Source organism: Lactuca sativa, chromosome 2, assembly GCF_002870075.4.
Source record: "Lactuca sativa cultivar Salinas chromosome 2, Lsat_Salinas_v11, whole genome shotgun sequence".
Classification (NCBI taxonomy): domain Eukaryota; kingdom Viridiplantae; phylum Streptophyta; class Magnoliopsida; order Asterales; family Asteraceae; genus Lactuca; species Lactuca sativa.
In genome coordinates, this window is record NC_056624.2 from 138172809 (window position 1) to 138244897 (window position 72089).

The 72089-nt window shown below is 36.4% G+C and overlaps 4 protein-coding genes across 6 annotated transcripts; 3 read left to right on the top strand and 1 right to left on the bottom strand.

The window, feature by feature from the left end:
• The first annotated feature begins 15190 nt into the window (after nt 1–15190).
• On the top strand, nt 15191–20210 carry LOC111893291 (general negative regulator of transcription subunit 3). Of its 3 annotated transcripts, none has more exons than XM_023889355.2 (16): nt 15191–15477; nt 15583–15714; nt 16285–16422; nt 16521–16571; nt 16703–16792; nt 16920–17066; nt 17193–17303; nt 17487–17555; nt 17685–18374; nt 18462–18629; nt 18738–18870; nt 18945–19102; nt 19180–19449; nt 19534–19668; nt 19742–19923; nt 20003–20210. In XM_023889355.2, the coding sequence occupies exons 1-16, from the start codon at nt 15385–15387 to the stop codon at nt 20067–20069; spliced, it is 2634 nt and encodes an 877-aa protein (XP_023745123.1). In that variant the 5' UTR covers nt 15191–15384; the 3' UTR covers nt 20070–20210. The 3 variants fall into 3 exon arrangements, with proteins under 3 accessions (XP_023745123.1, XP_023745135.1, XP_023745143.1); XM_023889367.2 differs by having other exon boundaries at nt 16306–16422; XM_023889375.2 differs by lacking the exon at nt 17487–17555.
• An 8370-nt stretch (nt 20211–28580) lies between these two features.
• Nucleotides 28581–29750, bottom strand: LOC111893282 (GATA transcription factor 9). The gene is made up of 2 exons (XM_023889344.3): nt 29558–29750; nt 28581–29374 (listed from the first exon to the last, which is right to left on the bottom strand). Exons 1-2 carry the CDS (start codon nt 29684–29686, stop codon nt 28718–28720), a joined length of 786 nt encoding a protein of 261 aa, XP_023745112.1. The 5' UTR covers nt 29687–29750; the 3' UTR covers nt 28581–28717.
• A 9070-nt stretch (nt 29751–38820) lies between these two features.
• Nucleotides 38821–39810, top strand: LOC128132395 (probable serine/threonine-protein kinase PBL25). Its single transcript, XM_052768942.1, has 3 exons — nt 38821–39543; nt 39661–39729; nt 39802–39810. Exons 1-3 carry the CDS (start codon nt 38821–38823, stop codon nt 39808–39810), a joined length of 801 nt encoding a protein of 266 aa, XP_052624902.1.
• A 1753-nt stretch (nt 39811–41563) lies between these two features.
• On the top strand, nt 41564–54086 carry LOC111893331 (CBS domain-containing protein CBSCBSPB3). Its single transcript, XM_052768097.1, has 10 exons — nt 41564–41879; nt 50364–50523; nt 50735–50867; nt 50934–51065; nt 51241–51319; nt 51401–51514; nt 51703–51769; nt 53085–53190; nt 53264–53322; nt 53771–54086. Exons 1-10 carry the CDS (start codon nt 41704–41706, stop codon nt 53786–53788), a joined length of 1044 nt encoding a protein of 347 aa, XP_052624057.1. The 5' UTR covers nt 41564–41703; the 3' UTR covers nt 53789–54086.
• The last annotated feature ends 18003 nt before the right edge of the window (nt 54087–72089 follow it).

The following is a 72089-nucleotide window of genomic DNA, read 5'->3' on the forward strand; positions in this document are numbered from 1 at the left end:
GACTGATGGATGAATTGAGACAAGGAAGGTCTCGATAGATTTTGGGAAGCAGCTATGTAGCAACATATATTGCTTCAGGCAGTTTAGTGTTCGGGCAGGTTCAGCGTTTGGACAATGATAGTATGTGTGTTTTAAGTTGCATATACGCACGGAATAGTTGGTTTATTAGGGAGTGACAAGTCACCCATAGTGGGATTAACTGAGCATTGGCTAAGTGTAAGTGATTTGCAGGGATAATTGGGTCTGTGAACCTATTTATAGTGAGAACCTAAAGCTATCGGAATTTGAGTAGCCTGTTGAGGGATGAACGAACTGGATTCAACGATAATGATTCAGTATGAGTGGTCTGTCGGGGATTCATCTCGTCTCAAGACAACAGGTTTTAGACAGAATAGATGTGATCTTATTGCGAGCAATTCGTTCATGTGAAAATTTTAGGTCTTGCGAAGATTGGTCACGGTTACCCTGGGAAGGCTAGGGTGTGCCCAGGATTGTGGCCATGATAATTGAGTGGTTGGCATGTAAGGGATGGTAAGAAATGATATCGAGGACGAAATCTAATTTAAGTGGGTGAGAGTTGTAATACCTTGTTTATTAAATAAATAAATTAATGATTATATAGCAAGGTGTTGCGTTTCGGGAGCAAAAAGTTACAATTTTAGAAGACGGAGATTAAAAGCGTAAGTTCTGGACCCCGCTTGTAAATAATTATGAAGATAAGGGCTCCGTGATAATTATTGGGACTTAATTTGAATGAAAAAGAGAAGAGAGGGCTGAAAATGTCATAATTAAGATATTAGGGGGCTGTTTGGTAAATTTTGTACCTAAGGTGTAAAGCATTTTAATGTTGAGGGTTTAAATGGTAATTATCGGATTTAATTTGAAGAAGATTTCCAAAGTCAAGGTAGAAAGGGTAAATATTGGGTTGTTTTTGAAACAAAAAGGGAAGGGAGGTGTAGCACCTGGTTCCTGGTACGTAAAATTTATCTTAGTGTTTTTCATTTTTAGCCTTGGACTCGGCGAGTTGTAGGTCCGACTCGTCGAGTAGAGACGAGATCCGGAACACATTTAAGTTGGCGACTCGGCGAGTCCATATTCTGGACTTGGTGAGTCCCCGCTGTCTGTTGAAACCCTAACTTCAAGGGTTTGCCCCCTATTTAAACTAGCTTGTGCGGCCCAAGCTCACCCCCTTTCACCCTCAGAGCGCCCTACATCAAACCCTAACTCGTTTCTTGTGAGATTGAAGTGATTAGAGTGATTCCTTGAAGATTTTAGGAGAAGAAGGAGAGTGGATCAAGAAGAGAAGAAGGAGACCAGATATCTTGGTGCTATTTCAGAGTTCTCTGAGGTATATCTCTGCTCCATTCTATTTGTATGCTTAAAACCCCATTAGAGCACCTTTTGATCTCTTCTTGAACCTTTTCCAAGCTTGTGCATGAAGTAGAATTCATAATAGGTTGATTATCCACTAGATCTAGTCATGTTTGAGCTCCAGAAGCTCAGATCTATAACCTTTATGGGGGTAAATTGCTTGAATGTCCTAGATCTACCTTCTTAACCCTTATTTCGCCTTTAATCCCCATTCTATGCATTTCTACACGTAAAGTTGGAAACTTTACGTGAAAATCCTGCCCTAAGAACCCATATATGTAAATGGCATGAACAGGATTCGAACAAGATCGAGTGTATAGTATTTGCATGTGGCAGACTCGGCGAGTCGCTCATCGGACTCGGCGAGTCGAGCCGCGAGTCCCCGAGTTTTTTCCCCCCTTTTCATTTATGCCGAGTAGAGTACTGAGTCATGGGTGGACTCTGTGAGTTGGAAGCCGAACTCATCCATGAAGGAACTCGGCGAGTCAATTCCCTGACTCGGCGAGTTCAAGGCAACCTTCTTAGATCAAGAACAGACTCGACGAGTTGTTCATACAACTCGGCGAGTCACAGCATAAAGTGTTCATCGGATGAAGATGAACTCGGCGAGTTGTTCATACAACTCGGCGAGTAGGATGAAGGACTTGGACATCAGTTTAGAAGGCAAACTCGTCGAGTCAATGCCTAGCTCGACGAGTAAAGAAGAGATTAAGGACAATCGAATGGACGGGACTCGACGAGTTGGCGAGCCAACTCGGCGAGTCGGGTCAACTGGAAGTTGACTCTCACTTTGACTTTTGACTTGATCAGGGGTAGAATGGTCATTTTACCCCAAGGGACAATTAGCGCTGTTTGACTGAGTATTTTGTGTGAATTATAGCCGGAGGATTTCCGGAGCGGCAGCAGCAGCAGACAGTCAATTCCCATACCGATCAGCAGCTACTTTGAGGTGAGTTACCTTCCAGTAGTGGTGGGTCTACGGCCACAATGCCGGCCCACCAGTAGGAATTGTATGATAGATGATTGTCTCTGTGATATTCATCTAGGGTTGCTACTACCTGTGATATGTTATTGTGCTAGTATGATATGATGCTATGTGCTAGTGACAGTAGGGGGAGATAGTCCCCCAGATTACCGGTTGATAGGGCCGAAGGGGCGGTCATGCCCAACCATGTTAGATAGATTATGTGATGTATGTGTTATGTGGTAGTAGTAGGGGGTGAAATAGTCCCAGTACCCGGTCGAGAGGACCGAAGGGGAGACCAGCACCCAGATATGCTAGTCAGTATCCGGTCGAGATGACCGAAGGGGAGGCAAGCTCCCATATATACTGGTCAGTATCCGGTCGAGAGGACCGAAGGGGAGGACAGCTCCCAGATGTACTAGACAGTATCCGGTCGAGAGGACCGAAGGGGTAGGTCGGGCACCCAGATATGCCTGACAATATATGTATGTTATGTGATTGTATGGTATGTGGTATGTTGGGGGAACTCACTAAGCTTCGTGCTTACAATTTTCAGTCTTGGTTTCAGGTACCTCTTCTTCGAAGGGGAAAGAGTTGGCGCGGTAGCGGTACATCACACACATGCTAGTATACTGCATGATGGGATCTTCGAAGGGGCAAGACGCACGAGGGAGCGTGCAAGTTGGGATCGTTAGGCTGCTACAAGTGCGGCAAGTTGGGGCACTTCAGCAGGGATTGTACCGCCCCTGCACCTGTGATTCAGACATCGGATTTGTTGTGTTTTCACTGCAACCAGAGGGGCCACAAGAAGGCCAATTGCCCCCAGTTGACAGCATCAGCGCCGATTAAGGCGCCGGCTCCAGCTACCCTGTGGATTACAGATGGTCGGCAGGGCAAGGCAGAGGCTCCGGTGGTGAGGAGTCGGGCGTTCTAGCTGACGGCAGAGGAGGCACGCGCCGCACCCGATGTGGTGACGGGTATGATTCTTTCCCTCTACTTTATTTTTGTGATGTTATGATATTGATATGTGCTCTGTGTATATGCATTAGGATCGTTCCATGTGAACGGTATTCCTGTTCAGGTGTTGTTTGACTCAGGTGCCACCCGATCATTTGTTTCCCTTGCGCTTAGCATGAGGTTTACTGAGTCTTCGGGCATGTTGGATTGCCCTTTAGAGGTAGAGATTGCCGATGATCGATCGGTACGAGTATCAGCAGTGTTCAGGGATTGTGTTATGAGGTTATTTGAGGAGCGCTATTTGGTGGATTTGGTTCCCATCCAGTTGCGAGGGAACAAGGTGATTATAGGCATGGATTGGTTGAGCCCTAATGGGGTGGTGATAGATTGCGCGCAGCAGCTAGTGCGAGTCAGGACCCCAGGAGGGGGAGAGTTAGTGATTCATGGCGAGAGGCCACAGAGCGGACCCACAGTATGTTCAGCAGCAAGGACTAGACGCTACCTTCAACAGGGATGCGCAGGGTATGTCGCGTACGTGATGGATACCCGGGGGGCGGGTAAGGCGACAGTGAGCGAGGTTCCGGTAGTGCGAGATTTCACAGATGTTTTCCTAGAGGAGCTCCCCAGGATACCTCCAGAGCGACAGGTGGAGTTCAGGATTGACCTTGTCCCTGGTGCGACTCCGATAGCCAAGGCACCATATCGGTTGGCTCCTCCTGAGATGCAAGAGTTGTCTACGCAGTTGTAAGAGCTGTTAGACAAGGGATTCATTAGACCGAGCAGTTCACCCTGGGGAGCCCCGATCCTGTTTGTAAAGAAGAAGGACAAGTCGCATCGGATGTGTATAGATTACCGGGAGCTGAATAAGGTAACGGTGAAGAACCGTTACCCACTCTCGAGGATTGATGACCTCTTTGATCAGCTACAGGGAGCATCTTGGTTCTCCAAGATCGATTTGCATTCAGGTTATCATCAGATAAGGGTCAGAGAAAAGGATGTGCAGAAGACTGCGTTTCGGACGCGCTATGGCCATTATGAGTTCGTGGTGATGCCGCTCGGGCTCACCAATGCTCCTGCCGCGTTCATGGACCTCATGAACCGCGTGTGTAGACCGATGTTGGATCGGTCTGTGATAGTTTTCATTGATGACATCTTGGTTTATTCCAAGACACAGGATGAGCATGAGGAGCATCTGAGAGAGGTTTTGGAGACCCTGAGGAGGAAGAGCTTGTACGCCAAGTTCTCCAAATGTGAGTTTTGGTTGCGCGAGGTGCAGTTTCTTGGGCACCTCGTCAACCAAAACGGGATTTCAGTAGACCCGACCAAGGTGGAGGCCGTGACGAGGTGGGAGGTTCCGAAGTCTCCATCCGAGATTCGGAGTTTCCTAGGATTGGCAGGCTACTATCGGAGATTCATTCGGGATTTCTCCAAGATAGTCGTACCCCTGACACGGTTGACTAGGAAAGTCGTGGTCTTTCGATGGGGGCTTGAGCAGCAGGCAGCGTTCGAGATTCTGAGGCAGAGATTGTGCGAGGCGCCGATCTTAGCCCTGCCCGAGGGCGTAGAGGATTTTGTGGTATACTGTGATGCGTCGATCTCAGGTTTAGGCGCAGTATTGATGCAGAGGGGGCATGTCATTGCTTATGCTTCGAGGCAGCTGAAGCCACACGAGGCGAACTACTCGACGCATGATTTGGAGTTGGGGGCGGTGGTTTTCGCCCTCAAGATTTGGCGGCATTACCTCTACGGGGTTCGATGTACCATTTACACGGACCACAAGAGTTTGAGGTGCCTCATGGATTAGCCGAATCTGAACATGAGGCAGCGTCGGTGGTTGGACGTGGTGAAGGATTATGATTGCGAGATCCTTTACCACCCGGGGAAGGCCAATGTGGTGGCCGATGCGCTTAGCCGCAAGGCGGCGCCGATCAGGGATATTTGCATGAGGATGACTGTGGTGAATCCCCTGTTGGAGCAGATTCGGGAGGCTCAACAGGAGGCTATGAAGGAGGAACATCGGAAGAGTGAATGAATAGTGGGTCAAGTCACATCCTTTGATTATAATAGCAGGGGGTTATTGACACTACACCGAAGGGTGTGGGTGCCGTATCATGGAGGCGTGTGCCAGATTTTGATGGAGGAGGCGCACAAATCTCGATTCTTTATTCATCCAGGGGCGACGAAGATGTATAGGGATCTTCGTCTAGACTATTGGTGGCCCTGCATGAAGCGGGATGTGGCGTGGTATGTCAAGCGGTGTTTGACCTGCAGGAAGGTCAAGGCCGAGCATCAGAGACCGCACGGCAAGATGCAGCCGTTGGATATCCCATTGTGGAAATGGGAGGATATTACGATGGATTTTATCACAAAGCTTCCCCGGACGATGCGAGGAGTTGATTCGATTGGGGTCATCGTGGATCGATTAACCAAGAGCGCCCATTTTATTCCGATTCAGGAAAGTATCTCGGCCGAAAAGTTGGCTGATATCTACATCAGGGAGATAGTGGCGCGGCACGGGGTGCCAATGTCAGTGATATCAGATCAAGATGTGCGGTGTACTTCCAGGTTTTGGAAGAAGTTTCATGAGGAGTTGGGCACTCGTCTACACTTTAGCACCGCCTTTCACCCGCAGACGGATGGTTAGAGTGAGCGGACCATCCAGACTCTGGAGGATATGTTGCGGGCATGCGTGCTAGACTTCGGTGGTAGCTGGGATACCTATCTTCCCTTGGCTGAGTTCTCGTACAGCAACAGCTATCACGTGAGTATTGACCGTCCTCCATTCGAGATGTTGTACGGTCGGAGATGCAGGACCCCGATATGTTGGGGTGAAGTTGGCTAGAGGGTCATGGGGAGTACCGAGGTGGTGCTCAAGATGACCGAGAGAATCCAGCAGGTTCGGAGCAGGCTTCAGACTGTGTAGAGTCAGCAGAAAAGTTATGTCGACAAGCGCCGATCAGACCTAGAGTTCCAGGTCGGGGATATGGTTCTCTTGAAAGTGTCGCCTTGGAAGGGCATCATCCGATTCAGGAAGCGGGGCAAGTTGGGCCCGAGGTACATTGGGCCGTTCAGGGTTGTAGCCCGGGTGGGCAAGGTGGCATATAGGCTGGATCTGCCAGCCGAGCTCAGCCAGATCCACAGCACCTTCCATGTCTCCCAGCTACGGAAGTGTCTTGTGGATGATTCAGCGGTGGTGCCGTTAGAGGATATACAGGTTGATGACAGCCTGAATTACATTGAGCGCCCAGTCGCGATCCTCGACCGGAAGTCGAAGGATCTAAGGAACAAGAGGGTGGAGTTAGTGAAGGTGCAATGGCAACACCGAAAGGGGTCCGAGTGGACTTGGGAGCCGGTGGAAGAAATGATGGAGCATTACCCCGAGCTGTTTCAGGATCGAGCAGCAGACTTCGAGGACGAAGTCTAAAATAAGTGGGGGAGATTTGTAGCACCTGGTTCCTGGTACGTAAAATTTATCTTAGTGTTTTTCATTTTTAGCCTTGGACTCGGCGAGTTGTAGGTCCGACTCGCCGAGTAGAGACGAGATCCGGAACACGTTTAAGTTGGCAACTCGGCGAGTCCATATTGTGGACTCGGCGAGTCCCCGCTGTCTGTTGAAACCCTAACTTCAAGGGTTTTCCCCTATTTAAGCTAGCTTGTGCGGCCCAAGATCACCCCCCTTTCACCCTCAGAGCGCCCTACATCAAACCCTAACTCGTTTCTTGTGAGATTGAAGTGATTAGAGTGATTCCTTGAAGATTTTGGGAGAAGAAGGAGAGTGGATCAAGAAGAGAAGAAGGAGACCAGATATCTTGGTGCTATTTCAGAGTTCTTTGAGGTATATCTCTGCTCCATTCTGTTTGTATGCTTAAAACCCCATTAGAGCACCTTTTGAGCTCTTCTTGAACCTTTTCCAAGATTGTGCATGAAGTAGAATTCGTAATAGGTTGATTATCCACTAGATCTAGTTATGTTTGAGCTCCAGAAGCTCAAATCTATAACCTTTATGGGGGTAAATTGCTTGAATGTCCTAGATCTACCTTCTTAGCCCTTATTTCGCCTTTAATCCCCATTCTATGCATTTCTACACATAAAGATGGAAACTTTACGTGAAAATCCTGCCCTAAGAACCCAGATCTGTAAATGGAATGAACTGGATTCGAACAAGATCGAGTGTATAGCATTTGCATGTGGCAGACTCGGTGAGTCGCTCATCGGACTCGACGAGTCAAGCCGCGAGTCCCCGAGTTTTTTTCCCCCCTTTTCGTTTATGCCGAGTAGAGTAGTGAGTCCTGGGTGGACTCGGTGAGTTGGAAGCCGAACTCATCCATGAAGGAACTCGAAGAGTCAATTCCCTGACTCGGCGGGTTCAAGGCAACCTTCTTAGATCAAGAACAGACTCGACGAGTTGTTCATACAACTCGGCGAGTCACACCATAAAGTGTGCATCGGATGAAGATGAACTCGGCGAGTTGTTCATACAACTCGGCGAGTAGGATGAAGGACTTGGACATCAGTTTAGAAGGCGAACTCGTCGAGTCAATGCCTAGCTCGACAAGTAAAGACGGAATTAAGGACAATCGAATGGACGGGACTCGACGAGTTGGCGAGCCAACTCGGCGAGTCGGGTCAACTGGAAGTTGACTCTCACTTTGACTTTTGACTTGATCAGGGGTAAAATGGTCATTTTACCCCAAGGGAAAATTAGCGCTGTTTGACTGAGTATTTTGTGCGAATTATAGCCGGAGGATTTCCGGAGCGGCAGCAGCAGCAGACAGTCAATTCCCACACCGATCAACAACTACTTTGAGGTGAGTTACCTTCCAGTAGCGGTGGGTCTACGGCCACAATGCCGGCCCACCAGTAGGAATTGTATGATAGATGATTGTCTCTGTGATATTCATCTAGGGTATATCTCTGCTCCATTCTGTTTGTATGCTTAAAACCCCATTAGAGCACCTTTTGATCTCTTCTTGAACCTTTTCCAAGCTTGTGCATGAAGTAGAATTCGTAATAGGTTGATTATCCACTAGATCTAGTCATGTTTGAGCTCCAGAAGCTCAGATCTATAACCTTTATGGGGGTAAATTGCTTGAATGTCCTAGATCTACCTTCTTAACCCTTATTTCGCCTTTAATCCCCATTCTATGCATTTCTACACGTAAAGTTGGAAACTTTACGTGAAAATCCTGCCCTAAGAACCCATATATGTAAATGGCATGAACTGGATTCGAACAAGATCGAGTGTATAGTATTTGCATATGGCAGACTCGGCGAGTCGAGCCGCGAGTCCCCGAGTTTTTTCCCCCCTTTTCATTTATGCCGAGTAGAGTAGTGAGTCCTGGGTGGACTCGGTGAGTTGGAAGCCGAACTCATCCATGAAGGAACTCGGCGAGTCAATTCCCTGACTTGGCGAGTTCAAGGCAACCTTCTTAGATCAAGAACAGACTCGACGAGTTGTTCATACAACTCGGCGAGTCACAGCATAGAGTGTTCATTGGATGAAGATGAACTCGGCGAGTTGTTCATACAACTCGGCGAGTATGATGAAGGACTTGGACATCAATTTAGAAGGCGAACTCGTCGAGTTAATGCCTAGCTCGACGAGTAAAGATGAGATTAAGGACAATCGAATGGACGGGACTCGACGAGTTGGCGAGCCAACTCGGCGAGTCGGGTCAACTAGAAATTGACTCTCACTTTGACTTTTGACTTGATCAAGGGTAGAATGGTCATTTTACCCCAAGGGACAATTAGCGTTGTTTGACTGAGTATTTTGTGCGAATTATAGCCGGAGGATTTCCGGAGCGGCAACAGCAGCAGACAGTCAATTCCCACACCGATCAGCAGCTACTTTGAGGTGAGTTACCTTCCAGTAGCGGTGGGTCTACGGCCACAATGTCGGCCCACCAGTAGGAATTGTATGATAGATGATTGTCTCTGTGATATTCATCTAGGGTTGCTACTACCTGTGATATGTTATTGTGCTAGTATGATATGATGCTATGTGCTAGTGACAGTAGGGGGAGATAGTCCCACAAATTACCGGTCGATAGGGCCGAAGGGGCGGTCATGCCCAACCATGTTAGATAGATTATGTGATGTATGTGTTATGTGGTAGTAGTAGGGGGTGAAATAGTCCCCAGTACCCCGTCGAGAGGACCGAAAGGGAGACCAGCACCCAGATATGCTAGTCACTATCCGGTCGAGAGGACAGAAGGGGAGGCAAGCTCCCAGATATACTGGTCAGTATCTGGTCGAGAGGACCGAAGGGGAGGACAGCTCCCAGATGTACTAGACAGTATCCGGTTGAGAGGACCGAAGGGGTAGGTCGGGCACCCAGATATGCCTGACAATATATGTATGTTATGTGATTGTATGGTATGTGGTATGTTGGGGGAACTCACTAAGCTTCGTGCTTACAATTTTCAGTTTTGGTTTCAGGTACCTCTTCTTCGAAGGGGAAGGAGCTGGCGCGGTAGCGGTACATCACACACATGCTAGTATACCGCATCATGGGATCTTCCTGGGGATTTGTACTCTGACACTTTTATGTTTTATAAAAATGTTTTCCAGACATGCACTATCTTTTGTGAAATGATATGATCGTTGAACATTTTATTCCTAATGTTTCGCTAAGTACATGTTTTAAAAATGAAATTTTTGGCTCGTATTTTTGGGATGTTACAGGAGGGGTTGTTTTCGCCATTATGGAAAACTCATAAATGGAGCCAGGTATATAGCTTCCCCATAAATCAAACCCTAACCCTAAACCCCCTACCATTATGTGCAGCCGTCACCCTCCAACCTTGTGCCTCCCATTTTCTTCCAGCGGCCACAACCCTTTAGCCACCGTGAAGTCGCCGTCGTTACCTAGCTTCCGGCGAGAACAAGTCGACGTCCAAGTTGCCGCATCGCTGTTGCCACTGTGGTTGTTTCTGGTGGAGGTGCAACCACCATAGTTGAGAACCAAGACCGCCGAACGCGCTGTGCTTCGCCATCGTGACATCCGGGAACCCACTGGTGACTGTAGGCGGAGTGGGAAACGTCGATGCATGGGATGTGATCGACGGGGTTGCTGCCGCCGCTACGCTGCAGCCGTTGAAGATTAAGCCTCCGACGAGCGACCTCGGTTCTATGATGCCATTGTGAGGTTATTCCGATGAGCTTGTATCGGTTCCAAATGCTTCTCCCTCGTGGTTTGTTCAGAATGTTGTCACTGCCGTCAATTCCAAGTCGCCGTTGTTGTTGCCGCCGACCTTGCTGCCGTCACCACCGTGAGCCACTAGGTGGGTGGATGGAGTACATTTTTGAAATCAGTTGTGGGTATGCATGTTTATGTGGTTGGAAATACAAGGCTGCCACCATTTACCACCGCTTGCTGCCGCTAGGTGGTTATGTGTGTGTGTGTGTGTGTTTATTTCCCTTTTTAGTGTGTTTATTTTGAGTTGTAAAATGTAATTCAAAAATTGGAGTAATGAAAGGAAAATCAAAACCACCACCTTAGGGTGGTGGCTGCCGCCACCAGTCGCCGTGTCGGGTGGCGGTGTGCCTCGTTGATGTTGTGATTTGGTTTGGATGCTTAGACAAGGGACTAAAACCCTAATGGGCCCAAAGAAGTCTTAATGGGCTAACTGAAACCTTATTGGGCCTAATAAAGCCCTAATTGACATTAAAGCCCAGACATGTGTCTAATGGGTCTAATGGACCCTAATTGACCTTAGGAAACCCTAATGGGTTTAAGGACCTAGCTATTGGGCCTATTGGGCTAAGATGGGGATTGGAAACCCGAGTTAGGGTTTAGAAAACCCTAATATTAGATTTATGGGCTTGGACCTATCGGGACCCACATTTGGGCCACTGGAATGGAATTGTGTGTTAAGCCCAATCACACCATATGATTTATTTAGAAGAGTGATGGAGTTAATGGATTAAGTCCTTAATGGGTTAAGTGAGAAACACTTAACCTTAATCGTCATTTTATGTGAAACCCAATTTCACTTGGGTTTATTGTTGGGCCTTTCTATTGACCCTTTATGATTGGGTTATTAATGGGCCATCCAAGATCAAGCAAATGGACTAGAATAATTAATGGGCTTTGTGGTAAGGCCCATATGAGGAGTTGGGCCCGATTTGGAAAACTGGGCCATAGATGGGCCATAGTTTGGGCCTTCATGATTATGAGGTATTGGGCCATTAGAATACCAAATGTTGGACTGGACTTTTTGGTTGGGCCTTTGAATAAGACCATGTATAGGCCTGGGCCCAATTTGGAAAATTGGGCCATGTGTTGGGCTTTGATTTCCTAGTTGACTTTAGGCCTATGGATTGGGCCTTGGGATTGCATAAGCCAAGCTTGGGGTAATGTAGTAATTATCCAAAGTATGTACTCATGCTTATGTAGTGGAACCCAATTATTAACTGGGTGTTATTTTGGTGTTGACAGTTCGGGAATCTGTCAGCCAGCAGCTGGGGTTGAGTCTGCGGGACCTCAACAATGTGGGATTGTGTCTACGGGACTTCAACAGTGTGAGGTGAGTTACCTTCTAGTAGCAGTGGGTCTACGACCATAATGTCGGCCCACCAGTAGGAGTTGCATGTTAGATGATTGTCTTTGTGATATTCATCTAGGTTTGCTACTACTTGATATGTTATATGTTGGCATGATATGTTATATGTGATAGTGGTAGTAGGGGAGAATAGTCCCCAAGTTCGGTTCTTAGGACCAAAGGGTAGGTCGTACACCCCAGATATGTCTGACAGTATGTTATGATATGTTTATATGATGGCATGATATGTTATATGTGATAGTGGTAGTAGGAGGGGAATAAGGGTAGTTCGAACACCCCAGATATGTCTGATAGTATGTTTATGTTATGATATATGTGATAGTAGCAGTAGGGGGTTGAATAGTCCCCAAGGTTCGGTTGTTAGGACCGATGGGTAGGTGAGCACCCCAAAACGGCTTGACACGGGTAGGTCGGGCACCCCAGAATTGTCCGGCAGTATGTAGGCTATGTGTTTGTATGGTATGTGGTATGATGGGGGAACTCACTAAGCTTCGTGGTTACCGTTTTCAGTTTTGGTTTCAGGTACTTCGTGTTTAAAGGAAATGAGTCGGCTTGATCACAGTGCATCACACTATGTTTTCTGCACATGAGATCTTTGGGATTGCACTATGATATAGTTTTTATTATATTTTTTGATTATTGACACTTTGGTTTTGACATGAGATATTATTATGAATGTTTTTATACTGATGGTTTTATGTAATAACTTATTTAAAAATGAAAATTTTGGCCTTGAAAATTGGGATGTTACACCAGGGCGGTCCCGAGAAGAGTAGATATATGCTTGATGTCTTTATGATTCATGCATGTTATGCATTATGTGTTCTGGGGCGAGCCCGATGCCTGTTTGTTAGATGTTATATGTTATGATTATTTGTTATGTGTTTCAGGGCAAGCCCGATGCATGTTAGTTATATGTGATATGTTATGATTATGTGTATATGATATGTGATATATTGTATATGTGCTGGGGTAATCCCGATGCCGAGGCAAGCCCAATGCCAGGGTGAGCCCGATGCCAGATGTAGTCTGATGCCGGGGTGAGCCCAATGTCGGGCAGAAGTCTGATGCAGTTGGGCGGTGTCCCATAATTGTGTTATCTGTTATATGATATATATGTGTATGGTATGTGGTAATTTGGGGGAGCTCACTAAGCTTCATGCTTATAGTTTTCAGTTTTGGTTTCAGGTACTTCAGCTAGCAAATGAAAGGGTTGGGGAGTTTACCCTGATATTTGTTTTGAGATTTGGAGTCTTTGATAGATGATATTGTGTTTTGAGATACATGTTTTACGATTTTCTATTATAATAATGATTGAAAAACAGAATTTTTGGACTGTATTTTTCGGATATTTCATTGGTACTTTAGGGGAACTCACTAAGCTCTGACTTATGGTTTTTAGTTGTTGTTTCAGGTACTTTTGATGATCTTGGGAAGGTGAAGGCGTGACCGTACACATCCTATGTTTATGGATTTATGATTTTGGGATACTCTGATATAGATAAACAATTTGGAAACAATGATTTTGTAAACATTTTATGACTATGAGTTGTTTCTAAAGTTTAAATTTGTTGTGATTTTTGGGATGTTTCATTTATGTATTATTAAGTATTATTTAAATAAACTAATTGTTATTTTGTGTTCTTTTTGTTGTGTCGTGTTGTGTTTTTCATTTTTTAAATGGTTTGTTTTCGTGTTACTTAAAAGAACATGACATCTTGTCGCGTTCGTATTACATAAAACTTTGTTATGTCATGTCGTGTCAGAAAAAATCACGACACGATGGCTTGATTTGCCACCCTAATCGTTGGATAATCTTTTAAAACCTATTGTACACAATCTTTATAAAGAACGAGATGCTTGTTTGTTCACCATTTTTTTACCGTTATCTTGACAATTGAGTTTTGGAGGCGATTATATGCAGATACTCACGCAGGCTGGTTGGAATGTGATGTAAGTTGTATAATTATGTGATCATTACATATTACGCTTCTAATAACAATACTAACTTTACTGTAAAAATTTTGATTGACAACACATCATGATGTGGATCTCATTGTTGATAGAGCGTGGATGGGATGATGCTTGGTGGACGGTTATGTTGTCAGCATTCAATATTGATACATATGACTGGAGTGACATAGCTGAAAAATCCGTTTACCCAGCTTGGTCAGAGTGTGATACGATGTAATTGTGTTTCGATTACATTACCTAAGTAATAGTAATTTATAATATAATGTTATTTGATGAGTAACTTTCCAACATTTTGTGTAGTTTTACATCCTTATCAATATATCGCGTGCTCACTGGTTTTTGGGTGCTTTGGATTTGAAGACATTCAAAATAACTATATACGATAGTCACTGGAACAACAACTATTGTTGAGAAGATGAGTCTTGGTTTGCAGCTATGCGAGTCCACATCAACAAACTCCTAGTTGGTATCAATTGCTGCCTATTGGGGTATCAAACCAATTGATGTAGTCCCCATTCAGACTTTCAAAATGACCCTAGAAAAGGCCACAAACGTACCGCAATAGATTAACAGTAGAAGGGATTGTGGGATGTTTTTGTGTTGGTTCATTAAGATGTTAATCGCGGGGAAATCATATTTGATAAAGAGTGAAAGCGATATATGAATCATGTCATATCGTAAACGATTGACGAAAATATTTTGGGGTATGAGGACAAAGTCTATTTGAACATTGTACTATATTTAAAACAAATCCCTTAAGTTTATATAGTTGTCACATTTTTTGTAGATTTTAAGATTACATTTGCAATTTACATTTTATAAAAACCAATATTATAGAAAACAAAAAATAACACAAAACAAAATTAAAATAAATTAATTATTCCGGAACGTTTATCTGGAATCATACTCCAGTATTCCGGAGGTATCTCCAGAATGTCATATTCCGAAGGTCCGTAATGCCATATTCCGAACAAAGTGGTGATTTTACAAGAAAAAAATAAGTTTTTTTTTCAAAGATATCGTTGATAAAGGTTTAAATTATTAATATATACATCTATTTATATATTTTGAAGGTTTATAACGAAAGTTTAAGAAAAAAAAATCCATACTATAAGATTACACCAGATAAAAATTAGATTATCCATCAATATATATTTAATTAATAACACCGATCTAGTTTAATATTTAATTGATTTTGATATAATTAACCATAATCAACTAGATTGAATTACTAAATACTAATCATAATTTCTAATAGATAATTCAACTAGATCAGTTCTCAAAGGCATTGAAGGTGAAACCGACCCGGCCCAACATCATGCGTGGAAATAGGCCTATTATAATTTTACTTTTCAATAAGCGGATTTCCCCTTTTCATCGTCTTCACTCAGAGACACCAAAACTCCACACAAAACCATACCCGATCGGAACCCTAGAATTGCAAAAATTAATCAGACTCGTCATCGTATTCGTTCGCCGGCGAAGGTTTTGGATGCTTAGGTTTCACAATTCAATTACCACTCCAGATTTAATAGATTTAGTAATTTATCAATGGGAGCCAGTAGAAAGCTTCAAGGTGAGATCGATCGAGTCCTAAAAAAAGTTCAAGAAGGTGTTGATGTTTTCGACAGCATATGGAACAAGGCATGCGTAAATGTTTTTAATTTTCTTTGAATTATTGACGTTATTGTTTTTTGTGTAATCTGAATGCTGAAGCTTCATGTTCGCATGTTGAATTTCGTATTTTAGGTATACGATACTGACAATGCTAATCAGAAGGAGAAGTTTGAGGCCGACTTGAAGAAGGAGATTAAGAAACTTCAGAGGTACAGAGACCAGATTAAGACATGGATACAGTCCAGCGAGATCAAGGATAAGAAGGTCATTTATGTTTCCATTTGTATTCCTTCTTCTTACTCTTCCCTCACAAGCATGTCTCAGTCGCTGGTTACCCAGTCTAGTTGCTTTACGAAACAAATTCTGCGCACCAACAGTGAAGAATCATCTAAAGTTGCTTAATGCCTACTTTGCACTATTCAAAAGAAGATTTTGTATGACAAATGATAATTTGATGTACATTTGCGTATGCATTTGATTAGCATCACATACCATCTAATATTGTCTGGTGACTAGTTCTATGCTGCTTAACATGAAAGGAATCTGAATATAAAAGGCCATGAAGAGTTGACATAGTGTTTCTCACTAAGAGCATGGTCTGAAGAAAAACAAGTTGCTTACTTGCTTGTTGTGTTCTCTGGTTCACATACATGATACATATGCTATCTTCCATTGGTGATTGTCTATTGGCACTTATACTTTCTGTTATTGCTGCCACACTATCTCAAATTTAATCTGGTTTTAGCTTCTATGCTAAGAATTAGATGCCTCTATCTTGTTTCATCTACTTCCTTATTGACATCTGTTTCTTCTTTCTGATACGTGTTGACGTAGGTTAGTGCCTCTTATGAGCAGGCTCTGATGGATGCCCGCAAGCTTATTGAACGAGAAATGGAACGGTTTAAGATTTGTGAAAAGGAGACAAAGACAAAAGCTTTCTCCAAAGAAGGCCTAGGACAACAGCCTAAAACGGTATCTATTGCTTTGCTTTTTTCATATGATACATGGAAATAACCTTCAGTCATTGTATAGTGAAGTATCCTTTATTCCTTTTTGATGATATCTTATAGGATCCAAAGGAGAAAGCCAAGTCAGAGACTAGAGATTGGTTGAACAATACGGTATAACACTACACTATACTACTGCCTTTATAGCATTATACTAGTACTTTAAAGGCCTCCCTTTGTTTTATTATTTACATATGTGGATCCTCATTTAGACATTATATATGACAATGCTTATTCTTGGTTAGGTGTCTGAGCTGGAATCTCAAATCGATAGCTTTGAAGCTGAGATGGAGGGGCTATCTGTTAAGAAAGGAAAAGCAAGACCTCCAAGACTGGTAATATCAATATGGTGAATAAAGATTCAGTTTCTTTAAATTTTCACCTTGTAATAGACTCCATTTATTCAATATCTACCTTACAGTTGATAATCTGATGGATGTCTTTCGCTCTTTTGTTTGATAGACACATTTAGAGTCATCAATTGTTCGACACAAGGCTCATATAATGAAGCTAGAGTTGATATTACGGTTGTTGGATAATGATGAATTGAGCCCTGAACAAGTCAATGATGTTAAGGACTTCATTGATGACTATGTGGAACGAAATCAGGTCATCATATACTTTTTTCCCTTTCACATTTTCTCAATAGTTTCTTTTCAGTTTCTCTCCTCTATGCCACCTTGTCAAATTCATGATAAAAGAATCTAAAACCACCACAAACCATTTCATCTGCAGGAGGATTTTGATGAGTTTGAGGATGTTGATATGTTATACAACACCTTATCACTAGACAAAGTAGAAGCACTTGAAGATCTTGTTATCATTGGTCCACCTGGCCTCGTTAAGGTAAAAACATATCTGTTGTTTAAAAATCAAAACCCTACTTGCTGAATTTCTATTCCATTCATCATCTAGAAACTAGTTCCAATTAGAAACCATGTCAACTTAGTCAAGTTAGTTGACTTAATTGCCCTATGTAGAAGGAATTCATATGAAGAAAAAATTTCATGAAAATAATTGTTTTGGCAGGGTGTTGGTGCTAGTGTTGCTGTTTTAAGTACGAAAAATGCTTTGTCTTCACCTCCAGTTCAGTCACCGGTATGTCAAATGACAAATCTACCCCCATAGGACACCTCCCCATGTTGCCATAGCCCATATGCATAGAAAGACATAATATTGTGTATTCTTTTGTGTTTTTTTGATTTATGGAAAAAATATATTCAACAGGGAGCTTCAGTACAGGAACAAACTGAGGAGACATTATCTCAGGAGAATATATCAGAGCATGGGCCACGGACCCCACCACCAAAAGCCATTGCCATCTCATCATCTCCTCCAACACCATCCGGGACCCACGCAACCACCCCTATTACTGTCCCCACCCCATCTCATAATCTCACCGCCTCTTCAGTCCCTCCAAGTCCAAGTCCGGTGAGGGGCGTTTTAGACAATTCAGTCTCCACCATCCCTTCCTCACCTATAAACAAGGAAGAAGAAGTCGGTGGATTCCCTGTTCGTAAATCATCTCCTGCTCTTAGTGAATCCGGATTAAGGAATCTCGGGAGGGGGAGTTTGACCAGTTTGACCAGTTTGACAAGTCAGTCTTCAGTTACTCTCCCTATCAACCCTACGAATAGTAACATTATTTCTACCAATAATGCCCTTGGTGTTTCTCAAGCTTCGGAACTGGCTAAGCGACCTATGTTAGGGACAGATGAGAGAATGGTTCAGCAGCATCCTCCTGTTTCATCTTTGAGTAGCAGAATCATGTTGCCACAAAGTGGTGTGAAAACTAGTGATGGTGATAATGGAAATGGCGGTGAAGGTGGTGGCATGGGCACAAGAGTCTTTTCACCCTCTGGTGTTCCTGGCATCCAGTGGAGACCTGGTAGTTCCTTCCAAACTCAACATGAAGGGGTATGCACTTATACATTATATTATTGTATCTACATTAACTAAAATATTATTAGTGTATTTAGTTAATTTTTAATTTTATTTTAAAAGGGACAATTCCGTGGAAGAACTGAAATAGCACCAGATCAAAGGGAGAAATTTCTGCAGAGATTCCAACAAGTACAACAACAAGGAAGCAGCACCCTTCTTGGAATGCCTCCTATTTCTGGAGGAACTCATAAGCAATTTTCAACACAGCAAAACCCTCTTCTACAACAGGTTTCTCTTTCTTATTTCATATTTTATATTTCATAATTCATAATTCATAATTCTCCAGATTTTTTTATTTTAAATAAATGATGTTATGTTGATATGCACATTGCACAGTTTAATTCTCAAAGCTCAAGTGGATTGGGTGGGGCACCGCCAGCAAGTCCCAACACTGCCACGTCAGCACAACAACAAAATCTAATCCATTTACAGTCAAGTCAACAAATGTCAACCGTTTCTAAAGATAGCGGTAAACTCTTTGACTTTTTTTTTTTTTTTTGAACATTATTGTCAAAGATAAATGAAATTTAAAATTTGAAGCAGAAATTAACAATTCAAAAGTTGAGGAAATGGAACAACAGCAACAACAACAAAGCGTTACATCTGATGACTCAGCACCTGATCCTGCACAATCTCCTGTCCTCAACAAGAACACTTCCAATGAAGAAGATCCAAAGGTCTCATATGCATTAGACATGCAGGTATAATTTATTTTTAATTAAATTTTCTTCTAGGGTTTAAATATTTTATAATATGATTTTTTTTTTTTTTTTTTAAGGGATCTGGGACTATGACAGAAGCAGCACAAAGCACACGCGATGTTGACCTGTCACCTGGTCAACCATTACAATCGAACCAATCGGTTAGCCTGGGTGTGATTGGTAGAAGAAGCCTGTCTGACCTGGGTGCAATTGGAGACAACCTTAGTGGGTTAGCCGTGTCCTTAGGTGGGACCCACGACCAACAATACAACCTCCAAATGCTCGAGTCCGCCTTCTACAAACTCCCCCAACCCCGTGACTCTGAACGTGCCAAAAGCTACACTGCAGTACATATTATAACATCATACTTTTCATTTTTTTTTTTTTTTAAATAATAAACTATTTAACTATTTTCAATTTTTATTCCACAGAGGCACCCTGCAGTGACCCCACAAAGCTATCCGCAAGTGCAAGCTCCAATTGTGAACAACCCGGCCTTTTGGGAACGTCTTGGATCCGACAACATTGGGACCGATACTTTATTTTTTGCATTTTATTATCAACAGGTAGTTTTTATTTTTTTATTAATTGGATTTTTTTATTTTAAATATTCTGAAATGTGTGTGTGATTTCATGCAGAATGCTTATCAACAATATCTGGCTGCAAAAGAATTAAAGAAACAATCATGGAGGTACCATAAAAAATACAACACGTGGTTTCAAAGACACGAAGAGCCAAAATTTGCTACAGATGATTATGAACAAGGGACGTATGTGTATTTTGATTTCCACATTGGCAATGATGAGATGCAAAACGGATGGTATGTATATGATAATGAATATAAAAGTGAAAAAAATAGTGATTTTGGTAACGATTTTTTTGGCCAAATTTTCTAACAGGTGTCAAAGAATCAAGACAGACTTTAAATTCGAGTACAATTTTCTTGAAGATGAGCTGATTGTGTAAATATAGAGGGATTTGGGAAATCAAGATGGCGTTTTCTTTTATTCTCTTACATTATGTTTTTGTTATGTTGGAAGTTTTGCACTTTTGTGTAATATTGCTATTATCTCCATTGGTAAATTTTAGTATTATTGCATTTCTCTAGATCTACTTATTCTCTTCTTTTCACCCTTCTGGATTTTTTTTTTATGTAATTTCGTATGACAATAAAAGCTTTTAACAAAATATTTCTACCTTTTTATGTAACGCACAGCTATATCTGTGAACATAACTTGGTATTCTAATAACTCCCAATGAAGTAGTTTGCAATTTTAAGTTACATAAAAAGTTAATGATACTTGTTAGAGGGTTTATTTATTATTTTTTTGTTTTGTTTTTTTAAGTTTATTGTTATACTATACTACTATATGCTAAAGTATTATATAAAAAAAGCTTTAAAAAATTAAATATTGGTGTAATTTAACTAATGAGTTTTCTAATATTATGACATTTATGTATAAAGTATAAACAATAAAGTAAAGCATCTATTATTCTTTATGAAGTTTCATCCACTCCTTTTTGACAATCTCTAGATATTATCATTTTGATTGATAAGGATGCACATGTTAAATGCATTAGTCATGTCAAGAAAAAGGTTTGTTGACCAAAAGTCAATAGTCAGCACCATAAAAAGAAATGGATCAAATCGAGGTCATTGATTTTTAACATATTGAGTTCATACGATTTGATTTTTAATCAAACATTATGTTCTTTTCTATAAATGATTAACACGACCCATGATAAGTAAAATGAAAAGATTCATGGGTTAAATGGGTTTGTTTGGTTGAGATTTGAATCGAAATGTTAGATAATACAACACTTTTTAATCATTTATATTTATCGTTGATCTTGTCTTTAAAAAAAATTCACAAAACCAAATATAACAGTAAACCTTAGAAAAACTCAACTTATCATTCACCAATACTTGATAAAACCATTTTATTTGTTATCATATCTAAAATAATATTTTGTAACCGGTAAATCTTTGAAAGTCGGTAATCTAGCCTTTTTGACATCAGAAAAACCTAACATATTATTCTTTAATGCTCTAAAAAAACATCATGTTATTTTTTTTTTACAAAAAAACCATTTTATTTTCTAATTTTATACAATAAAACATTTATTTCCCCCTTTATGTCCTATATCTGTGTTATTGAGAAATGATAATCGATAAATATCTTGTTTGTTGTTATGGTTGCACCTTATACAAATTAGAACATAAAAGGGTTTTATTGTACAAAATCATAAAATAAAATGTTTTAATTGTAAAAAGGAACAGCACAATGGTTTTTCAAGCATAAGAGAATAATATGAAGGTTTTTTTGTGAAGTCACAAATGCTAGGTAACCAACTTTTAATGGCTTGCGGGTTACAAAACATTATTTTTGGCATAATCAACAAATAAATAGTTTTATTATACAAAAAATAACATAATAAGCTTTTCGAGCATTGGAGTATAATAGATAGAGTTTTTTTTAGGGTTTTTTAATGACATAAACAAGAAAATTGTACTTCTATAAACTTGTATCCATAAGAAAAATATTGGTATGCAGATAGATACCTAAGTTATGATGTCTTGTTTGATAGACTAGCTAAAAATATGCTAGCTTATGAATTAATAATATTTTGTAAAAAGTCGCTTATAAAGTATACTACAATTTAAAGTTAATAAATGGACATTGAGATATATAATTATAAAAAAAAGATTAGATATAACTTTACAAGATTATTAAAAAGTACCTCAGAATAGTTTATCCAAGGTTTTAAAAAGTTTGTCATGACTTCGCAATGACTCATTATGGCTCAAATGTTTGTAGTTGACGTCAAGTTTTAACAAAATGTCATCTTAAGTCATATATGTATATAACAAATGAATTAATAGTAAAAAATATATAAAATTTTATACAAAATTACCGCCTTAAGTCATGTGTTACCAACAGCGTAGCTTGCCACGGCTCGTAAAAGCTTGAGGTTTGACATTGTCATCAACTTATGTCTTACATTGTTTAGAACCTTGAGTTTATCTAACTTATAAACTATTTTATAACTTAAAAGAAATTATTTTTATAGTTGTACCAAACAATAAAAACAATAAATTACTTGCTTGTTTATTTTTAGAAAACCTTAATCTGAAACTTATTCATATGCAAACAAAAACTCTAGCATGAGGATCTTAAATATTGGAATTTAAATTCTCCGGCTAAATCTATGCGATTTTAATATAAAGTGGTATGTATTTAAATTGAAAAAATGCAGTTTATTCATATAATATAATAAGACATAATAATACAAAAGAGAAAAACCTTTCAAAATCACCGAAAGTTTTTGGCGCCACCTGTTAGGCATGGAGATGAAGATGAAGATGGTTTCCAATTTTCAAAATGCTTTGTCGGCTTCTTCTCCTCCTATTTTGAATTGTTTACTCCATAATATATAGTACTATATTTTGTTTATACAAAAAATAAATAAATAAATAAATTAAAAACCATGCAATATAGTTTTACCAAGTTTAGGTTTAGGGTTATTATTCGAAAGTTATATTACTTTTTTAGTTTATGGAAAAGTTACAATTTTTTTTAAACAGAAAAATTATGATATCTAATTTTACATAATAATCTATCATTTTCTATTAAAAAATGATTTTTCTTTTAATTTGGACAAAATTTAAATAAGAGAATTTTTTGTTCAAAAAATAAAAGTTAAGACTCTTTTATAAATTATAACAAAATAATAAGATTTTTCTAACAATAATCCTTAAGGGCATCTTCAACCCACCCCCAAACTCCATTTTTTCCCTTATTTCTTCCCCTATTCTTTTTCAATCCTATCCCATTTTTACCTCCATTTTTGGAGATATGAATAGTACTCCCCCATTCATATCTCCAAAAATGGAGGTGAAGTTTGGTTGTCAACTTTAGTCTCTCTCATTTTTATTTTATACATTTTTAGTTTATTTTATCTACTAATTATAATTTAAATGTAATATTTAATATTTATAATATCATGTTATATACTAATTTATATTAATTAATCATAAATATAGAGTTTAATTAGTAGAGGGGGTGTATCTGACAATATATAGAAGTTATAAAAATAGAATATTCTAGGAATATATTTTTGAGTAAATTACACGGTTGGTCCCTATGGTTAGGGGTTACTTGCACGTTTGGTCCCTAGGAAGATTTTTTAACTCGGACCATCCCTAAAGCTTAAATTTGTTACCCGCTCAGTCCCTTAAATCTTATTTTGTTGCGTATTTGGTCCATACTAAACATAAAAAGACAATTTTACCCTTATCAATTATATTTCAAATTTTTTTTAATGAGAAAAAACATTTAATAAATAAGCCATGTGGGTCCCACCCACCTAATTACTTACGCCTATTTTTCTTGATTGTTATAATATGGTCGACTGCTTCTCCATCTTCAACGCTTACCTACCTCCTCCCCCCCCCCTCTTCACTACCGATTAAAAAATCTTCCCTCCATCTCCATAGTCGAGTTGCATCTCTTTCGTCCCCCTCTCCACTCCCCACCTGCTTCATTATTGATGGAACCTACCCAACCCTAAAAGTACCCTTTTATGCCCTAACTATTGCTGCAACAATGTGACTCACAATGGGGATCTCGCCAAGCTGTCGCCTGCACCTTCATCTCTGCTGTCTCTGTTCTTATGTTTATCCCTATATGCAATTAATACTTCAAACTGTCGTTGGTCTGCATCATCAAGCAATCGTTGCTGCCCTCCATCGTCAATATGATCAAGTGTTGGGGTTGTTGCAGGTTCTGATTAAAATCCTTTAAGTTTGTAGGTTCTGGTTGAAACCCATCGTCTCCGATATCTCCATTTACGATGTCCGGGTTTTACAAATTCTGGTTGAAATCTTTTCATTCTTTGTATGTTCTAGTAATTCTTCAAAAATCTTCAACAAATATACAATAATTTTGTTGAACTGAAGAACCCTAACATCGATCTGTAGACCACATTCTCTGCTCCGCTTAGCTACATTTGATTTTAGTAGGTTTGTTTCAGGTTCAGATTTGATTTCATTTTGATTTCGTTAAGTTTTGATTTGGTTTGCTATTAAATATCAAAGTTAAAGAAACAACACATCTTGTTGGGAGCTTGAAGATTTCAGAAGGGTGGGTTAAGATGAAGGAATATGATGACCGGAGATGGGTAGATGGTGGCCGAAGTTAGGTACTCTTCATCGTTGTTGGGGAGGCGAAGGAAATCAGTAAAGGGTGGGGCTGGGCCCATTGTAAGTTAATAATAATGTAAATAATTGTATAAAAATGAATTAAATTACAAAAGAAATAAGTAAAGGGCAAAATAGTCTTTTTATGTTTGATAGAGACTAAACGCGTAACAAAAATATGTATTAGGGACCGTCCGAGTTAAAAAATCTTTCTAGGGACCAAACGTGCAAGTAACCCCTAACCATAGGGACCATCCGTGTAATTTACTCTATATTTTTTGGAGTAAAATATGAGATAGAAAATGAAGTAGGTTTGGAGATGAAACACTATTTACTCCATTTATGGGGGAAAAATAGAGATGGGTTGGAGATGATCTAAGTTTATTTATAATTTGGAAGAAAAGTTTAATTAGTAAACTATAAGAATTGAACACTAAAATTGCTTTATTAATATTTTGTAGATATTGTTAATAAGTATATACACACATTGGCATCGGATTCTTATAAAAAAAGTGTTTTGAAAATTAACATAGAATGAATAATGTTTTATTCTTTTTGAAGTAGAGAGAATAATGCTTAGTGTAAAAAATGCTTTATATAAAAAGTTATCAAAAATAAATATTGTATAAATTAATAAGAAGTCTACTTCATAATTACATATGCATTCAATTCTTTAATATTTGATTTTAACATTTAAAACCTATATAGTCATAACAATATGAATAAATAAATAACGTAAGTAAGTGAAAATGAAAGATATCAGTAATCTAAAACAATGTAGGCCTCAATATTAGTCAACTAGTTGAATTATATGTAGAATATGTGCTATTTTGATCATTTCCCCCCAATTTTTTCCAATTCAAATTTAAATTCTGTTTGGTAGAAAAAATAAATATGAGGTTAAAAAATAGTCCACATCTGTTTGTCTAACATGATAAACAATTTTATATTGTTCAAATTATTTAACAATATGGCGATTTTTTTTTTAATCCAAAATAAAAGTATAAAACTATTGCATCTCTATGCTACTCTCAAAAAGTAAAACTATTGCATCTATATTGATCATATATATTTCAATCAAATATATTTGATTAATCCAATATCTAAGATATGATCTCTAAATAATATCGAAAAGTTTACTAAACGAAATCTAGGGTGACAATCCATAGCAATGATGGCTCGCATGATAGAACCACATTACATGAAACAAAATTTGGACAAAATCAAATTTCAAATTCTTGTTCGTATTAAGTGTAAAAAATATGATGTTATGTTGTGTTCAAAATTTCACACAATATTAACATGTGTATGTCGTGTTTTGTAAGATTAATTATGAATTAAATAAACTAAGGATTTATTTTATTTTATCTTTTTCATGTTGATTGTTTTTATCGTGTTTAATTAAGTTGTTACTGTATTAATAAAATAAAATGTGAAGATGTATGTTTTAGCTAAAACCAATAAAACTATTTGATTTATCACCTCTAACAAAATCAAATGTACAAATTTCAAATGGAATATATATATATATATATATATATATATATATATATATATATATATATATATATATATATATATATATATAAAAGTTTAAAAGCTTAAAAATGATATTTAATTGGAGTAATAATAAAAAGGTTAGGATAGTCACAAAAATGATAATAGTATGATTTTGAGGAGTATAGGGATGTGACCTAATCCCTTCTAGAAAATTGATGAATCACCAAAAGCCGAAAATTAATTTTGGTCTAAATCAATTTTGTTTTACATTTAACTTTTTGTTTAAACTAAATATATTTATAATAAAAATAAATATTTTGGATTTCGAACTACCTTGCGGACAAAGTAAAAAAAAAAAAGTATTTTGAAATTTCAAAAACATGTCCGATCAATATCGGAAATTTCTAAATTGTTTTATTGAAATCTAAAAAAAATCCATATTAAATCGAAATAGATTACGATGCGATGACATAAAAAGTGTTATTTTGTTGATAAACCAGGTGTAAGATCCATGTATTACACGGGTTAATTAAAAAATTAAATATAAAAGTCTAAATATTTAAGAACTTCAGATTTATAAAAAAATGAGTAAATTACACGAATGGTCCCTATGGTTTAGGGTAATTTACGTGTTTGGTCCCTAACTTATTTTTTTAACTCGGAAGGTCCCTGTTGTTTATTTTTGTTACGCGTTTGGTCCCTACTGTTTGTTTTTATTACGTGTTTGGTCTCTATCTTAGCTAAAAAGACTATTATTTAAATATGAAAAAATGTTATGGTAGGTAAGGTAATGTGAAGGGATGGAGTTGGGAGTGTGTTTATTTAAATAAATTAAGAAAATCAAGGGCAAAATAGTGTTTTTAGATAAGATAAGGACCAAGCGCGTAACAAAAACAAACAATAGGGACCTTCCGAGTTAAAAAAATAAGTTAGAGACCAAACGCGCAAATTACCCTAAACCATAGGGATCATTCGTGTAATTTACTCTAAAAAAATAAAAAAAATGAATTATAAAAATTGATTTTCTTATCTTATAAATTTAAATAAATAAACAAAATAAACTATTGAACCTTAATTTGAGAATTTTGAAATAAGAAGGTAAATCTATTAATGAAATTGATATTTATTTATTACTACATTTATTGTAATTATTACATTATAATATTATGTGAAATTTATTAAAATAGAAAAACTCATAAAATGACATGTGGAAAAGAAATTAATTCAAAATAACCACAAAATGACATTTGCCAAATTGAATGAGAGTGTAACATGTAGCAAAAAAAACTTTCATTTATTAGAGTAGATGTCGATGATGTTCGTTTCAGATTTAAAAGGAAAAGAAATTTTTTGATAGGGAAAATGACTCTTGAGGGTAATTAACTTTTCCATTTGTACTCATTTGGTCCCTTTCCTTTTTTTGTATTCAATATACCATCGAACTTGTTGTTTGCGTTCACCATAACCCTTTTGACCGGCTTTTGACATGTGATAGCCGGTCAAAGGGTTATGATAAACACAAACAACAAGTTCGATGTTATATTGAGTAAAAAAGGAAATAGACCAAATGAGAACAAACTCAACAGTTGGTTACCTTTCTAAGTCATTTTCCCCGAAAAGTTAAATGAAATTAAAGTTGCAGAATTATCAAAGACTACAACCTTCTTTGGCTATAACGTATATAAAGAGCGTTTCAAATGGGTAACCTTGTTAAAACATAGTCTATGTTATGCTTACTGTGGTTAGCTATCAACACCTCTCTGTAAAGGGATATGACTGTGTATGAGAGGTATATTTATCAGCATAAACGTTTACCTCACGGTATATTTTGGTGATGTGTCTACAAAAACAACATGATGTTGTATCTTATCCTATGAATTCGATCTTAAAGCTAAGTAAACTCAAAAATCACAGCACTTGTGATTCCACTCGTTTGTAGACTTGTCTAGAATCCATGATACGATAAATCATTTGATTGAAAATATAAATGTAGTCATGAAATGCGTCTGCTTAGTCAAGATTCCCCTAATAAATATTCAAGTGCATTACAAAGTTGTACATATATTAATAATGTTCTTTCGTGGGTTATGTTTTGAAAAGAAGTAAAATCATTAATATCAGTAGGAGACGACGTGAGATTTGCTGTAAATGAGTAAAGGGAAAATGAATCAGAAGGGTAACCAACTGTTGCATTTGTTCTCATTTAATCCCTTTCCTTTTTTTTGTACTCAATATACCATCGAACTTGTTGTTTGTGTTCACCATAACCCTTTGACCGGCTATCACAGGTCAAAAGCCGGTCAAAAGGGTTATGATGAACACAAACAACAAGTTCGATGGTATATTGAATACAAAAAAAAACAAAAGAGACCAAATGAGTACAAACACAAAAATTAATTTCCTCATGAGTCATTTTCCCTTTTTGATAAATATTTATAGCAAATTAAAGAAAAATACTACTACGATCATTTATGTTAATGCTCCATTGTCATGTGGTATGTTTTGTGATTGTCCAAAGAAAGTAATATCTCTCAATAATTATGTATAATATCTTACTTTTATTTGATTTTGTTATTTTAATGTATTTTAATTTCTTATTAAATTTTTTTTTTTTTCAGAAAGCGACTATTCTAAAATGACAAAAGTGGAAATAAATTTTCATATCAAACAATTTTTTCTTCTTGGCCTATAATCCAAAATGACAAAAATGGAAAAAAAGCACGTGTCTAGTCACCAGATATTAGATAACCAGTTGTTTCAATCATATCAACAACGAATTTAGGTAAAAAGGAATAACTAATTAATCAAATTCACATTCAAATCCTAAAGATTTGAAATTTTTACTTTTACAACATGGGTTTTGATTAATTCCTCATAAACAAAAACTAGAAAATCTAAAAATCAATTCTTTTCATCAAGAACACATTCTCATCTCCAACACTTTCTTGTGAGAATTCGAGTGTTTATAACTCACAAAACTCGGACTCTTTGCTGGTCTATATTCGGGCAGCAGCCTGCCCGACTTGTACCTTACCCCACATGCATTACACAGCGTCTTTGGCCCTTCTGGTCCTGCCCGCCACTGTGGGGTTCTTTGCGAAAGACAATGCCTACACCTCCTCCCCTGCCCGCCGCTGCTGCCCTCTTCTTCTTCATGCTTCATCTCCTTGTACCTTCCCTGCCCGTAATCTTCACTTCTTGTGCTGTTATCACTTGTACCTTTGTTGGGTAAAATCAGCTCGCTGTCTGCTAACCAGTAAGCTTGATGGAGCAAAGGAGGATCTGTGTTCATGGGGTACTCTTCTTGAGACATGCATAATCGACTTGTACTTTTTCTCTTTCTTTTGCTTCTTGCTTTGCATGGTACAACGAGTTTATGCATGGAAAGATAGTTTCCCGAATGGGGTTTCATTTTCATTTTCATTTTCACCTCGGTTTCTGCTGTTGTTGTGTTTGTAACTTGTGCATTGGAAGTTGTACTCTGGGGATTTAATGGCATATAGCTTCCACTGCTTGACAAACATTCCTCCACAAAAATTGACAGCCATTCCGTGTTGAAATCCCCTTCTTCCTGCAAAATCTTCCAAATTAGAATAATTTCAAAAAAGACTTGTACATCGTGCATCAAAGCTTGTATCTTGCTATGAATTTAACTATTTTCTAAAAGAAGGTCTCAGTTTTTGTCCAAAAGTTGTACTTAAATGTACAAGCGAATAAAGCTATAAACACACAGAGGTAATAAGGAATATGGTACCATGGAGTGGCCGGAGAAGAGGTCGTCGAGGCTGCCAAGTTTGGAGCATGATGGAGATAGAAGCTGTTGCTCCGGCTTGTAATTGGCCGGAATCCCACCTGAAACAGAGATATTCCGGCAGATGTTCATACTCTCTTTCCTTAAAAAGAAAGAAGAAGACCAGAGAACGATTTTTTTTGGGAATAAAGCAAGATTTTGCAACAAGGCTTTTTATTTATTCAGAGTATAAGTACAAATTTGGTCCCTAGACTATCAACTAACGTGCTGTTTTGGTCCGCTAAGAGTTTTTTTTTTTTTTTTTTTTTTTTTTTTTTTTTTTTTTTAAATTTATTATTATTATTATTATTATTTATTTTATTATTATAATTAGACTAAATTACTGATTCTGTTATGTGGTTTGATCCAATCTTGCATGTTTGGTCCAACGTTGAGAAAAATGATATGAATGGTCCTGCTATTTTCCAAATCTTGCACCACTCCCTCATTGAGTTTGTTAACGTTTATTTTTCACATGTGCAACTCACATGAGGACAAAAATGACATTTCATTTGGTACCCGCTACACCCAATAAGAAAACCACGTTAAGTTTTTTCAAAGGGTTAATCACTTAGAAACTGAACTTTGATCTTTATTCACATTTAGGTAACTATATTTTTTTTTCGTTTTTTGTTTGACCTGTTCAAAATAGGGTAATATGACTGGTAATTACCCTACTATGAACAACTCAAACAAGTTTATTAGTCAAATATGTACGAAAAAAACATGGTTATCTAAATATAGACAAAAACCAAAGTTTCTTACCCGTTTTGGTAATATTGGACAAAAATCGTCTCTGAAACTATGCCCTGGGATCAGTCTTCAACAGTCAATAAACAATTAGGTTAGACTTTGTTTAACCCAATCCTGACTAGTCATGGGTTAGGCTGTGTTGCTAGGTCTTTAAATCACATACAACCTAGCCCCTTAAGCATATACAACCTAACCCTTAACTAGTTGGGCCTAAACTAGTTAGCCCAAGACTTGACCGTTTTCTCATACATAATGACTGGACAACCCAATTTCATGTCACATCAATGGATCTTATGACTACTTGTACTTAACATAAATAACCCGATATTACCAAAATGGGTAATGAACTTTGGTTTTTGTCAATATTTAGATAACCATGTTTTTTCGTACACATTTGACCATTAAACTTATTTGACCTATTCATAATAGGGTAATGTTACCGCTAATTACCAATTATATTACCTTATTTTGAACATGTCAAACAAGTTCAATGGTCAAATGTGTACGAAAAAAACATGGTTACCTTAATATGAACAAAAACCAAAGTTCGTTACATTTCTAGTTCATTAACCCTTCTCCAAACTTCCTGATCGGATCTTCTACCCTAGGTTAAAGATTGATATCATAATATTATGAAAAGAAAAATCAAGTTAATTGTGATTCATGCTACTACAGTTTTGTAAGTATCATTGTTATTACTTTATATTGCCATTATAGTTGCTATATTTTTATAAACCATGTGATCTTGATCTAATAGTGAATTGATGTTACGTTATAGATATTTGGTTATTGTAAGAAATATATTTATATACATCGTTTCTAAATCGTGATTTGAAGTTATAACAAAGTAAAGAATATATATATATATATATATATATATATATATATATATATATATATATATATATATATATATATATATATATATAACATGCGGTGCGGTGCGGTTTGAACCGCAGTTTTATAAATACAAACCGCAAACCGCACCGTATAATGCGATTTGATAAAATGATGAACCGTAAACCACACCACGAAATTCTAAACCGCATTATGCGGTGCGGTTTGGTGCGGTGCGGATGGTTTGTGCGGTTTTTTGCACAGCCCTTGGAAACTGTTGTGGATATAAAGAAACTATATAGTAAGTTTATCAATGTAATCTTTGATCCTAAATCTTTCATTAGAATAGTTTTTTGTTAACAAAGATTTGTTTTATTTACAAAGTTTCTTCCTAATATGTTCTCAATTAGAATCAATCATAGTTGATTTTGTTGAAATAACCTATTAGTGTGGCCTTATCGCTATTTTATTATAACTATCATATGTCGGATACAATTATATTATATACTATAATATTTGACATTATGATGTATTTATTAGGTTCTTATGATGGATATGACAATTATATTATAAACTTAATGGTTCCATAACTTACCCTGAGATAATTAAACATGCTAATAGAGAAATAGCGATAATCTGCGTTTTTTAAGGGTTATTTGTATAGGGATAAATGAAACTGGGCACCGGTATACCTTAATCCAGAAACTGTGAATGGGCCAAGTGGCCAACCAAGGAAACAAATATCTAAAAATGGATTAAAAGAAACCGTGAATGGGCCAACCCAAGGAAACAAAGATCTAAAAATATCATGGGCTTTTACTTCCCTTTAATTATGCATTTATGCATAAACAGGGGAAACGATTTACATACGAGTACGTTTAAAATTATTGGATGGTTTTTATTTTATTGAAGGTTCATTTGAAATGAGTTTGCCAGTTTGGAAACTTCGATTCGTTTAGGGAAAATGACAAAAAAGCCCTTAAGTTTTCTCAAAAATGTCGGTTTTACCCTTAGACGTGTTTTATGTCCAGTAAAGCCCGAAGTTTTGTTTAATTTGTTAATTTTTACCCTTGTAACCGGTTTCCAGGTAACCTACCGGTTACCTAGGTTACCTAATGCCAGTAAAACCCTTGAATTTTCAAAAATGTTCGAATTTACCCTTAAGTTTTTCAAAAATGTTCAAAGTTACCATTACCTTGGTTGTTGTTGTTGTTATTATTATTATTATTATTATTATACATATTATACATATTATTATTATTATTATTATTATTATTATTATTATTATTATACATATTTCATACGTTTTTAATACATTTTTATACATATTATTATTATTATTATTATTATTATTATTAATATTAAATGTATAAAAATAATTTTACTAATATAAATATATTTTTTAAAATATATATATATACTTGTATTTAATATTTATATATAAAATTCAATGCCCATGTATTCCTATAGAAATGTATTTATATATTAAAAATGTATTTATTTGTATTTAGTAGGTATAAGTATAAATAGATATTTATTTCATATAAAAATATATTATATACATATAAATATAAAAATCTGTATTTATATGGTTTATATTACATAAAAGATATAATTATATGTATTGGTACATATTACCAAGTATAAATATGTATTTATTATCAAACATCATACTAAATAGATAAGCAAAATAAATATTCATTAATTAGAAACATAACATAACAATTATAAAACCCTCGTAATTAGAAAACCTCAATAAAAGCACTCGATTACAGATAAGATTTACCATTTTTATACAATTAAAAATGTAATAATAATAATAATAATAATAATAATAATAATAATAATAATAATAATAATTAATATAAGGGTAAATCCGAACATTTTTTAAAAACTTAAGGGTAAATCCCAACATTTTTGAAAAATCAAGGGCTTTACTGACATTAGGTAACCGGTAGGTTACCTGGAAACCGGCTACAAGGGTAAAAATGAACAAATTAAACAAAACTTCGGGCTTTACTGGACATAAAACACGTCCAAGGGTAAAACCGACATTTTTGTGAAAACTTAAGGGTTTTTATTTAATTTTCCCATTCGTTTATAGTCCCCCTCTCATATCTTTCCTTTGTGATATTAGATATCCTCAACATTTTGTGTGCTCATCAGTTTTATTGTTTACGATTAACATAAAACAATATAATATTTTGAACAATAAAAATTAGCAAGCATCACATCTATGGATAAAATTAACCTTTATCCTCTTGATTTTGATGAAAAACATATATTTTCTTAAGTAAAATAAGAAAACATATTTATGATATAAGTTGTATTAGTATTCATTTCTTACTATTTTTTTTTTGAAAAGATTCATTTCTTACTATTAATTCAACCTATGTGTTTGATCAGTTAAACAACTTATTGGCCAAATGAGATATTTTATGTTGCCAAAGATGATGTATTTGGTGACGTATTATAGCCTGTCAATCAAAATCTCATTGTGTATAGGGAGCTGATATATCCACTCCATTTTTTAATCCTTCCACTTAAAAAATAAGTGTTGTGACCTTTTTACCCTTGTTTTGTTTTTTAAAAGACAGAGAAAGATCCCATTTGACGGTAACTCTTCTTCCCAAGCGACTATCGTTGGTTCCTCGTTGCCGTTCAAGAATTGTCGGCCGCCATTGCTTCTTCCAATTCGCCGGTCGCAGGTCGCCATTGATTCTTCAACATTAAGTAAGTTTTTTTGTTCTAATTCTTGTTACACATGAGTTTTTGTTTAATGGATTTGGGTTCCCATCAAGATATAGTTTTCAACTTGTAATCCTCTTCCTTTAGAGAACAACTGTAATGCAAACAAGTGTTTTGGTTAAATCTTTCAGAGAATTTGACATTATTGCCCTTATTTTAATTTATAAAAAATATAAAGACAGAAATGGTTTATAGTTTATAGTTGCCGCCTCTTATTTATCAGAATATCACGGTATCACCGTTAATCGTCATCACCATTAATCGTCCTCGCTTCCCTATCTTAGCTGGAAACACCATCACCATCACCATCTACAAAACTCTATTCTGATTGAAGCTCACCATCACCACCATCTGTACAACCCTACCTCTCTTTCAACTGATCATCTTCTGCATCAAACCACCTGCAATGTTCTCTTTATCTCAGCCAGCACACCATCATTCACATCCAGCCTCTACCATCTTCTTAACCAGACTGTGTTCTCGACAACCTTCATCATACACAACAAGAGTCATCATAGTTCCACCTTCAAGGCATTACCATCATCATCTCCACCCATGTTCCATGTCGATTGGCCTCACCTTACACCAACAGCATCAAGCCTACAAATAAGAACTAGCAACCAAATCAACATATCTGACCCCCTGTTCTGATCATCACCATCATCTTTTTTTAGAAGCCCTCATCAATAGGATCCCTTGTTTAGTCCATTTACGTTATTCTAATTTGTTGAATCAATTTTAACAATCAATTTTATAATCAGGGAAACAAACATATACCCTGTGTTGGAAAATTTAGGGTTTGTGGTGGAGATCTGGATACCAACTTGGATCGTGATATCACTTTCCGAACTGATATTTCTACCCTATGCCTGGGTTACAAGAAATTCAACCTAGGATAATCCAAGTGGACACTTACATTTCTAAACATAGAAAACGTAAGCCAATATGCTAAAGGGTTCTGTGAATGTGTGATGAAAAACTAGAGCTAAAGAACGTAACTCCCTTCTGGAAAGGAAGAGTTGTTTATATATTAAACACGAATAGGGTTTCATTAGGGTTGGGCCGTCATTAGTTGCTTTGGAAGCAAGTAATATTAATCCGGATTAGGGTTACCAAAACTAACGAGTTTCGTTAGTTTTGCCATAATCACCCTCAAGAAATTGAGTTTTCCATTATGTTCCCACATGCAAAATTCGGTGAGCCAGGGGCTCTGCCCCTTGGACCCTGCTAGGGGCGCTGCCCCTAGACCTCGCCAAAGGGGCGCTGCCCTTTTGGAAACCCCGGACCCACTACTAGTTGTCGAACCGGCTTCTGACTCGATCTTATACATGCGTGCACTCCGCACAACCCCGTACATATATTAGAGTACAAATCATGAAGCCCCTTAGATCACATGTTAGTTCCAGTTACTTAAAATGACATGGTGACACTAAAATCACCAACACCCTGAACGAATAGGAAAAGGCTAGGTATTTTTAACATTTTATGAATTTTGTTTTATTTGTTTTGTACTTTTACCGACTCAATGCCCTTGTAACAGAAAGAATTTGAAGAAGCAAAAAATAGTTACATGACAACTAGAAAATGATAAATCTCTTGAACACATAAGGAAGAAAACTCTCTGAAAGATTTAACCGAAAACACTTGTTTGCATTACAGTTGCTCTCTAAAGGAAGAGGATTACAAGTTGAAAACTATATCTCGATGGGAACCCAAATCCATTAAACAAAAACTCATGTGTAACAAGAATTAGAACAAAAAAACTTACTTAATGTTTAAGAACCAATGGCGACCTGCGACCGACGAATTGGAAGAAGCAATGGCGGCCGACAATTCTTGAACGGCAACGAGGAATCAGCGATAGTCGCTTGGGAAGAAGAGTTACCGTCAAATGGAATATATTCTGGATAACTTAGAAGCACTTTTCTGATAAAAAAATATTTCTAAATGACCAACTTAGAAACACTTTTTTCTGATAAAAAAATATTTCATCGAAATTCAAATTTCGAGATAAGGCGTTAGAAGTTTTGAAAACAAGTCTAAAATCCGATGAATAATTCTAGAATTTCAAGAAAATACTTCGGTTTTTATTAAAATCTAACAAAAATTCATGAAACATAACAAATAAAGAGTATATACGGTACAAAAGCTTAAAATATAACAAAGGCTTAAAACATAACATTTAACTAAAAACGGTAATATTGTCACTCTGAAATAGACATTGTGGAGATGAGTGGAGAGGCTTTTTTTTTGAAAAACAATTGTGCAAATGAGAAAAAAAAATACATATTAAGGGATGTTTGGATAAATTAGATTATAGCTTATTAGCTTATTGCTTGTTAAGCTTATTTGCGGTGAGAATAAGCAATAAGCAAGGGAGAGATGGTTATTAAAATCAGTTTATTTAGCTTATCCCTACCATAATAAACTGATTTTGAAAGATTCTTATTCAAACACTTAAACTTAGGTTATTATGATGGGAATAAACAATAACCAATAAACACCCTCTCTTTTTCCCTATCCAAACACTCCCTAAATATTTTTGGTTAGTTAATGTCATGAACAAGTCCAAAATGACTCTTCTATTATGATGGGAATAAACAATAACCAATAAACACCCTCTCTTTTTCCCTATCCAAACACTCCCTAAATATTCTTGGTTAGTTAATGTCATGAACAAGTCCAAAATGACTCTTCTAGGACAATGTGGTCATTTTGCAAAACACAAAAAATCGTGATTATTTTTTGTTAAAAACCTTATTTATAATGGTTGGTTTAATCATCCCAAATATAAACGGTTTGGGTGGAATCAGGTACTTTAGTCATCCCTACATTTTGTTATGGGATTTGAGTTTTGTTGTTGTTGCTGTGATGAATTCTTGCAGAAAAATTTCTAACATAAGTGGATGAAGCCAACATATTATTAATAGATAACGATCTATATTACCTGGCCTAAATTGACATGCACAAAGCAAACTTTGAAACAAATATATGCACTAATGACACTAATGTTTCCTTTCAGTAATACATGCCTTAAGTACTACACTTGTAAAAGATCTTCCACACTAGCTAACCGATGTAATCGATCTATATATATATATATATATATATATATATATATATATATATATATATATATATATATATATATATATATATATATATATATATATATATATATATATATATATATATATATATATATATCGGGTAAGAAATTTTTTTTGGTAGGAAAGTAAGAAGTTTTTTTTCTATATATTTTTTTGACGAACAAAATAAATGAATCACTAGATAATTCATTTGTAAGATGATTCACAAGAAAAAATTCCAAAAAAAACATCTTTATGATTCATTTTTAAGTAAATTAAGAAAAAATTCATTTTTATAACAATTTTAGTGAATAACAACAAAATCGTTGTATAAATGAATCATCAAGATGTTTTTTTGAGAATTTTTTTCTTGTGAATCATCTTACAAATGAATCATCTAATGATTCATTTTGTTTGCTCGCGATAAAAATATGTAGAAAAAAAAACTTCTTACCTTTCTACCAAAAATTTCTTTCTTATTTGATCTTGACTCTCTCTCTCTCTCTCTCTCTCTCTATATATATATATATATATATATATATATATATATATATATATATATATATATATATATATATATATATATATATATATATATATATATATATGCATGTGTGACACAAATAGCAACATTTTAAAAATTCAATTATTGAATTTGAATCAACCAACCAACCCGTTATTACCTAGGTGTGTTGAACAGATAAAATTTTCGGGTTTCGGGTAAAACGAGTATTTCCTTAAGAAAATAATACCCGATACTCGATCTATATTGTAATTCGGGTTTGAGTCGGGTCAGGTAATTATCGGGTATACCTAAAAATTTCTTAAATGACACTTATATATATATATATATATATATATATATATATATATATATATATATATATATATATATATATATATATATTACATGTTGGTTGGTTTAATAAAGAATTGGGTAGGAAAATACTCCATACAATTAACAAGTACATATAAAATAACAATACAAATCATTATAATATGGTATATACTTTTTTAATTCCATTCCGTGCGATAGTGAGAAACTGAGAATTGTGATTACGGTTCAGGACTTCAGCTTCAGCGTCGTATTCCCTTTGCAAGTTTGCGTCGACTGTCGAGCTGTCGTTCATAAGAAGGAACTGAATGATTTTGTTTTATTTGAAGTGTGCGTACATGACTGCATTGTATATTTGATATTATTTAAAAAAGGAATTCGGGTATACCCGAAAATAAATATTCATACCTAAAACCCGACCTATATTATTATCGGGTTAACTTATTACCCGAATGTTCATAACCGTTATCCGTTCTACCCGACCCATTCTACCCGAATTCGGAACAGATCGGGTGGGTAGAACGGGTTTCGGGTTTTTTCGACTTACCTAAGAGCATCTTATACGATATTTTATTGGGAGGAGACTTTTGTATCCGTACAGCACCATCATATACTGATTCTGCAAGCTGGCAAACGTCGTTAAAGCACATGCAAGGCCACTATTGTATAAAAAAAACTTAGAAACTGGTGGGCAGGATACGTTCCCGTAACAACAGCCCATGCTATTAATTGGCCATGTTAAACGCATGTTAGTTTTTACAATACTAATTTTTTATAATCATTTTAAAAGTACTTAATAAGCGTCAACTATATATATGCCGGCGGAGAGGGTTGACTAAAAGACCTAAAGTTGTATATATTATCAAGCAACTATGTATATGCAATATTATACCTTTCACGCACTTCAACTTTAGTTCTTTAGAACTCTTATTCTTGTTTCCTCTTTTTGACCAAACATCAAAACAATGTCCGTCCTAGAAAAATTTAAACACCTCGAAATACAACTAGAAGCTATAGAATCAGCAACCAACAAATTTTCTGTCGACCATCTCGTAGGGGAAGGGGGATTTGGTAAAGTTTACAAGGGAGATCTTCTCCTATCAAAGGGGCATACCACAGTTGCTATAAAACGCTTAGATCGTAATATGGGGCAAGGAGACTCTGAGTTTTGGAAGGAGGTAATCATGCTTTCCATTTACAAGCACCCAAATATTGTCTCCCTCTTAGGGTATTGTGATAAAAATGATGAGAAGATCCTTGTGTACGAGTTTGCATCCAATAAAAGTCTTGACTTGCATCTTAACAACAAGGATCTAACATGGGTTCCGCGCCTCAAAATATGCATTGGGGTGGCTCGCGGACTTGCATACCTTCATAATCCTGCCGGAACCCAACAAAGAGTTTTGCACCGGGATATTAAAAGTTCTAATATCTTGTTAGATGAAAACTGGAATGCCAAGATTGCAGATCTTGGTCTATCAAAACTTGGTCCAGCTAACCAACCATATACATTTGTTATATCTAATAATATTGCGGGCACGATTGGGTATTGTGATCCCCAATATCTTGGAACTGGGATACTGACAAAGGAGTCAGACGTTTACTCCTTTGGTGTGGTGTTGTTTGAAGTTTTGTGTGGGAGGTTGTGTTTAGGGAAAAATGATAAGACTAAGTCATTTACCAATTTGGTACGCAAGCATTACAAAGGGAATACACTAAATGAAATTATTTTTGGTAACATAAAGGATGAAATACATCCTAGTTCTTTACATATGTTTTAAGAAATGGCTTATCAATGTTTAAAGGGAGACATTGAAAAAAGGCCATTAATGGACAAGATGGTGACTAAACTTGAAAGTGCACTCATATATCAAGTAAGTTTTTTTTTTTTTTCCCATGCAATATTCATTTTAGTGATTTTAATCTATTTTTTGTTAAATTTCAAGAAAACATGATATATTGTTATATTATTATATGAGAAATGAAATTAATTGATTCTAAATTCGTCATAGCTAATTGGTTAACGGAGGTCTTAATTAAAAAATTTTGATTTTAGATTTTCCATAGCTAATAGTTACTTTTGATATATATCTTCTTGCCTAAGGAAAAACTCAAATAGTTACTTGCAGTATGACAATGGTGTTGTTAACCATGGATCATATGCCAGAACCAAATTAAGTATAATATTGGTTTTATCTTAAGACCATCCACCACCGATTCAGTAAGATTGCTTGGACTTTCAATTGCACCACATCATTTTTTGCATTTATTCTCACATCACTATTCACTACAATACCTGAGGGGTAAGGGGATTGATCTAATAAGATCTCTTGTTCTTATTATAAGATCCTAAACACTCTTTCAAGAAGAAGAAGAAAGCCATGAGTTTTAGATTCCTCATGGACCGCAAGCATCAATGATAGGTCTGTTCGGAGTTTAAACAAGATCATCCTACAAATTCTAGTCATGTCCCTCGTTCGAAAAGAACTTTGTTTGATTTCTTCTTCACCAGATACACCGACCTGTTTCCATTCGATCTAATCAATCCATCTAGAAGCCTAAAATCCCAGTTCTCCAACGGTTTCCACCACCTCCACCTCTACCATTAACAACAGCGGAGAGCTTTTCCAGTTACAACATCATCACCACATGTAATCTCTCAATGTTTTTATTCAAACTTTCTAACATAGAAGAAGATGGAAAGCATGTGAAAGTGTGTTTATAGGGATGGCTTTTTGGGAGAGGACCAGAGGTGGGTGTGTTGGTGACTTGGTGTCATTGAGTATATTAATTATCTGACTTGGTGAAGGTTGTGGCCAAAGATGAAATGGGGGCGATGATGAAGACGATAGTGTGAGGGTGGGTTTGATTTATTTCCATATTACTGTACTATTAAAAATATAAATGAGTAAAAGACTTTTTACATGGACTAGTTAGTCACTAGAGAAGAGAGATAACAATTAACAAATGCAACATTGAACATTGGAAACCATAAGAACAGTTCGTATCAACTTTTCAAAGTTAGAAGTTTACCAAACTAAATGGATCATTTATGTAATTTCTTTAACAGATTCTCAAAATTAGAAAAAGAAAAAGGAAACTTAAAAGTCCTACCAACCCCTGTCGGGTCCCTCACCTTACCCTACGACGTTTCTTCTTACTTTTCTCTTTTAAGGTAGGAATTTCCAGGTGTATTCCGATAATACATGGTAGGGCTGATTTTAAGGTAGGAATATCGATGTGTGTTCTTCTTCAAAAAAAGGTCATGAGTATTCTGTTTTCTGCAACTCTTGTGTTTGAAGATGATGTGAAATAATAATTACCCTTTTATAGGCTTTCTTCGAATTTTGATCTATTTCAGTTTATGTTAAGTTTTTTATGTTTGTGAGATATATAAACATTTATCCTCCAAACTTGATTTTGATTAGCCCTTGTGAGATAAGTGTTCTTTTGTTGTTTATGTGTGTCTCTTTAATTTGAAACAAAACTCTAATTTCCAGGTGTCTTTGATCCTTATTTATATAGTTTGTTCTTGTTTTTTTATATAAAATTCCCATTGGGGCACCTCCTCCCTTCACATTCAGCATACAATCGTCTATGACGCTATATAAACTTCATGTGGAGACCTGAAATGCTAATGATATATTTTTTATTTTTATCTTAGTGTAATAGTTTTTTTTTGTTTTTTTTTTTTTTTAATATCTTATTTAACAAAAATATCGCTTATAACAAAGTTAGTAAAATAACTAATGGATCAAAATATTCTATACATTAATATTATTTATTAATAGAAAAGATTTTCTAAGAATATTAATATACGGATAGAATCATAATTAAAAGAAAATGAAATGGTTCATGTTGATGAAATAGGCTTTCCACAAATCCTGTTAACGATGTACCTCTACAATTCACAGGGCTCCAGTGTTCCTCCACCACCTAGCCTATCTGATGTAGGTTCTTCAACTTCTACTAACCAAAGGCGCCAGAGGTCCCCTACAAATCATGTAGGTTCTTCAAATGCACGGTAGGTGAATTCTTTTGATGAAAATTGCAATATATATATATATATATATATATATATATATATATATATATATATATATAGATCCGGTAAGAAATTTTTTTGGTAGGAAGGTAAGAAGTTTTTTTTCTAAATATTTTTTTGACGAACAAAAGAAATAAATCACTAGATGATTCATTTGTAAGATGATTCACAAAAAAAAATTCTCAAAAAAACATCTTTATGATTTATTTTTAAGTAAATTAAGAAAAAATTCACTTTTATAACAATTTTAGTGAATAACAACAAAATCATTGTATAAATGAATCATCGAGATGTTTTTTTGAGAATTTTTTTTTAATGAATCATCTTACAAATGAATCATCTAATGATTCATTTTGTTTGTTCGCGAAAAAAATATGTAGAAAAAAAACTTCTTACCTTCCTACCAAAAATCTTCTTCTTATTTGATCTTGACTATATATATATATATATATATATATATATATATATATATATATATATATATATATATATATATATATATATATATATATATATATATATATATATATTGTAATCGTTCCAAAACATCATCAAGCCATAATATAAAAACGTATCAAAACATCATAACATTGGAAGTCTATAGCAAATTAGTAGTGATATGCATGCCATACAGTTAAGTTAGAGCCTTCCCCTAAGCAGAGGAACTACTTCAAAAAATATTAAATCAACAACTATAAGCATAAATCTTAATAAGTTGTCAAGAATAACAAATATCATAATACACATACGATGCATACAAACAAAGGTTTTCAGATCTAGTGTCGATCCACCTGATCAAACTGATCAATTAGTGACTAATGGCTTTAGTGCACGCCTAGTTATAACGACGACTAACTACTTTAGTGCATGTTTAGCCGTCATGATGGATAACGGTTCTAGTATATGTTTAACCATAGAAACGAGTAATTTAGGCTTTTAGATCTAGTGTCGATCCACTATAAACTCCTCAAACATAATATGTTGACTTATCATACAACCAATCAACATGAAAAAGACTATAATGGCCCATTTTCCTAGTCAACACATTACAATACATCTACAGCTTAACATACAAATGATATATATATACTGTAACACATAGTATAGTAAGATAACTCACCTGAACAAAAACCTGAAGAATTAATGCTACATGCTCGAATAAGCTTGAATCAGTCTCATGAAGAACCTAGATAAAAAATAGAGGTCAAAACTCACCAAATTTGACCAAAAGTTAAACCGGTAAAAAAGTCAATGGTTAACAGGTCAACGGCTATGCGTCGCGACCCTGACCCTGGTCATATCGTGATCACTAAAGGACAAAACAGTCGCGACTGCCCATGGCGACTTGTTTTGTGGCATCCCACGAATATTGATAAAGCAACCAATTTTTATTAAGGTCTTAACCTTTTAAGACCAAAGCCCAAATCATCATATATATGATTCTTCTAAGGGTTATAATGAATAAAGTTTCAAACTTTGTCCAGATCCTAGACTTGATCACAAAACGGATACCACAATCCCAAACATAATCGACTCACCCTCGACCTAGGTCGTCTACTACTCATTAGTTACATGCGCCTTGCGGTCTTCCCTCTACAACAAACTGAACCACTCAGGTCTAAGACATCAGATGACACCCAATACTCCTTAAAATGAAACCCATATTTGAATCCGAAATCTCATTCCGCCTACTCAATACACCACTAGAATCAAACTCAACTCGAGAGTCTGGTTCGACACATAATTGGAACCACTCGTACCAACGAAACACTCAACTCACGACCACAACCCACAACCCACGCGTACATCACTTCTCTGATTCCTTCCGATTGCGGTCTTCACAGTCTAACTCATAATATAATGATTCCTGACCATTATGGAGACCTCCGTCTCTCTCCTGGTCTGGCCACCGGGTCCCCGAACACTCAATCCAATAAGGCTACTCAAGCCTAGGAACTCTCCCGCATCATGCTCTGATTAACGAATAACACGGCTCCCTGCAGCACCACGACACTCTCTCACTGGCTAGTGAGTACTACGGCTCCCTGCAGTATCACAACACCCTCTCGCTAACTAGTGAGTACTACGGCTCCGCGCAATATCACAACACCCTCTCACTAACTAGTGAGTACTACGGCTCCTCGCAGTATCGCAACACCCTCTCACTGACTAGTGAGTACTATGACTCCCCACATTATCACAACACCCTCTCACTGACTAGTGAGTACTACGGGTCCAACACCCTCTTACTGACTAGTGAGTACTACGGCTCCCCGGAGTATCACAACACCCTCTCAGTGACTAGTGAGTACTACGGCTCCCCGCAGTATCACAACACCCTCTCACTGACTAGTGAGTACTACGGCTCCCCGCAGTATCACAACACCCTCATACTGACTAGTGAGTACTACGACTCCCCGCAGTATCACAACACCCTCTCTTATCACCCCACAATCTCATTCTCAGGTCATTACTTTACTGCGTTCATTAACCCACGCTTTGTGGCCCAAGATAGATAGGTACGCACCCACCCACCCTAGCTAAGCATTACTACTCCTGACGACCACCGTCGGGACAAAACACTTTTTCTCGCTGCAATTCACATTCTCAGATAAACCCACTTGATGTCAATTAGCTGAAAGGGCTCCCACTGGAACCGAAAACACCTGATACACCACTCTCCATGTCATAACTCAAGACTCAAAATAATCCAAAATTTAGGGCATTATACTCGGATACTTCGGCATATCATCACAGAACCTCACGATGTCTTGCCTCATCCACTGGTCTCTTACTTACAACGTTATACTCAGATATAGACACGCATCCCTTCAGAATCTCACAATTGATCCTCCTCTCACACCACTCGCAACTTCGGAGTACCCCACTCTTAATTGGGACGCGGAGGAATCGTCAATGACTCAGAACACATTGACGACCATTCGAAACTTTTTCCTCTATTGCTCAAAACCCATGCAAGAATACACATACCGACTCGGAAGTTGGCTGCCCAATCATCCCCTACCCTTTCCAAAGAGCATATAACAATCCATACATCAAACCAGAAATTCTTAACCGCTGAAACTATCCTTACGAGCCTCCCACCTTGAATTTGTCATTACAACCCCGAGGAATTCCTAGCCACCACAAGCTCTCTGACCATTAGCCACCTACCTTGGGGACTCTCTTCCTTTCCTGAACACGTACAACTTGAAATATTTCGTTTTGCACCTCACCTTGACCCCTAATGAACCTGGCTTTCAAGTATCTGAACCGCAGATCACTATATCCAGTCCACTAATCACCTTTGAACAAATCCCTGATTCTCTCAACAACATACTCGGTTCTCCCCCACTCAGGGCTCGAACCATCACCATTTGGTACACCAACAATCTATTCCACATACTGTTTCACCAGGTACAACACACTTACTCTTGGAAAGTACCACATACACTCGATGATCTTTCCAATAGAGACCAAACAACTCCAAACATCCTGAATCTCAAATAAAATCCTCGAAGACTTTCCATTGTGTCATCCAAAATTTCTTACTTGACACTCTACCGGTCATCTCAATTGTCCCGTAGTATTCGTGACTCTCAATCTGAGAATAATGAATTCTCACACTCCTCATCTTCAACTTCCGAACCAATGTCCCACTAGGGTAATTATCATGAGAGCAGAAGCCTCACCCCCACACTCGATATCCATCATAGACAATGAGAGTCACCGCAACAATGTACTCCTCTTGACCACCTGACGCTGCTACTAATGCATGCCCTACTATACTCAAGTAGGGTATATCCTTGTCCTTGACCATCTCAATTATCATTAATGACCCTCTCATACTATAATACTACCTTGCGGTAGACATACTGCACAAATACTCCGATGAAAGATTACAGCCAATGCAACCCCACAAGTTTTACCCCCAAGCTCAGAAACCGAAAGTCTCAATGTCTTTCATGTTCCCATAGGAAGGAAACGGAATTAGCACCACTCAGGTCACAGAAGGTGACATCTCCATTATCGGCCGATTGCTCAACTCATACCGTAGTCCTCCATAAAGCACCATCCCTACTCATCCCTGAGTCTTGCGACTAGAACTGGCAATGGGGCGGGTTTGGAGCAAATCGACCTTGATCCAAACCCGTTTAACACATTTCAAACTCCGATCCAAACCTGCTCCGTAACCTGCAGGGTTTTGAAAAATCAAACCCATACCCTTATCCGCTGAATCAACAGATATCCAAACCCGCCCCATAACCCGTATGTTTTCTTGAATAATCAAACACATTTTACTTAATCCTCAAAATAACATTTATTAAATAAAACAAATGTTGATTTAAATAACACATTACGTACTCAAGGACTTTTGATTGGAATTAAAATAATTTTCGTAGTAACTTCTGATTGGTTTTTTACCGTCGATTACATTGATAGAGAATAACAATTTTAAACTTTCTTCCGATAGATAAATGAATGTTTGGTTAATGAAATATAAATGAAATGACATCATGTTTCTTGCTACAATATGAAAGTCTAGAAGCCGAGTCCTCGCTTCCTATGTAAAAACAGTTTAGTCTTTGGTATTTTCTATTTGGACTTTCAATTAGAATTAAAAGTAAACTTTAGGTTATATAAAATATAAATTTATAATTCTAAATTTATATGGGGCGTGTTATAAACAGAGCGGATCAGTGATGATCCATACCCGACCTTTTTAATAAAAGGGTTAGTGGGTATGGGTTGTTAACGGGTAAACGGATCAAAAACTATGATCCAAACCATATAATTATTAAGGGTTTGGATCAGATCAGGGTCAAAACCCGCTCCATTGCCAGGCCTACTTGCGACTCCAACTGGCATCTCACCAAAAATCCCTTGGAACTAACTCGATTTCCCTCTCAAGGTATGCTCTGTTGAAACTCATTCAACATGGCCCTCTGCCCCATACTTTATCGCATCCGATCTCAGTCTAATCAATCAGGACGGGATAACTGGAAAAAGGCATAAGCACTATCTGCTACGAATCATGGTACTCAACCCGTGTTATCTCTTCTCAATCTACCTCAAATCATGGTACTCGAACCATGACATCACCCCTCGATCTGCTACAAATCATGGTACTCGAACCATGACATCACCTCTCGATCTGCTACAAATCATGGTACTCGAACCATGACATCACCTCTCGATCTGCTACTTAAAACCTCCGAAATGCTCCCCGTATTGAGTATGGGTCCTCTGCTTTCAGTAGTACGGGTTCATACTACCTGCCACATCGACCCATACTTTCTACACGGACCATCCCAGAGTTCTTAAGTAGCTGCTCAACCTTCTCGATCACCAATCCCGTCACGCGTGTTAGCTCCTCTGTGAAATGCTCTACTCTGTCAGCGTATTCATCTGACTAGGGTCACACTCCCATAGGCTCTTCCTAGGTTCTCACACTTCTCCGCCATCAGCTGCTGAAGAACTCCTTATAATGCCAGTCATCTACCTCCTGAATATCGTCATATTCACTTAGTAGCTGACTCCCATCATCAAGAGTTCCACAAAGCACGAAGCAAGCAGCATTCGGACATCAAATAATCTTTACCAACATGTAAAACCACTCTAGGTTATTACCCCACTTGCTCCACTTACACTCAAAAGGTATCACCGAACTCAAGCAACTCTACCCCACGTGGGTATCTAACTACTCTCTCTGTAGTCTCCTCCAACGCTCATCTAAGTATCTCTTCCTAGATTACTCCTATACTCAAAGCTCTCTCTCTCTCTAAAGGATTCCTGTTGGATACTCTTACTCCGCACATAACAAAAATCACACAGACAATATGCAGTAATATCACAGTACTCAAATAAATATATAAGACCCTCTGGTCACACATAGATACTACTCTAGGTAAAGTATAGTGAGAAGACTCACCTGGCAAGCAACAAGTAAATAACCTCGCATCAAAATCTCGACTAGCCTCCGCCTATCACAAGGAATGAATATCTCTAATTAATACTCTTTTACACGACCCTAATAATTGAAGGCTATTCTTTCTCTCTCTATCTCTTGAATTAGGTAAAAGACCATTTTACCCCTCCATGTCCCCATTACTCATGTTGACCAAACCCCAAAGTCAATAGAAGTCAAACTCGAGTCAACAGTCTATGTTTGACCTGACTCGTCGAGTGCACTCCTGCGACTCGTCGAGTCCCCTCGTTTCCTTAGAAGTCTCAAGAAGGTCCAGCTCAACTCATCGAGTTGATCCCCAACTCGTCGAGTTATCGCGCAAACAACCCATCAGGACAAACCCTCACTGACTCGTCGAGTCAGGCCAATGAGTTGGCGAGTCCCTTCGATCAGGTTCCTCATTCAGACGATTTAAGGCAGATCCATCACTCTAAACACTAGATCTACCATCCTAAGGGTTGATTGTCACGTAAAGCTGCAAGCTTTACGTTCAAACATGGCATGAAAGGCTCATAATGCCCAAATTGCTCTAACAAGGATGATTAACCACAATAACTCTTATATGGCCAGATCTAAGGTTCCCACCTCAAGCCATGCATACATCACTCCATGACACAAGATAGATGGAAGAAAACCCCAACAATTTCCCCTAAACAAGATCTCATTAGGAAAATGATCAAGCAAGCATCCTTTAACTTTAATTGAAGCAAAACTCTGAAGAATCTATGGATTCAAAAGCCTCCTCTTGATCCAAGCTATGATGATCTCCAATTCTTCCTCCACAAGGTCACAACATGCCCAAAACTATGTCTCATCTCTCCCTTTTAGCTTAAGAGGAGATCTTGGGTTTCTCTCAGTGAAGGTAAGCCGCAAATGAGGCTAATAGTTCCTTTATATAGGCCCCAACCCCGGGAAATTAGGGTTTCTCTGCCCAACACCTACTCGGTGAGTCAACCCTCTGACTCGTCGAGTCTAATCATTAAATCCCACACGACACCCGACCCTACTCAGCGAGTTGGACTCCCAACTCGTCGACTTACTTCATAAACTTCAAAAATTCAACCATACAATAATATACTTGAAATTCCGGATGTTACACCATATATACACCTTTTTGTACTCGAAGATGGCTAGAAGATCGTTCCAATCTGTTCTAAGGCTAAGGTTATGGGTTTGCTCAAACCCCAAGGACATCAAGTCTATATTGATAAAAGGGTCCAAAATCCCCTTGAGACCTAGTTCTAAGCATAAAAACACATAAATTAAGGATATTTATACACATAATGAGTCCAGAAGAGGATAAGGAAGCTGAATGTACACTTGCGAGGATTCTCTTGCACCAAAGACGTTGATCTCCTTCAAAACAAACTTCTAAGGTCACCAACAGTCAAGAATACTTGCAAGAAGGCCAAAGTTTCACAACGGATGTTTCAGAGGTGGAGGTTGGTGAATAAGATTAAACCCTAAGAGTTAGCACCATTATATAAGGTTCAAGGCCTGAGACCTAGGGTTTTGTCCCCTAATGGCTTTGCGTCGCGACCACTATATGGTCGTGTCACTACTTATTGACCTGGCTCGCGCCGTGACATATAGAATTCGTGTCACGTTCCGTCTGAAACCCCAAATCTCAATCTTAGATAATTCAACACAAAAACAATTCATACCTTGAAAACAAGTGTTACACAAACACATTTTTAACTTATTGGCTTTTTAAAAAACCAATAAATCGGTAATTTATTTCAAAAAGCAATCCCAAACACCTTCTAACATGACTTATCATCGTTTTTTTAGGCATTAAGGGTGTGTTTGGTACATAAAAATTGAATTGAAGAAGAGAATGTAAATGAAAAGAAAGAAAATTAAGCAAAAGAAAAGGAATTGATTAAAATTGTTTGGTACAAAAGAGGATTCACCATACATGAGAATCAATTTTCTTGTTTTGCCAAAGTATGTAATGGAATGAGGTCCTCCATGGAATCTTGAAAATCCCTTGTCGATTTCATACCTCATAAAAGCCCTTTTCACCGTGAGAATCGGAGTGGAAGCATCATAGCAAAACAAATGAGCAGCCAAGGGCTGCAGCTCGTCGAGGGAACAATTCGATGTAGATGAAACAATCCGTTTACTACCATCAAAAAATCGTTATCAACTCAATCCAAAAATGGAACAATCTCCATCGTAGCCACTAATGCTTATCCATGGAAATCCCCTTCGCCTATTTCCTCGTCAGTTCAATCATATTAATCAATCTTTTATATGTTACCTAGCGAAATGACAGTTTAATTGAAATGGGTTGAAGGTACTCAAAGTGCTCTAATGCATTTGTCCGTTTTATTAGCTTGTTCTTAGGAATACTATTTATGAATTATTTCTCCATGAGCATAAATGTCATGAATTGAATATAAGTAATTGCTCATGCTAGAAAGAGAGTTATGTGGTGTTTTTATTTGTTTTTTGTATGGTATTTTAATGAATATTTGTTTTTGATTGGTTAGTGGCAAGAGGAAGGTGAAGAAGCTTAGGTTGTCAAAGCTCCTCACAATGCCGGATGAAACCCCTGTGTTAGATGTTTGTAGGAGAATGGCAGCTCGTCGTGTTAATGTCGCGATATTTACAGATGCTAACAGTTTGCTTTGTGGAATAGTCACCGGCAAGGTATGAAAATTAGAATATCTACCGGTAATCTATAATCATAATTAAAAAATTGCAATATTTGTGATATTGACAAGCCAAAACCAGGCTGTTGTGTCATTTCTTGAAAAACAAGTCTTTATTTTCTATTTTGGCATTCCTTACATTTTTTTTCAACTTTCCTTGCATGGTTTTCTTTTTTGTTCTCTGACTAATTGACCATCATTGTCTTTAGGATATAGCAACTAAAGTTGTTGCAGAAAAACTAAGCCCACACCAAACAATAATATCAAAAGTTATGACAAAATATCCTATGTTTGTCACTTCTGATTCTTTGGCAATGGATACCCTTCAGAAGATGATCCAAGGTTAGTTTAGTTTCAACTTTCATGTGGTTTCATATTTTTATCTTTTCTCATTTATTACGAAAACAGGAAAATTTAGGCATTTCCCAGTTGTTGAAAATGGTGAAGTTATTGCATCATTGGATATTAAAAAGTGTCTCTATGATGCTATATCTGGAATTGAAAAAACTGTGGAACGCGAATCGGGAAATAATTTGACTGGTGAGTATTTAAATTATCAATGATAATATTGTGATTAAATATTAATGACATTTCAATAAACTACTTTTTTGGGTATAACTTTAAAATTGATTATCTAAATGTATTTCATAATGCATTGTCATTATATATTAATCGTTGTGAGTCTACGAGTGATGATTTAAAATCATTTTTTCAGCACCTTCTACTTTTGTGGAGACGCTAAGTGACCAAAAGTTCCAGTCCTCTTTGTCAACCATCATTACCGAAAATTCCAAGTATTTTTTAAATTACTTTATTTGGAATATATTTCCATTTATGTGTCACTAATTTAATTTGGTAGCTTCATTATGTCCCAGGGTCGCAACTGTTATGGCATCAGATCCAGTTTATGTTGCTGCTAAAAGGATGAAGGAATTGGAAGTTAGTTCTGTTATAATTATGGCTGGAAACATTATTCAGGGCATATTAACGTAAGATTTTGTTTGACTATGTCCTTGATTCGTTATTTATATTTTAGGCTTTTTATTTTTTAGTTTAAAAATGCATGGGTTTCCAATATTTTTTTTAGTGGGTATCGGTTAGCTTCGAATTGACTCGGCTTGATGACACTCTTATTGCTTGTTTGTACTATATTAATAGTGTTTTTGGTTGGTTTCAGTTCAAAGGATCTACTCATGCGAGTTGTGGCACGAAATCTTCCTCTTGAGTTGACATTTGTTGAAAAGGTTATATTTTTACAACTTGTTATTATTTTTTTTTAAGGAAAATGACACAGATGTCCTACGAACTTTTTAGGGTTTATCCATTGAGTTCCTAAAGTTTTTGTCGGGCTTTATGGGTCTCTAAACTAGGATATTACCTGCTCTTTTAGTCCCTGTCAACTTGTAATGGCCGGTTCATTGACATTTTAGACCAAAAAAAAAAAAAAAAAACTCACATTGTTTCCCTATAAAGCCAAAAAATTAAGTCCGGGGATCATTTCGTACCAAAAAAAACTTTCATTTTCTTTTAAAGCCGATACAAACTCAATTCGTACCCTCCTGAACCAACTGCTCATCAACATTTTATTCAGCCATTACAGCCACGATAACCCACCTTAATCACCATCGAATCAATATCACAACAGCTCAATCCAAACACCCTTATTCCTCCCTTTTGTCTCATGAAATAAGCCACCACTGGATCACCCATAACCCACAAAAACCACCGGTCAGCCACCATAATTAATCACCTGCAAATCGAAGAAAAAAAAAGAGATTAACTCTCGTTTTCTCTATGAACCTCATCAAACCAACGGATCATTCTCAACATCGCATCCATCAAACCTGCAACTCGGAGGGAGTCAATTCCTTGAAGAGCTTAATCGAGTCAAAGAAAATAATTGAAGGGGGTTGTGATTAAGAATCGAGTAGAAGGGGAAGAGGTTTATGATATTCGGTGAGTGTGTGTAACGATCGAGGGTGAAACGGAAAAAAGAGCAATGATTGATTTCTTGGGAGGGTATGAATTGAGTGTGAATCGACTTTAGAAGAATATGAGAGTTTTTTTGGTAGAATTGATCCCCAAACTTATTTTTTTGGTTTTGTAGAGGCACAATGTGAGTTTTTTTGGTCCAAAAGGTCACTGAACCGGATATTACAGGTTAACAGTGATTAAAAGAGCAGGTTATATCCTAGATTAGAGACCCATAAAACCCAACAAAAACTTTAGGTACTCAACGGGCAAACCCTAGAAAGTTCGTAAGGCATTTGTGTTATTTTCCCTTTTTTTGAGGACTTCAATTGTGTAGCTAAAAGCTAATTCCTTGTAAGGAAAAAGAGTGAAATTAGAATGTTGAAATAGAAAGAAATGAAAGTAAGGTGCTATAATACACAAATAAACGAAAGTACATTGATGTTTCTTGTAGGTGGCTCTAATTAAATAGTCGCTTCTAAAATGCACATCCAAACTCCTAGGGTTTCTTTCGGAATATTTCTTCTTTTTTTTTTTAATACATGGGAAAATTTTGTATTTTTATAAAAAATATGTTCTTTCTTTAAGGTTATGACGCCAAATCCAAAATGTGCAACGGTAGACACAACGATTCTTGAGGCACTACATATAATGCATGATGGGAAATTCCTACATCTTCCTATTTTAGACAAAGGTGGGCTTTACCTTTTTATAATATCCGAAATTAATATCAATTTGCATCAGATTTTTATTTACTTTTTTGTCAGATGGAAGCGTTGTAGCATGTCTGGATGTCTTCCAAATAACTCCTGTGGCTATTTCGATGGTAATTCTAAAAGTTGTTTACATATATATGATCATCTTTTATGTAGAATATTTATTTTTTATCCAATTATATCTTTTTATTGGGAAAGTTGCAATAAATAGCAATATACTTTTACTTTATTTCCAATTTGGTCATTCGAGTTTTGAAAATTTTACTAAACCCGCCTAACTTTTGAAAACCATTCAACTTCCGATATAAATTAATTACCAAAAATGAAGTGAAACTGTAGTGCTATTTATTGGAATCAGACCTTTTTTTATTCAATCCTAACTTGATTGAACAAATAAGGATATACAATTCTTAATATGTTTTTTCTCCAATATTAATACATTAACCTTGTGATTCTCATAAAACATTAGGCAACATGTTGACTATAAAACCGATATATCTGATGTAAAGGATGTCCATAATAGATGTAATTAATGGAGTAGCATTTTTTGTACATTAGGGGCTGTTTGATTGGTAGCCTCTTAATGGCTTTGCATTTGAATGGTTCGAGCGTTTGATATGCTTCCCATTGCCTCCAATCGAATCAGAGATGGCGCTTTTTGGCTCTGAGCAGATCTGAATGGATAAAAATTGTGCCTTCCCTCGACGCCCCCTTGGTAGGTTTTTTGAACTCTGAAAATCGATTTTATCTTCTCTAATTTTCTGCAATCTCTTTTCTGAAAAATTAGAACTTTGGAATCTATTTTCTAAACCTTCAATTTCTGTCTGTACTTGAAATGTTTGAACCTTCAATTTGTATTTTCTGAAAATTTTGATTGAACCTTCAATTTATGAAACCAGAGTATAAATTGTATGATGTTCAAATTTTTGTTTTCTGAAAACTTTGATTGAACCTTCAATTTCTGTTAATCTTGATATTGGATTTTGATCAGACTGAATATGATGTTTAATGTTAGTTTTTTGAAATTTTTATTAGTTATGTTTGCATTTTATTTTTGAGTTCATCAGAGTAGTGATGCTTGCGCTTGGTTTTGTTTTTGAGTTCATCGGATTAGCATCTTTTGATTATCTATGCTGGTGTTTGAATGTTCTTGAGACTTGGCGTTGATGGCTGTCTTTTCTCTTGTGTTCATGATAATCATTGCATACAGAAATTGTCATGAGTATGTGTTAATGGTAGATTAGTTTTTATATTTTAAGTACATTAACGTATTGTTTGTTTTTTTTTAAAAACCTTTTCAAACCATTTTATGTTGCGCGGCGCAGCACATGCGCAACATTTTCCCTCTCGCAACAGTTTGTTTTTTAGAAGACTTCAGACTGCAAAACCTCTGTGCGTGTGCTGCGTGGCGCAACACTTGACTTGCCTCTTCAAACCTCTTCAACTTTCATTTTTTTGAAGTGTTTTTTTTTAGAATTTTGATATAACTTTTTTTTAACTTCTATTTTTTTTTAAAAAAAAACTTAGATTTTTTTTAACTTTTATTTATGGATTTGATACAATTTCTTCTTATAGTTTCCACAATTTTTTTTAACTTGATTAAAAAAAAAAAACTTTAATTTTTTTTACCATTTCTGTTAATAATATTTTCAATTTCAATTTCATCTTTTTTAACGTGTGTAATTTTTTACGAACTTTGTAGGACATTGTTTGCAATTCTTTTTTAATTTTTTTATTATTTTCTTTTTTATGTTTTTTAAAATTAGTTTTTTCTAGAATAAAGCTGTTAGTTTCGTTTATATTTTTATAAGTTTTTTTTTAAGATTTATATTTTTTGTTTTTTTAGATGTTCTTTTTAGTATTCTTTCAATGTTTTAAGACTAGAATTATTTAAATTTTGGTGTTGAAAACTATTTTCAGTTTATAAAAGTAGTTTATTTAAACTTCAATTTACTGCAGCACTCTGCAGATATTAAAAAAGAAACATACTTATTATGGGCTGCAGCCGTTTGTTCCACCTCTTCTGCTACATAGGATTGTAGATGTGGTCCGTAGACTTCATGAATTTTCGCTTCGAAAAAACAAACAACACCTAAATGATCTGTTCAATCATTAGCATATGGATTTGACATCTAAAATATAAAAAAATTTACCAAGCATGTAGGTTTATGTTATGTGTATTGAAATATTTATGGCACATAAGGAAGTCGGATGAAAATGAGATGAACTAGTAATCATTAAGTTAAGTTGCTAAAATAGCAATTTTTAAATAGAAGGGTAAAATGGTGACGATTAGTAGATGATATTTTAGAGACCGAGAGATATGGAGATTCCACAACCTAAATTCTTAGTCAATGTATTATGTATTATGTTTGATTATTTTAGTTTATGCATTTGCTTATGATTTGATATCTGAGTTGACATTCCATAAGTTTTGAAATAGCAAATGTTTTAGTAACTATAATAAATAAAGAGTTTTGTTTAAAACTCTTAATTTCGTTTTCAAAAATAACCAAAAATGAGGGATGTCACAAGAAGAGATTCATGAAAAATGAAGCGTCGTTTATGGAAGTTCAAATCAGTTAAATATCCCTCTTCACTTCAAGTATCTAGGTGTAGAGTAGATGATGACTGGATGGCAAAAACGTTTATTGACCGTCACACGTGCTTTCCCAGTAGGGTTATTAAAAGTTGCACACACGGTTTTCCAGCAAGGGCGGATACATGCTATTTAATAAATTTTCGATTTCAAAAATTATCATTAGATATTATATCAAAATTTATTATACAACATTATTATGCTCAAAACCTTAGGATAATATTATGCATGGTGGTTACTCTACCCAAATGTTATTATCCCTAGTCGTTATTGTCACACCCCGAAAACCAAAGGCGGAAACATTTACGGGGTTGACTCCACGTTGAGTATCAAATCCAATGCACATAGTAAAGCAGTAATCACAAAGCATTACATTACATAATATTGTTTACAACTGTTTGAATGAAAGTTATACAAGTGTTATATACATATATCATATGAACAAAAGCAAGGACGAGTCTTCAGTACGCTCCGTCTTCTCCAAAAGATGGCGGTGTACCTGTCTAACGCTGACCTGAGAATACAAGCGGTTTGAAAATCAGCATAAAGCTAGTGAGTTTATAAGCGGTTTAGTTTTGAAAAGAACGAGTTTCCTTTGCTTTCTGAAAAGTTGTTGTTCAAGAAAATCCCATATTTTCTTATGAAAATAGTTTAGTTCTCACTTGTTACAAATTCGAAAACGGTTTGTTATGTCATTCCAGGAAAATCCTATATTTTCCTAATAGTTTAGTTATTCGTTTGTTACTTTATTCGTATGTGAATTGTTACGCTATCCCAGGAAAATCCCATATTTTCCTATGTATTAAGTTATCTATTCGTTTCTAAATTCGTTACTAGTTGTTATGTTATCTTAGGAAAATCCCATATTTTCCTATGTATTAAGTTATCTTAGGTTTGATTTCGAAGTGCTAGTAATTACCATACTTGTAACATTAGTTAAGTATTCTACACTCTTAGTTGTCCTACATTCGAATGTCTATCATCTACTGACTTAGTTGTATTTTCGAATATTTGGATTCACCAGAAACGTACATTACAGTATTTTCGATTATCCTGGTGATTTCCAAAAGAGTACATTAGTTGTATTTTCGTATCTCTGGCGACATTCTAAGGCGGATGTATTCGAAACTCAGTAGAGGTCCAGAGGCGTACTTTCGTATTAAATTCGAAACTCTGGTGACACTCAAGGCGTACACTAACTGTATATTCGAAGTCTTGGCGTCATCCAAAGGCGTTATTTCGCATTCGTAGTCCTATTTCTATTCGTATTCGTATTCGTTCTATCCTATTAGTTATATTCGTGTTCGCATTCGTATTCGTATTCGTATTCGTTCTATCCTATTAGTTATATTCATGTTCGCATTCGTATTCGTACTATCCTATTGGTTATATTTGTATTCGTATTCGTATTCGCATTCGTTTTCATACTATCCCATTAGTTATATTCGAATTCGTATTCGCATTCGTACTAAGTTATATTAGTATTTGTATTAGCATTCGTATTCGCACTATCCTATTGGTTATATTCGTATTCGCATTCGTATTCGTTTAGTATTAATCTTAGTTATGATTAGTATGATTTCTTTTACAGAAAGTAATATAGATCAAAATACTTTTTAAAGAAATCTGGCTTTAGTCTGACAGTTTACCCTGCAATTCGAACCATTAGTTATCACGATTTTCGATATTAGAAACATACATGAAATAAAACATTTGAACTGAAAATACGTTTAAGTACAAGATTTCCTTGTACTTTTTCTTGTATTCCCCCTGAAAACGTTTGAAAACCATTTGAAAAACACATGAAAAAGGGTAGGGGTATGAACTCACCGGTTGAGAAACGCGTCGGTTTGGATCCTAAACGTCAGTTCTGGGTTTGCGAACGCACAAGATTCCTATGGATTATCAAATGATACACATTTGTATCTAATTAGGACTTGATTAATTTATTTGATAGGGACATACACTTCTAGTTGCGAAAACACCCCAATACAAGTGTTTGGACGGACCCGGGTGGCGTTTAAGGACTTGTATGACTAGGGAATGGAGTTTACTCTTCAAGAGTAAACTCATAGGAGTGTTTTCGGCCCTAAAGACCCATTCCCCATGAGTTTACGGCCGTAAAGTCATGGTGGGGTGGTTTATGGTGCAAAATGGCTTGTATCAATTAAGAGGGAATTTCTAGGGTTTGATTCAAGGCTTGGAAATGTATTTTGAACAAAGTAATGACCTTTTGAGGAGTTTACGGCTGTAAACTCTATGTTTACGGTCTTATATACATACTCAAAGTGTTTCTTGGTGGTCTTCAATTAATCACATGTGATTCTAATGATTTTTCCCAGCCTTATATGGATTTTTGAGGGACTTTGGACAAGGTTTTTGGAGTTTACGGCCCATGAACCCCCCCTCATGGCCGTGAACTCCCTTGATGTGTGTTTTATTATGTTTTAAGGTCCAATACTTGTTTGTAGACACTTCTAGAATTTATCCCAAGGCTTTAGGTGTGTTAAAGTGGCATCTTAACACATTTAGAGGAGTTTACTCCCCATTTTAATGAGTTTACGGCCCAAGCATATTCTTGGGCAGTAAACTCAAGTTTACTCCTCTAAATTGATGTTCAAGGTGTTCCAAGGCCAAATCCATAATTCTACAAGTCGTATCTAAGCCTTATTGGTGTTTTGGAAGGGTTTAAGGGCTTAAAAACCCCCTTTATATGTGTTTACGGCCCAAGCATATTCCAGGTCTGTAAACACATGAACAAGGCTCTAATTCATGGTTAAAGGCATTCTAAGTCCATCTCATAAAGTCATCTAGCCATATCTAAGGTCAATTTGTGGTTTGGAAGGGTTTTGTTGCTCAAAAACCCCATTTTATATGAGTTCACGGCCTAGGACTGTTCCAGGGCCGTAAACTCATGAATATGGTCCTATTCCATGATTTGAAATCGAATTTGAAGGCTAGAGGGGTTGCATAACAAGTTAGGGAAGGTACCTTGGTGATTAGAAGCCTTAAATTTGAGATTTGGACCCTTAAACTTGGATTTAGGAGAGAGGTTAGAGAGAGAGTAGAGAGAGGAAGCAAAAGCTTCAAATGAATGTTTAAACACGTTTAAATAGGTCCCAAAACTTGGACACGGTGGAATTCTACCCGATACCGACATTAAACGGGGCTTTTGGTCGCACCCGATTAAGTTTCCGTAACCCGGCGAGGATGTTTCTTAACTTTTTGAAATAAACATTTTGGGCTAATTTCATGAGTTCCTAAGGGGTTTGGACACTCATTAGATTATAATAAACATATAAGTTTAAATAATTTAACCCAAAACGAAAACGGAACGAATTGATGAACGACGAATTTTTACGGGTAGAACGGGTTTTTCGACGATGGAAAACTTCGGGTTGTTATAGTTATAATACACAAATATTTATGATAATATTATGTCTGGTAGTTCTGCTTAAATTTTTAGGATAATGTTATGCCTAGCCGATATTATGGACAAATTTCTCAAAGATAACTTTATATCTAGGCAGTACTCTGCCCAAATACTCGTTCAAATCAACTAAAATAATATAATTATATACTTACATATAATTATGAGAACCAAGTAACAAAAGCAAACATATATAATAAGGCTAAACAAAACATATGTTAATGGGACAACTATTCATCTATTACCTTACTAGTTTATAACCCGTGGGAACCACGGTTATAAAATTAAGTAAACTTAAATAGTTAAAATTTAAAACTATTAATAACTTATTTTAAATAAATTATTAATTAAAATGTTTTTTTAGTTATATAAATTATAATCATTGATTTAAATAAATATGTAAAATTATATCACTTTATAATTTGTATTAATTTTATTTTAATTTTTATTCTAATGTTGTTAATTTAATGTAATTAGAATGAGAAATTTAAAATTTGAAATTTGAAATGGAGAATCAATATGTTGACAAATGGTATGCATTAATTATAAGTTATAAGACATAATAAGGTGAAACATGGCAAAAAAAATTGCATTAATTATGAGGCTTAATATGGTGACACATGTCAAAAGGAGAGTAAAAACTACTTTTTTATTATAATAGGGATTAAACTTTAGCTAATCCCCGACTTATAATCATTAAATTTTAAGTGATCAGAAAAGGTATGTATAGATCTATACGGGGTTGACACCCCCTACCCGTGGTTGCTAGTTAAACCCTTGGCGGTCGAGTCACAACATGGATAACTTTCTAATCTATTACAACATTCGATGAAACATCGTGCTTGACAAATATCAAGTCGAAGCTTGATTATGGAAACTCATTGTAGCATTGTTCTGCCAATCTTAATTAATTAAAAGTACTTCGAAGGTAATGCGTTATAGTAATTATAGTATACCTAACACAATTATTAAGGAAAATACTTAAAAGGAAAGTAAAACATAATTAATAAATCCCTTTAAAGGTGTATCTTAACAAATATTTGAATACTTATAAAAATTATACACAATGATGTATAAGAGTATTTTCAAAACATAAAAACTAGTGAACTCTCCAATATTATGTTGACGTTGTAATCACATGCATTCTCAGGGAAATGAGAATCAGGAGTGGCGACATCATCGGAGGTTCATGTAATGGTGTCAATGTGTCAGTGTCAAGAATGTAGTTCTAATTTACTATGCTAAGACAATGTAATATATTTTATTATCAATAAAAGAGATGTGTTAAAATAATGTATTATGTTCGATATGTTCATTATCTATGGTATCTATCAAACGTCGCATAGCCCGACATTTCCGCCGTCGGCCGGGGGTGTGACACTCTACACCTCTTACTATCTTTTGAAGTGTAGTGAAGAAATGGTTCTTAGAAATGCATTTCCTTTAGTACTTAATTGTGATAAGTGCTTAAAGGCTTAAGAAGTACTTCATACAAGTTGAGAACAAGCATTCTTGGTGACATATACTTGTTGGTGGATACATTATAGAAAAACTATATCTTGAGTTTTTTCCATCTTCAACAACTCCCTAAATCCAAGTGGGATCAAAGTCTTCAAATGTTGTATTCTTAACATCATACGGTTGTCATAATCTTTCTAGTTCATGCAATTGGATCCTCTAGGTGGTTTTGTTAAAATGTTATGAAAATAAACTAGTCATTTTTAAAGTGTTTCCTTTGTCGTTTATAAATTGTTTTATAAAAAGGATCATTTTTAGTTTCTCAAAACACATCACCTGCAACCTATATGGATGAGGATCAGGTGTTTAGACACCACCCCCTTAATTACTAGGTGAGATCTATAAAAAAGAAGTCTATGCCCATTTATAAATAAAACATCCACCAAAATGATTGATTTTGGTGGGTTTTGTTCACCAAACAACTCAAATTTGTGCGGGTTCGGTGGTCTCTCTTTGATTTGATACTTTTCCCCAAAACAGATGGGGTGGGGGTTTTCTCGAGGGAGATGAAATAGATGTACATGTGTTGTTGCAGTGAAGAGTGGGTGAGTGTGTTGGTGCAGTAAAGTGCGATGGTTCTAGAGATGAAAACGATGACAAGTTCAACCGGTGAACACTTATGAGAGATCTAAGAGAGAAAGAGAATTTGGAGTTTGGTTCCATTATTCCTTGGGCAAAATCGCACCAAATATTTGTAATACCCTCCTACGTGGTGGTGGGTTACATAAACGATGGTATTGTGGATGAGGGTTTTCTGGAGAGAGAAGAATGAGAGGCAAAAAAGTATATGTGAGGGTTTCAAAAAACTAATGGAGAAGAAGAACACGTGGGTCGATTGAGAGAGTGGTTATGGTGGAGAGTTTGGTTAATTAAAAGTGATTTTTATGTGTATGTATGTGTGTGTGTGTGTGGGGAGAGAGAGAGAGAGAGAGAGAGAGAGAGAGAGAGAGGCAGGCTGAGAGAGGCTGAGAGTGATGTGAGCCCATTTCCTTTTAATATCTATTAAATATTAAAAAAATCCTTAAAATAAGAAAGAAGGGTATAATATTCTTTTTAGTTTGGATAAGAACCAAAACAACAAACAAACATACCCAAAATGACCACCAATCCAATTTTTCATGGTTTGGACATTTTTCTAACAAAAATACATATCATAGGGACCATTTTGCAGTTTTGTCTAAATTAACATATAAATGAGTTCCAACGAATTTAATTTAAATAAACTTGATGTATTCACAAGAAAAAAAAAGTCACTATCATCGACGACAAAAAAACGTCGCAACTAATTATAAAAATCATCGTTAAATGTATTAGTGATGACATATCGTCGCAAATGCGTCGCTGCAATTACCTCGTAGCTAATACTAAAAAATCGTCGCTATTAGTGTCGTCTCTAATAGTCGGCGTCGCTAAAAGCCAATGTCGTCTCTACATTACATAAAACATCACAATAACATAAGCAAAATATACCACATTACATAAACAATCTAATAAAAATGAAATACTAGTCGATCCAATCCATAATCTGATAAATCCATAATAACATCATCCATAACATAAAACAAGAAATAGTATTCATCTACCCCATCGTCGTTTTCCACGTCGCTGTTGTTCACATTGTTGGCTTTGTTACTAAATGAGCAAATAATGACTCCAATTGTCGTCACAAACGTCGGGTTGTGAAGAAAAACATTAACATCCACATCCTACAAAGTAAATATATAAGTAAGAATATCAAACTAAAAAATAAATTATTCTTAATTACTTAACAATTAAGTCACATGCACATCAAGTCATTAACAATTTAACCAACTAATAAACTACCAAATCAATTAAGTTCTTAACAATTTAACAAACTTTCAAACTACCAAATCAATCAAGTCCTTAACAATTTAACAAACTACCACACTACCAAATTCATAACAAATGAATGAAGCACTTAATAAATAATCAAAGTACCAAACTATCAAAATTTACTATAAAATGCATTAAGTCCTTCAAAATATAACAAAGTATCAACATACCAAATTCTTCAAGAGTTTAATAAATACATATGTTGGTTGCTTGTTTGTGACTATGATTGTGACTGCCACTGAGACGGAGCACTTGTACCCCCTGCGTAAGGAGGTTTAGGCCTGATGCCTCTCACATGCCCCCTTCGAGCGCCTAACACCTTGTCAAATGTGCCTACCCAATCAATGGAGTTTGAATCACCACCGGAGTTTAGTTATGTGTTGGGTTTGTAAAGCAATATCACCAACCAAAGCATTATGTATTTCATGAAGATTGTCAATATATTTTGAAACTAGCAAATTAAAACACCAATCTACTTCATTTTTAAGTAATAAAAACTTACATATTGATCTTCGACTAACGGGTCAATGGATTCTTAACTACTTGCTTCTTCCAACATTCTTTTTTTTTCACTAGATCGTTATTTTTTTGTTTACTTGTTAGGAAGTGGCTGCCAGTACTACTCCAACGCTGCGGATCAATACCCGCGGGGGGTCGATCCATTGTTGCCTCCACATGCTCTTGCAAACTCGTAAAACGAGTTTTTGCATTATATTTGCGACCTCTATACCACACAGATATCTGATTGTTTAGTGACAACCAAAAAATTAAACCCATGCTATCATTTGAAATCTCTTGAAAATCAAACCATCTAAAAAAATAGAGATGTTCAAAATAAATCAAAATTAAACATATTTAAATATAACTTTATAAATAATTTACTGAAAGACACGTGAACATGCCATTATTTTCGGTTTCAGAAACTTCTTTCCAGACGGTCTTATCCAAAGCTATGTCACACCACATATAGCTCCCAACCTCCCGAATGAAGCGTTCGTATACTTCCTTAACCGGCATTGTAGTATTCATGTCAAATACTATCTTCAGCGACCGTTTGCTTCGAATAACTTATGCAATTTTTTGTTTATTGCCATGCCTATTTGTTTGGGAGGTACAAATGCATAAAAAATATTAGTCATGATAATTTTCTATTTACATACAACATGAAATACAATGAATTAGAATAAATCTTAGTTACCATCGATTCGGTGAACGCCAAACCTCCACCAAATGGATGTGGTGGCTCGTCCCCACCATCACCTCCATGGCCCATCACATCATCCATAACATGGAGCAATGCAATCCAAACAAAATGACATCTCAAAAAGTTATAACACAATATGAATATATATATATATATATATATATATATATATATATATACACACACACACACACATAAAATATTGTTGGATTTTTTATTCAAAAACTAGTTTCAAAAACATAAAATTTGAGCAACGGAAGACTTGATATTTTGAATAACATAAAACAAGTTTATAACCCACCAATGATCATCTTGCAAAGTTCGGAAAGAAAACAAACAGCAACCAAAGAAGAAGATGAAGAAAAGACAATCTTTGTAGTTCTTTAGATCCTCTTGTGAGGCTTGGAAGTTGATGAAGAATGATGAACTTAAGAGACATCAACAATGACTCAACTTGATTTAAGATGCTAGTCTTGTAACAAACTCTTAATCTATTAAGCTTGAAGTTCATAACCAAAGTATGAACTTCAAAAATAGTATAAAAGCAAGTAATATCTTCATGAATTAAGAAGAAAAAGATAGAGAGTAACATGCCTAGCATGTTACGGTTTTGTGTATCTTATGGGAGCTTCACTCTTATATATATAGCATGCATAGTATAAATGGGTCTTTAACCATTAAGCACCTATGCTTCTACTAGATAGATTTGTCCCCTGTTGACGTATCCCATCAGGAATACGTCAGATATAACGGAACCGTCAATTTGATAAACGGCTCGGGAAAAAGTCGGTGCACATCTAATGTCGCGTCCTCACCCTCACCCTTCCTGACCCCGTGTTTATTTCTTGGCGCCTAAGCACCAAATCCAGCATCAAGAAAAAATAGTACCAATCGTCTCCCATAGCAAAAAGGTGTAACGCTCAAGACGCTGATCCCCTGGAAAGTCTGCACCAACAACAAACAGCCACTCATGGAGCACGGTCTACCAGTTGGAAGTCATCTGTCCCTGCCAGATCTAAAAAAGTAGAAGATATGGTCGGGGTTCTGTTCCCCTGATTCCAGGTATAAAAAGATCTCTTATCCTCAAAGAGAAGGGACCAACGTTCAACATTAACCCTTTATCTCATAATTTCTCACCCTTTCATTAGAACCTAGAACTAACTTGATCGTCGGAGCATTATTCTGGGAGAACCTTCCGGACGATGACTGACGGTCTTGTTTTCTTTGCTGTAATTCTCAGGCTCCCTTTTTCCATCCCTCACGGAGCAGGAACTGAGCAGGAGACATATCACAACATCCCCCATGCTTCTTAAGACAAACCATACTTTTATTTAAATAATCAAAAAGCATGTCTTCCATTTGTCTAGCCATAATTTCAAAAATTGGAACAAAGAAGACAAAAGCCTTTTATATTTTATAAACCAAGTTTATAAAATACAAACTTTAACTTTTTGGTAAAAGACAAAAGAATTTATCTAGTCCAAAATGTTGTGCATGGCTTAATAATTCATACCATATGAATTATATAATGTTACTTGCTAATGAAAAATTATTATTTTCTAGAAATAAATCATTTCTAATTTAATTATAAGAGTTTATTGAATATTTATTAAAACCAATTTGTAATAAAGAATCAATTGTATCAAGTTATTGTTAGTGTGACCCTTTAGTATCACATGTTACTTAGCAATATCACTTTAATATAATTCTTGAGCATACTAATTTTTCAGTCTCCTACTTGCGCAAGATTGATATTAGACTGATATAGACAGTGGTGAACTTCTAGCAACATTTCATTGCCCCCATCAACATACGACTTTGTGCCATTCTATCAACTCCCAATTTCCAAAAAGCTCCAAGATACAATTGGTGTATAAGGTATGTTTATAAGTTATTCCTTTGTCATAGACATCATGTTAAACATGAGATACGGATCGTAATCAATCTCATATAGTGTTCAACTTTTGGTAAGGCGCCTTAGATTTCTAACTCTCAACACATAAGAAGAACAAATCCCATCTTGACTACATAAGCCTCTTTCATAGTTCATACCATACCGGAAAATGTATTTTATAATTGCCCGGTTAAGGACCAGCGTTTGATCATATCTAAACACAATACTCCCTACACTTAAGTCCCACTATGTATCTGAGGTGCTAAGGATACAAAGATAGTACCTTTTAATCAAGTATGATTCATGATAGCGAGCCATGAGATGATCTTGATGCGAGTCAGTTCAATACCAGTTCACTAACAAGTACCAATCAAACTTGGTTACAACCCATTGCCTACCTTCGTCCAATGAAAGTCAACCAATCCAATTCATATTAGTCTTATTTCATAATTTCTCCCATAATTATAACCAACTATAAACTTTTAGAATAATAAGATTATTCATGGATTAAACATGTTAATATATAACACAACAAGTATTGATGTTATGATCATATCCAAGTATATCAAAACTTTATATAATAGTTGTTATCACAATGTTACTATATCCAAATGAAAATCCCATTTCTAGAATAATAAAATCTCACGACTGAAGTGTGACCATTCATACTTAGATCAAAATAAGGACTGTATTAATGGGTTCGACTAAACTTGATTTATGTGAATTCTGTGAATAATATCATCTCCATATTTGACTTTACTTTATGTATAGTTAAATATCTTGGAGTATATGATTGGTGTTCTTTCGGGACATAGAGTCTCTTAGCTCGATTAAGTATAATCTCGAAGTCATAAAGATTTCTATGTGATCCTTTAATGCCAGAGATCAACATAGCTTTTCAATGAATTCATTTATCCAATCATATTAGATTTCAACTTCTAAAGTAGTGTATTCTTATTTTATAGTATGTTGTGTCATTTTGTGTTGCTTGGACCTCATTCCAACTAAACTTACTCTTCATCCCTCAATGAAGTCATAATCCAATTATAATTCATAATTATATATATATATATATATATATATATATATATATATATATATATATATATATTGTTGGGTAGCAGATTTATTTTGTATTGCGTCATTGGGCTTGGTTTATAGTCAAAGTTTTGCACTCCGGTTTGGGCTTGTCCAACCGTGAGCTTGTAGGGTTTAGTATATAATAATGTGCTTGCATGCATGTTAGGTTAGCGATTTTAGAGTAACGATTGATAGCTTTATAGATTTCCTTAATCGTTCTTGTAAACCCTAATCCTCTACAGTAGAAGTTCTTTATCGAGCTCTTCTGAGGATTGTTGATTAATCATTCGACATCGTTTGATCCATTATTGAGTTCTTGCTGTTTACTCGTTTATTTCTTTACCTGTTTTATAGATCTAATCGATCTTCAAGTTAGTTTTTAACTTATCAATTGGTATCAGGGCAGGAGGCTGTGTAATCGATACACTTCTTTTCTGTGAAAAAGGTTTCAATTAGGGTTATTCCACAATTACTGATATTTATTGAGCCGTCATCTCATTATTGACGTATCTCGATATTTATTGTTTTTCCCTAATTTGATTTATTACAAGTCTGATCTTTGAACAGGTTATTCGATCATTATGGACGAGTCGCAATCCAATCCTATTAATATTTCGAACAGTATTGGATCAACAACGAAGATTCCCATCCTGTACACCCATGATTATGAAGTCTGGGCGCATCACTTTGAAGATTACGTTATAGGATCTGAGGATAATGGATACCTCATCTGGGAAGCAATCATCTCTGGACCCTTTTCTCATTCAGCAACTTCAAGGATTATTAAAACACAAAAGGAGTATAATGATCTTCTGAAAGATGTTAAAGATATTACGCAAGATGAAAAAGATAAATTTCAGTGCAATATCAAAGTGTTAAGATTGATCAGATTCGCCCTTCAGTCCGATACTTTCAGGCTGGTGAGTTCATGCACGACGGCAAAAGAAATATGGGACCGGTTACGTGAATTGTACTCCACAGATGAAGATCTTGAACACTCCATTCAAACCTTACTCTTGTCTGAGTTTGGTGAATTCAAGCAAGGAGCCAAAGAAACAGTGACCCAAACGTTCGATCGCTTCAATCATCTTCTTAGCAAGATGATCAAGCACGACATCGAAAGGAAGCTTACTGAGCAGAAGGTTACGTTTTTAAACGGTCTCAGATCCGAGTGGAGAGCAGTTGTGTCCACAGTTAAAGCGCACGAGCAATTTAAGTCCTACTCTTTGGCGAAACTGGTGGGTATCTTGAAATCTCAGGAGAAGATCGTGTTGCAGGAGAAGAATGTGGTTTCAAGCCTAGGTTCGTTAGCCCTCTTGTCCAAAAGTAAAGCTATGATGGAGGACGAAGACCTCAACTTGGAGGATTATGACCTCACTTCTGAGGACTATGCCATGATGGTGTCAAACCCCAAGAGGTTCATCAAGAAGAGATTCCCCTCTAACAAGAACCGAAATTGGCAGGGGAGTTACAGTTCTGAAAAGGTCAAAGATGAACCGAAGGCTGAAGAGTCAAAGAAGGAACCGAAGGCTGAAGGAGATTCCGAAGTAAGCTGCTACTATTGTGGAGGAAAGAACCACTATGCAAAGGATTGTGTCCTCAAAAAGATGGCAGAGAAGGATGAGGAAAAGGATGAAGAAGCTTTGTTGAAGAAAAAGCTGGATGAAATTAGGAAGAAGAAATCCACCGCTAACCCTTCTATGAATGCTCTAATTGTGCAGGGTTCGGTTGCTGATGTTGAGTTCGGTGGCGTGGAGGTCTGGTCAACCGACTCTGAAGATGATGAAGTGAGGAAGCCTACTCATGGAAAGGCTTATGTGGCGAAAGAAGAGAGCAGTGGAGGAAGATGCTTGATGGTGTCCGACGTATCTCAGATGAGGGGATACAACACTGATGGTGGGAATGATGACACGAAGGAGCAACAGAACTTGTGCTTTACAGCCAAACCACTCAGCGTGCAGTTTAACGAGCTTGATGAACTGATCAAGAAGGTACAATCAGTCTTTTTCTCTTTTAAAGTCCCACAATGCTCTTATGAAAAAGAATTAAAAAATGTTAATTCAAGAATATCTCATTTAGATAGTAGTCTAACTCAAACTCGAGTCACCAATTCTAACCTAACTGACCAATTAAGTAGGGTGTCTTCGAAGAGTGAGGAACGGCGCATGTGGATCGAACTGAAGGAGTCGGAATTAATCAAAACAAAAGATGAAAACATTTATTTACAAAGAGACAATTTAAAGCTTATGAAACAGCGAAATGTTTTTTGTTTGATTGCCAAACGTCTTTACACTAATATTACTCAGCTTCATTTGGATTGTGAAATAGGACAAAAGATTCATCGCATGATTTTACCCTTCCTTGAGTTTAAGGAGGATGAAATTGATGCTGAAGCGTATAATTGGGAGAGTGTTATGTCATCTGAGGACGTTAATCCGACGTACATGTATGGACTGGACAAAATTGAATCTTTTATTAAGTCCAAGGACCATAAGGACATGCTTAAAAACCTTTTGGACGAAAATGATAAACTGAAACTAAGAACCGAAACCATACAAAAATTTGACTCTTTAAACGCCAACTTGAGCTCAGAAAATAAAATTGATGTTGAAAATGCATCTGAGCTTAATGAGGATGACAATATGAGTGAAATTTCGGTAGAGGATACAGTTGACTGTTCAGAATTTGTCAAAAGCGAACCCGAAAACCACAAGAATCTAATTTCAGAAAATTCAGTGGAGTTCGCTCGTATGTCCCAACAAAAGTCCTCGATCCTTGCAGAGAAGGCGGTCGTGTACCAAAAGGTTAGAACCACTCCAAATCAGGTGTATAAGGTAACAGGCGTAACCGAACATCAGACTGCTGAACTCACAGCTATTGTAAATGAAGACAATGCTGATGGCTGTGACGAATTCTTCTGGTCAGCTCCAATTGACAATGCTGATGAAACGGTAGGTTTGTCTGAAAGGACTTCATGGAAAAGCAAAGGCAGATATGTGCCAGAACCCTTGAATAAACCTGATAGCTTCGATGTGCCAAGTACTAGTGGTACGAAAGATATTACTCAGGAAAAAGAAATTCCTGCAAAAGAATTCACATCCCCAAGTGAAACCTCATCAGTTCAGTGTGAACCTGCTAAAGAAAAATAGAAACCGAAAGCTAACATCCATCATCAACCGAAGCAGATGAGAGATCAAAAACGTCAAAGGAATCAGAGATACAGGAAGAATCTCTCTGAAAGAAAACAGTTTTGGCAATCTCAGAATGCCTATTTCTCGCATCAAGACAAGAACTTAAAGTCAGAGAAGAGTCCTGTTGAATCTCAAGAGAGCAACAACAACCGAAAGCAGAGGTTCGGTTCGGAGAAAAATATCAACCGAAAGCAAAGGTTCGGTTCAGAAAATGATTCCAACCGAAAGCAGAAGTTCGGTTCAGAGAACTACATCAACCGAAAGCAAAGGTTCGGTTCTGAAATCAAAAGAGATCAAAACTCTAGGGTCAGTCCCACTAATGATCAAAAGCAAAAGGGTCACCTAGAGTCTCCAGTCAAGAAGTCATCTCAATCTAAGCTCTCTCACTCTCACTCTTCTGATTCTTCAAATGCTTCTAATTCCTCTCAACCTCGTTCTAAATTCCATTATGTTCCTTCTCAAAAATCTCAATCATCAGCTGAACAAAAAGGAAAACAGAAGGCTTCATCAGTTAAACCTGAATCTGAACCGAAAGCATTAAATCCCAATAAAATTAAAGTTTTTACCATCAAAAAGAAAGATGAAACAACTCTAATAAAAAGAACATATTTAGTTGACATCTCTCTTACTATTCCTGTTCCTATGAAAGGCTCACGAGGACCCAAGAAACTTTGGGTTCCTAAATCTGCTTAATTTTTGCAGGTTATCAGTGACGAGCAGTTTGACGAAGAACGGTACATTGATAGTGGCTGCTCACGTCACATGACAGGAAGGAAGGAAGAGCTAAGGGAATACATGTCTCTTTCAAATGCTAGAAACGTCAAGTTCGGGAACAACTCCTTCGGCACCATAAAAGGCTATGGAATGATTACAAATGGTGACTTCACGATAAGGAAGGTTGCATATGTGGAAGGGCTACAACACAACCTCATCAGTGTATCTCAGCTTGTTGGAGGTACCGGTCTCAAAGTCTCATTCGACGATGAGGGTTCTGAAATAATTGAGAAGAAGACGAAAAGAGTTATTCTCAAATTGAAACGTAAAGGTGAAATGTTTCCTCTAAACCTCAAACCCATCAAAGGAAACCCAACTATCTGCCTGTTATCCAAAGCACAATCTGACGAAAGTTGGATGTGGCACCGAAGACTCTCTCATCTCAACTTTAAAGACATCAACAAACTTGTCACTGGAGGTCATGTTCGAGGTCTTCCATTGCTCAAGTACGATAGAGACCATTTGTGTGCTGCATGTGAAATGGGGAAGCAGAGTCGACAAAGTCATCCATCTATAATAAACACTAAAGTTGTTGAACCACTAGAATTACTTCATGTTGATTTGTGTGGTCCATCATCTATCGAAAGCATTGGTGGTAGCAAGTATATTCTTGTTATTGTTGATGAATTTTCACGTTTTACATGGGTGTTCTTTCTGAAGTTTAAATCCGAAGCGACTCACAAGCTAAAAATGTTCATCAAGCAGATTGAGGTACAGCTGAAGAAGGTCGTTCGCAACATCAGGAGCGACAATGGATTGGATTTCAAAAATAGAGAATTCGAAGAATTCCTGGCAGAAAAGGGAATCAGCCACAACTTCTCAGCTCCCTACACACCTCAACAAAACGGGATTGTCGAAAGACGAAACCGGTCTTTGTGTGAAGCAGCCCGAACCATGCTAAGTTTCGCTTCCTTACCTCTTTATTTTTGGGCTGATGCTATTTCTGCTGCTTGTTTTACATAGAACATGTCATATCTCAACAAGCGCTTCACTCTAACTCCTTATGAGATTATCAACAACACGAAGCCAAATGTGAAGTTCTTCCATGTGTTTGGTTCAAGGTGTTTCATTTTCAATTCCAAAGAACACCGAAACAAGTTTGATGTCAAAGCCGACGAAGGAATATTTTTGGGCTATTCTCTCACTTCTAAAGCGTACAGGGTATTAAACAAGCGTTTGAGGAGAATAGTAGAAACTTACTACGTGACTTTTGATGATAGCTATGTCAAAAAGCTAAAGGCCAACGAAGACACAGCTAGGGAAATCTTTCCTCAAACCGGCCAAGTCACAGCCTTGATCGCTAATCTATTCGAGCAGTTCATGGAGCTATTCG

What these genes read in the sequence shown, in the direction of transcription:
- LOC111893282 (XM_023889344.3), bottom strand. Translation starts at nt 29,686, where the DNA reads ATGAACATCTGCCGGAATATCTCTGTTTCAGGTGGGATTCCGGCCAAT. An exon ending in TCTTCTCCGGCCACTCCATG is followed by an intron (nt 29,375 to 29,557) that starts GTACCATATTCC and finishes AAGATTTTGCAG; the next exon opens with GAAGAAGGGGATTTCAACAC.
- LOC111893331 (XM_052768097.1), top strand. Translation starts at nt 41,704, where the DNA reads ATGGTTCATGTTGATGAAATAGGCTTTCCACAAATCCTGTTAACGATG. An exon ending in GTGGAATAGTCACCGGCAAG is followed by an intron (nt 50,524 to 50,734) that starts GTATGAAAATTA and finishes CATTGTCTTTAG; the next exon opens with GATATAGCAACTAAAGTTGT. An exon ending in CCTTCAGAAGATGATCCAAG is followed by an intron (nt 50,868 to 50,933) that starts GTTAGTTTAGTT and finishes TTACGAAAACAG; the next exon opens with GAAAATTTAGGCATTTCCCA.
- LOC128132395 (XM_052768942.1), top strand. Translation starts at nt 38,821, where the DNA reads ATGTCCGTCCTAGAAAAATTTAAACACCTCGAAATACAACTAGAAGCT. An exon ending in CTAAGTCATTTACCAATTTG is followed by an intron (nt 39,544 to 39,660) that starts GTACGCAAGCAT and finishes CAATGTTTAAAG; the next exon opens with GGAGACATTGAAAAAAGGCC.
- LOC111893291 (XM_023889355.2), top strand. Translation starts at nt 15,385, where the DNA reads ATGGGAGCCAGTAGAAAGCTTCAAGGTGAGATCGATCGAGTCCTAAAA. An exon ending in GAGATTGGTTGAACAATACG is followed by an intron (nt 16,572 to 16,702) that starts GTATAACACTAC and finishes ATTCTTGGTTAG; the next exon opens with GTGTCTGAGCTGGAATCTCA. An exon ending in CACCTCCAGTTCAGTCACCG is followed by an intron (nt 17,556 to 17,684) that starts GTATGTCAAATG and finishes TATATTCAACAG; the next exon opens with GGAGCTTCAGTACAGGAACA.